At 36.9% G+C, this 72,089-nt stretch overlaps 4 protein-coding genes across 4 annotated transcripts; 3 read left to right on the forward strand and 1 right to left on the reverse strand.

Moving 5' to 3' along the window:
• The first annotated feature begins 28,479 nt into the window (after positions 1 to 28,479).
• LOC113341751 lies at positions 28,480 to 31,327 on the forward strand. The gene is made up of 3 exons (XM_026586509.1): positions 28,480 to 29,351; positions 29,521 to 30,345; positions 30,634 to 31,327. Exons 1-3 carry the CDS (start codon positions 28,480 to 28,482, stop codon positions 31,325 to 31,327), a joined length of 2,391 nt encoding a protein of 796 aa, XP_026442294.1.
• Positions 31,328 to 32,406: 1,079 nt separating this feature from the next.
• Positions 32,407 to 33,258, reverse strand: LOC113341753. The gene has a single exon (XM_026586510.1). It carries the CDS (start codon positions 33,256 to 33,258, stop codon positions 32,407 to 32,409), a length of 852 nt encoding a protein of 283 aa, XP_026442295.1.
• Positions 33,259 to 36,441: 3,183 nt separating this feature from the next.
• On the forward strand, positions 36,442 to 38,796 carry LOC113341799. The gene is made up of 3 exons (XM_026586546.1): positions 36,442 to 36,832; positions 37,589 to 38,205; positions 38,297 to 38,796. The coding sequence occupies exons 1-3, from the start codon at positions 36,520 to 36,522 to the stop codon at positions 38,525 to 38,527; spliced, it is 1,161 nt and encodes a 386-aa protein (XP_026442331.1). The 5' UTR covers positions 36,442 to 36,519; the 3' UTR covers positions 38,528 to 38,796.
• Positions 38,797 to 62,536: 23,740 nt separating this feature from the next.
• On the forward strand, positions 62,537 to 63,304 carry LOC113341754. Its single transcript, XM_026586511.1, has one exon. It carries the CDS (start codon positions 62,537 to 62,539, stop codon positions 63,302 to 63,304), a length of 768 nt encoding a protein of 255 aa, XP_026442296.1.
• Positions 63,305 to 72,089: the final 8,785 nt, after the last annotated feature.

The raw sequence follows: 72,089 nt of genomic DNA on the forward strand, positions 1-72,089 counted from the left end.
GTCAAAAGATAGTCAATACTAGGGGCATATCAATGAGCAAGCTGATTCTCCTCCCATTCTAATGTATGCTTAAGATCCTAATTTCAACCTAGAATTGCATTGCTTGATTAGGACACAAGGTGGATTCTAAGCCCTTAGCTTAACCCACAATTTGTTTTCACAGTCACTTGCAACTCCGAATCTGTTTTTCTTATTGCTTAGTTAAATTTTCCTTGCTGCTTTGTTTAGTTTTTGTGCAATTTACAGCTTGCTGTGCACTGAAATCAGTGCACAAACTCCCCCCTGCCCTTGGCTTACAGCCTTGGTTCTTAACTGTTCTGCCTTATTGCTTTGCCTTGCTCACTTCCTTGGCCTATCCCTCATTGTCACTGCCTTGCATATAGCTTAGCTAGGAAAACTTCATAACACCCCAAGTCCCTGTGGAATGACCTTGTTCTTGCACACAAGCTACAACTGACCCTGTGCACTTGCAGGTATCACTGTAGGCATCCATTTATTGTCTTATTTTCACATCTTTAAATGCCTACCACCAGGAACTGAGCAGAAAGCATATATATTGACAAAGGCATTAGCTCGGATCAAGTTTGAAGAAATGAAACAATTGATTGGAGTACAAGATATGTCACGGGTAAGGTTGAAGCTTAACGGGGAGAATGTTGGTTAAACTTCAACATAGAAGTCACTAACAAGCTGGTTAGGACAAGATTAGGAAATTGATGTAATCCTAAGGGAATTAGAAGTCATCTAGTTATAAGAAAAGGAAAAACATGTAATAAGGTAATAGGATTAGGAAAAGGAAGTCATAGTTCTATATATATATGATCACCAAAGTTGTGGTTGATCATATGAGCAAGATTAGAACTTGTTTTTATTTTTGAGAAATTTTCTAAAGATCAATAAAGAGAGTTGTCTTTATATAAGCTAAGTTTCATCTTGCAGTTGCCATTATAAGCCTAATCAACAGATTCAAACGCAAACGACGGAAAACCAAATGATACATCTAAGAAAAAACTTGGAAAAGGTTTGTAACTTAAGTAATGGAAATTTGGTATGTGGGCGTGCCAGAACAATCAAGTCACCAGTAAATTGACATCTACAAGAGTGTGACACTAACCAACACAAAAATACTTGAACTCGTATGCGGTGATGTCCTCAGAGGATGTTAACAACTAAACAACATTCCGTTAACAGAATTTTAATCCTGTTTCAACTCACTTGACAAGGGCTAAAATTTCTCTTGAGACCTTGACACAGAAAAGAAAAAATATCGACCTCTGAAATCCACTTTCCATATGGGCATCCAGAGATGAAATGACTGGAGGCATCTGTTTTAATACCTGCATATACCCACAACAAAAAGAAACAAAAGATATTCATTATAACAAATGATCCTGCGAAAGCGGAGAAGAGTGCATGGTAGAAGAGGTGGTTCTGGAAGTGGTGTTAGAGTTGAACATACACGGTACAAGCTATGATAGTGGAGGTGGTTCTATTAGTGATAATGGTAGTGGTTCTGGCTATGTTGCTGGAGTTGAACATGGTGGTCATTGCAGGGAGCTGCTGGTGGTAGTAATGGAGATGGGTTTGGTAATGGTTCAAGTATGACCTGGAACAGATTAAAATTCCAACAGTTAGCAAAATATGGCCAAAGTCGCTATGTATCGCTAGCATTTTAAAAGATTACCGAAAGCTTGTGCAAAATTTCACGGACCTCGCATTGCCTTGAGAAAAAAAAACATGACGTGAGCCCATAGCAATTAAAAGGTGACTGAATGGACGTACAAACATACTTCTCATCAACTGGCTCATTACGGATTACCTCTGAAGCCATCCAACTTCAGGGTACCTATCAAGGACATTTCACGAAACATCAATGGTGAAAACAGCTTAAAAATACAACAACTTCACAAAAATAGTGAAGATGATACGACATCAGAGCTTACCATGAAGTTCAGGCCGTGCAATCACTTGACATCCAAGACATGACCTGCAAGAATACACCCAGCAATAAGTAACTCCTTATCAACAGGAGCAAAGTCAAAACTGGTTTTATAAGAGGGAGGTGATTATTTTTGTTTTAATAAGCAAAGTATCATAGGTAGACTCACGTTTCGGTTAACCCAAAGGCAAAATCCTCCTCATCTGTAAGATCTTCTAATTTATCTTAGTGGTGCATCTCCTAAAATAGTAAAATGAGAGATGGTTGTTAGCTTGAAATCATCTTTAGACCAGAGACACCATACAAGAAATTCTATGTGTGATTATGTACATACCATCACAATCACATGATATGTGGAACACGCAAGTGATCCTTCACAAGCTCCTATTATCAAATCAAGAAAACTTATCAGGTCCTTTTCTTATGAATAACCTTGTTTCACTAAGTGCTATAATATTAGAACGAAAACTTTTGAGTAACCAATAAAAAGAAAGGAAAAGGAACCCGAGTTCATTGTTTGTGTTTTATACGAGTATATTATATCTAGCAGAGATATAGTTAGCTGGGATATGATTAGTTAAAGGTTCGGATACTAACAAAATACAGCTACTAGTTACCTTCAAGTTCTAAATCATTTTCATGGGCATCTTCTAATATTGAGATGCCAATAGGAACCATGATTTTCTTCTCTTCTCCACCCTTGTCGATGAATATAACAGATATTCTGCACAATAACACAAAAAATGAGGAAACAGAGAAAGGAATAAGTTGAAGGAAAAGACATCCATACATAAACTTCAGAATCCAAAAACTATCAAAACCCATGATCAAAAAGGGGTTCTTCAGCTAACAATAAACACCAAACAACACAAATTTCATCAAAAATGAACCTAATTCATCCCAAACAAACATAACATTTACCTAACTAATTGTGAACAAACCCCCAAAACAAAAATTCCATAAAATTATCAAAACCCAATAACAAAATGGATTCAAACAACACTACTAACCAATAAATTAAACAACCCAGATTCCAAACAATAATATAGAGAAAGACAATTGATCAAAGAATTTCTTGGTTACATACATACCTATTGAAAGCCTTTTTCTCAGTAGTGTGAGAGTTTTGTCTGAAGCTCTTACTCAAAAAAAAAAAAAAGAGCCTGAGGCCCTGAGTTGCCTAAAAAGCCGAGTTTTGGAGAGACAGGACTTGGGAGATGAACTAGAGATGCGGGGTATGGAACCCCGTACCTCTCGCATGCAAAGCGAGCGCTCTACCATGTGAGCTCCATCCCCACATGTTGTTTTGGTGTATTTTAATCTTTAAGTCTTAGTTTTAATTTGGCTGGGAGAACACCAAGCTTTTCATCTACAGAGAGTTTCTGCTTTACTCAATACTCACCGAGAGCAACTCCAATCGGACTATGCAAATAAAGTAGTTTGTGGTGCCAGGTAGATAGGCAAATAGAGTTTTGTGCAGTGGGTAAATTGTTTACCGGGTCAAAATAAGCCGAGCATACCATATGAAATCGGTTGGCTCAATATGGTCCAATGCTCGTCTCATATTGAGCCGACCAGCAGTCTTGTATGGTTCGACAACGACTACTTTTTCCACTCGCCCCCAACGGTTATGTTTAGTTCTACACCTATATAAACACACTCAATCCGCCGATTATAAACATACTCAAATACATTTCATTCTCTATTGTATAAAAAAATCTTCAAATTTTTCTTAAATCTCTCTTGTTTTCATTAGTTTCATTCATTATGGATCCTGAAATGGAGAATGAAGAAATTCAATTATTAAAGGAAATATTTTTTCATCAACAAGGAGCGTTTATGCAGCAGCTGGATCAAATGGATGTAGGATCAGATGATGAGAAATCCAGAACTAATGCAATGCTACAATCATACACCGGCCAAGTTCCACGAGATACAGAACCAGGAGCTGTATTGAGAAGAGGAGATTTAGAGAGGAAGTTCACCAACAAATGATACGTGATTATTTTCTTAATAAAAGTGTCTACTCTGATTAAGATTTTCAACGTCGCTGCCGAATACCACAACACTTGGTCATGCGGGTTATTTGAGAGCTTTTTCGGGTAAATCCTAAATTTAACTATCAATTTGATATACGAAACATACGAGGGCATGGTCTTGAACAAAAGGTCACCGCAGCCCTTAGGATTCTTGGTTATGGGGTTCCTACGGATGCTTGTGATGAGTACATTCATATGGCCAAAACAATTGCATACGATAATATTAAAATGTTTTGCTAAACTGTAGTCAACCATTTTGGTGCACGTTTTTTACGACAACCCATGCAAGATGATGTCAATCATCTACTAGATGATAATCGGGCCAGGGGCTTTCATGGAATATTAGGTATCCTTGATTGCATGCACTGGGTGTGGCATGGATGTATGTATGCTTGGCAAGGTCAATATAAGGTCCACTATGCAAAACCAACCGTGGTTTTGGAAGCCGCAACTTCTTATGATTGTTGGATATGTCATGCTTTTTTTGGACTTGCGGGTTGCAACATACGACATCGATATCTTGCACAAATCACCGTTGTTCGAAGAATTGAAGTATGAAAATGCTCCAGATGAAAATTCTCCATCAACGACAATCACCATAGCATGGGGTATTTTATGGCGGACAAAATTTATCTGTAGTGGTCAACTTTAGTTTAGTCTTACGACGAGATACCTACAAACGTGGAATATGTTCGTGCTCAACGGTTGTTTAACAAAAGACATATGGCGTGTAGGAAGGATGTGGAACGAGCGATTGGAATTTTGAAGAGAAAGTTCCATATAATTTGTGGACCGTATCGTTTAAACCATTAGAAATGAACAGGATTATGCTCACCTGCATCATTTTGCACAATATGGTAATCGAGGAAACTTGACGGGAGAAAACTTCGGTTCATTCCTGATAAAGATTTGAGGTAAGAAATTTAACTCCCATGAGAATTCAAAACAGAGGTTTACATCTATGACTAAGGGAGGATCTCACTGCTCACTTGTGGGATGATTTTGAAGAAGAAACCCTCATAGAATTTATAATTTTTTTAGTGTAATTTAATTTGCATACTTTGATTTCCGTATTTTGATTTGTGTATTCTGATAATTTAAAATGAAATTAAAGATTAACTTAAAACTAAAACGGATGAGAGATTACGCAGAACAAGTAAAACTAACAACTAAAAATTCATGAATTTAAAAAACTATGTCAATGTAATGGCATTATCGATATCCTCCTCGTGGTTGTCTTCTTCCCTAGAACAAGACCCATCAGTTGCTGGTGGCCATTACCGGGCCTTCTGTTATTACATTGCATCAAATTCATCTTGTCAGAAATGAAGTTGTGCCTGATTCATCTTGAAAGTGTCCATTCCCCTAATTCCTCTCATGGGTGCATTAAAAATATTATTTTCAACTGCCTTACGTCCTTTCTTCTTTTCTGAAGCCATTTTATTACGTATGACTAGTTTATCCATATCATTCTTTTCTTGTTTATCAAAATAACCTTGAAGGTTCAACTCTGCTGAAGCTGAAGTTGATGATTGTGAAGCATCTTGAGCTTCTTTCTGAGCTTTTTGGATTTTTTCACACTGACTCCCTCCCATATACATTATCCCTTCCATTAACATTCAAATTAGAATTGCCATGTACTGATGCACCAGTATGTAGGTGAGTGTGTGAGTTTGTTTCTGACGAAGAATAAGGAGAACCTGGAGAACCATTTTGGGTTTGACTACCATGTTGGGATCCACCGGTCTCTAAGGGGATTCCTTTGGTACATAATATTCATCCAACAAATCAGGGTTGTTTCGGTTGAGATTTCTGAGGATGTGGAAGCATGTTTCATGCTTGAAACTAGAAGTTCTGGTATTTTTCCATTACTCTCTTATTTTTCGTTGTTGCAGTTTCAACAATATATACATTAGCATTTTGCAACAAATTGATAAAAAATTTAAAAATCAATTAAACAATACGTTAGTGCAACTTACCAGATCGACATCAGTATCCACTTCCCCTTTTTCGTTTCATCTGAATCATCAAAGCAACCCAATTGTTCATATATTATTTACTGATTGCACCAAAACGATATGACAACCCACTAGCATCACTGTCTTTTGGATTCTCGGTTTTCTGATAGGATTGTGTAAAAATATTTCCCCAAAACGTTGCATGTGGCTGTTGAACCCCATTAATCAGATCAAAAGTACATGCTATATAACCTTTGCAGATAGCTTTATCTTCCACCAAACTGAACTTCGGACTGCGAACTCTTTGTAGTGCAGTATTTTGTGTATCTGCTTGACTTACCATTTTCTTAAAAATTTGTTTAACAAATAATGTAGTGAAATTAAAATGTGGCCATAGAAGGTGCAACTGAAGTGAAACTATAAATTTTGGTGGATGTTGAAGGAGAGATTAAAGATGAATTATAAGAATTTTCTATATGTAGAAGGCGGAGAAGGTGTGAGTTTGAATTTGAAACCAACTGAATTTATAAGGGAGGATTCATAGCCGTTGGATGTAACTAGGTGTTGTCGGGGCAGTAGGAACCGACCGACTTAGTATGGAACGACACTTGGCTTTGTTGGAACCGAGTCTCGGCTCAGGGTTCACCAATGGTATCAGTGAAATCCGATCGACTCAGATTGAGTGGATCGACTCAATCTGAGACGTGATGAACAAACCCTTTTATTTGAAGGTTTGTTCATCAGTTTTAATGGTTTTCCAGCCCCACTGTAGGTGTATGATCATCAAACCAAGCTTTTTGATGTGCCCATTGCAGTTGCTCTAAGGCATCTATAACATAAACCGGAGACACCATATAGAAATTTTCCCAGATTAGTGCAGAGCCAGATAGGCGTAACTGTTGTTAGTTGCATGTATTGGAAAACTGGTTCACCAACCCATTTTCATTTAGTTTGCATTTACACCATATGCCCAGCATGAAAGCTACTCAAAAGCGAAATCTAACTACATAGACATCAGTATTTATACTGCTCGTGTTTATGATCGTCATGATTTTAATGAGTTCTTAAAAAAAACGAGTTTGCTCTGCAAATCGGTCTAAGCTGATCCGTTAAACTATTCTCTCAGATTACTGAAAATCTCTCAGATCACTACCAAATATTAGTTCGATTACTTATTATTTGATCACAAATAAACTTTTTAAAGGATTCTTACAATCATCAAGAAGATTTTTTCAAAGAACTACCTAAATACTTCAATTAAAACGAAATTAAAACTTTACATACTTCGAACACCCCTTCATCTCTAAATGTTCATCTTCGTTTGCGCTGGTTGATTCTGAGTATCTTGTTTCACCCCTTCATCACCCTATTCCCTTTCTTAGCATGAAGCCTGTCTTCAACAGGACTCTTGCTGCGAGTTCGAGAAGAAACAACATCAGAAGCACTGGCAGCAACTCGCTCTGCAGTAGAAACCCTTTTCTTGCAGCTCAAATCAAACCCAGATGGCGGTGGAAAATAAGAAGAGGGGAAAATTTCTGGAAAAGCTACTGTTTGAGGGTGAAAACGGTTTCTGCTGGTTTCGGTAATTTCGTGTGTGTGGGTGAGAAACGAGTCTAAACCCTAAACAATGTACTGCAAGGGAGTACTTTGATTCGAGAGATCAATCTGGACAAATCCGTCCTAAACCAAGAAATGGTCGTTTCAGACTTGCTTCGGTCACAAAGTGAATGAGAAGGGTTGGTCTAGGGAGGGAATCCAAGAGAGTGTTGAGACCAGAATAGTTGATTCAGGAAGAGTAGTTGTTTAACGACTTGTATCAGAAAGTGAAAAGCTAAAAGATGGGAAAGCTAACAAGTGATTTCTGAGTGTTGTATTCTCCTGACTAAAACCTTTTCTTTGGTGGAAATAGGCGAGACCCATTTATACAAGTCACAACAAAACGTACCATGGTCTCGTAAGAAGTGGAAACGGTTGAGTAAATGGAAGAAAATGGTAACGGGTAACGCCTGGAATTGATGTTTCCATAATGAAGGAAACGTTTCACCATTACTTCTTGTATTTACTAACCGCCTCGCCCTTATGACACTTTCCTTTAACGGGCGTAGTGTACGTCGCACGCTGTAAACCGCCAGACCAATACCCTGATGAGCATCCCCTAGTTTATGACATGTTTTGATGTCTCGAGTGTTTTCATGGAAAACGTGTAACATGTTGCTACTTGTGTGGCGTAGCCAAAGGATTTGGCATTTGTAGCCAAGTTGGTGCCGTGACCAAAGAATAGGCATCGTAGCCAGGTTAGTGCCGTGACCAGAGAGTTAGCATCGCAGCCAAGTTGGTGTCGTGAGTCGTTTGGTGGTAGGTTTGTACGGATGAGATATGCATATCAAGAGGAAGGGTAGTCGTAGATTGTTGCAACCCTTCGTTTGGAAACCAGCGGCATGGTTGCAGCGCTTGCATGCTCTTGGCACGGCCAAATTAGGGTTTTTGCGTCGTGGCCAAAAGATTGCCATAAATCGTTTGGTGGAAAGTTTGTATGGCTGAGATTCGTATCTCAAGAGGAAGGGTGGCCGTTGATTGTTGCAATCCTTCGTTTGCAGCCAGTGGCATGGTTTAGGCGCGGCCGAGCTAGGATTTTGGCGTCATTTAGGCGCGGACAAAACTAGGGTTTTGGCATAGTTTAGGTGCGGACAAAATTAGTGCTTGGTATTGGGCCAAAAGTGGCCATGCGTTTGATGGCAAGCTTGTACGGCTGATATTTGCATTTCAGGAGGAAGGGCAGCCGTTGATTGTTGCAACCCTTCGTTTGGCATCCAGTGGCATGTGGTAGGGCCGGCATGACTTTGGCATGTTTTAGGCGCGACCAAAATTAGGGTTTTGGCATAAACCGTGATGTTTGGCCTTGAGCAGGAAGTTTCCATGTATTAGGTGGAGAACTTGTACGGCTGAGATATGTATCTCAGATGGAAGGGTAGCCGTTGATTGTTGCAACCCTTCGTTTGGCAGCCAGCGGCATGGAAGTTGGGCTGCATGGATTTGGCATGTTTTTGGCGCGGCAAAAATTAGGGTTTTGGCATAAACCGTGATGTTTGGCCTTGGGCCGGAAGTTTCCATGTGTTAGGTGGCGAAATTGGACGGTTGAGATCTGCATCTTAGATGGAAGGGTAGACGTTGATTGTTGCAACCCTTCGTTTGTAAGGCAACAACATGGTGGTAGGGCCGCAAGGATTTGGCATGTTTTAGGTGCGGCCAAAACTAGGGTTTTGGCATAAACGGTGATGTTTAGACTTGGTCCGGAAGTTGCCATGCATCATGTGGCGACCTTCGACGGCTGAGATCTACATCTCAGATGGAAGGGTAGCCGTTGATTGTTGCGACCATTCGTTTGGCATCCATCGGTATGTGGTAGGGTCGGCATGGCTTTGGCGCGGAGATGTGGCTGGCATGGTATGCCATTGGCACTGTGGTGCGACTGGCATGGTTGGCATGCATTGGCGCGGAGATGTGGCTGGCATGGTATGACGTTGGCACTGTGGTGCGGCTGGCATGGTTGGCATGCCTTGGCGCGGAGATGTGGCTGGCATGGTTGGCATGCCTTGGCGTGGAGATGTGGCTGGCATGGTATGCCATTGGCACCGTGGTGCTGCTGGCATGCCTTGGCGCGGAGATGTGGCTGGCAAGGTATGTCATTGGCACCGTGTTGCGGCTAGCATGGTTTGCATGCCTTGGCGCGGAGATGTGGCTGGCATGGTATTCCATTGGCACTATGGTGCAGCTGGCATGGTTGGCATGCATTGGCGCGGAGATGTGTATGGCATGGTATGCCATTGGCACTGTGGTGTGGCTGGCATGGTTGGCATGCCTTGGCGCGGAGATGTGGCTGGTATGGTTGGCATGCCTTGGCGCGGAGATGTGGCTTGCATGGTATGCCGTTGGCACCGTGGTGCGCCTGGCATGCCTTGGCGCGGAGATGTGGATGGCATGGTATGCCATTGGCACCGTGGTGCGGCTAGAATGGTTTGCATTCCTTGGCGCAGAGATGTGGCTGGCATGGTTGGCACGCCTTGGCGCGGAGATGTGGATGGCATGGTATGCCATTAGCACTGTGGTGCGGCTGGCATGGTTGGCATGCCTTGGCGCGGATATGTGGCTGGCATGGTATGCCATTGGCACCGTGGTGCGGCTGGGATGGTTGGAATGCCTTTGACGCGGAGATGTGGCTGGCATGGTAGGCCATTGGCACGGTGGTGCGGATGGCATGGTCGACATCCCTTTGGCGCGGAGATGTGGCTGGAATAGCATGCCATTGGCACGTTTGGATAGCATGTGTGGCTGGCATGTGTAGAGATAATTCTAGTCAGTACCGAGGGCTCTGCCGTGGAGCATGGCATATATACGTAAAAAAGGTACCCCGGTAATTTACACAGACATGTTGAACGGTTCAATAAATGTGCTAGTGGCGACATTATTACTCAAGTTTGACGTCACTGTTTGATTAAGGTTTTACGATTTTAACCCTAAGCTAAAAACCACCATCAACATTAAGTCCCCTGCTTAGCTCGGAACAGGGGCTTTGTTGCGAGGTAAGCATAAGATGGTGACAGACAAGGACAAAATCGAAACGGCAAGTCATGAAGAGATGGTCAGGAAGATCCGTCTAACCTTTTTCGGGAGGTAAGGAGAATTCATGATTATTGCGCTGGTGGCTTTCCGTAGATCCTGCTCGTGGTGCTGCTAGCTAGGCCGCGGAGTGGTAGTGGTGGTTGCTGTTCGGGATGCAAATAGTTGGCGTCAGCTTGGCTAGGCTGGGGAACGCGGATTTGTTGGCGTTGCGGCTTGGTTTGGCAAGCCGTTGGCATGGTGTGGCTTAAACGGAGCCGCTGGCCTTCGGCTTGGAATGGAGCCGTTAGCGTTGGATCGGCTTGGGATGAGCGCTGGCTTGGCACGACGCTGGCTTGGCGTGGATCGGGATGTTGGCTTTGAGTGGCGCGGACTGTTGGCGTTGCTTGCAGGTCCGGTTGCCTCTTTCCATGCGTGGCTCAGATAGGAAATCCTTTCCTTATTCATATCCCAAAGTATCACGTCCATATGAAAGGTGTTAGCTCTCCTTCTCATGTTATACTGCCGATTTCGCTTCCAAATTCCGGGGCTGGCAGTAGAGCAGAAGCGATAATGCAGGACAGCGTGTTCCAAACACGTATTTCTACGTTTTCAGGGCTTGAAAAGAAGCTTGAGAGATTATCTCTTGATGTTGTGTTATACCTCCAGAAAGAGCAAGAATCTCTTGACAGGCTAAATCAAGTTATGATGAATAATATTCATATTGAGGTTGATATTTATTTACTAATCAGTGAGAGCAATGCTCCTCCTCTGCGTAATCCAATTAGTTGTGATAAACTAAACGAATTACAAGAGAAGTTTAAATCTCAGTCACCTGAGTGTATCACCTCAAAGCATGAATTGATTTGTTGCTCAATTCCCGATACTTCCTATCAAGATAGTAGTATTGTCTTCTTTTATGAAGAATCCAGGACGTCTGTTTTTAACAAAAGAGTTTCCCTTTGCAGTACTAAAAACTATCTGCAGAAACTCTTTTTTATAAGTTGGAAAACAAGAAATCAGAAACACAAATCTTTTTGGGTTTTCTTGAAGTTCTTTGATAGATTTATAAAAACAGTTCCTTGGGTGTTTCTCAACACTACAAAATTTAAGAGTTGTTGGAAAGAAACTCTTTCTTGGTGCCATGGTGAGAAAGACATTGTTCACCTCAACACAACTTGTTTGTGTTGAAAGTGCGTCCTCACCAAGAAATGCCTAGCTATGTATACGGTGAGGGAAGCACAACAACTGGGGCGCACATATTATATTCGGTAAGGATGTAGAATTCCATTGGACTTTTCTAAAAAGGTATGTCTATAAACTTGAGCAAGTTTTATGTTTTTATTACTTGTTTGAGTACTTATAATGATCCATGTAACTTGATTATCGTTCATTTCTACCTAACTTGATCTGTGTTTAAGGTTCTTAAATTCTTAGGTTTGAAAACATTAGTTCGGGATGTTAGGACTTCATGGTACACATACCAAGTATACATAACATCATTTAAAACCAAAATCCATGGGTTTAAGTTCGCAAACCCCGTCTTCATACTGCTTCAGGATATGAAAATTCGTTTGTAAACCCGTATGCATACTTGACGTCGATATTCGGTAAACTTGTTTTGGCCGTAACTTCTTCGTCTGAACTAGGATTTACCTCATTATTTTTGCACTCTCTTCCTATTTGAATTATCTTCAAAATGGAGATGAGAAACCTTGAATTTGGATGAGTTAAGATTGGTATTTGTCCTATCTCTTGTTTTTGAGTATTTTGCTCCGTTTCGTTGCACTTGTTCCACTTCTCTTGAACTTGGGAACTTTGGAGTACTACTCTTCTAAGATCACTCGTAGCTTTTACAAGAATGATGTTGGTGAATCACAAAGAAGGAAGTTCAAGAATCGGCAGTAAGACACATTACTATGGGATTCTTAAATGTTCACAATCATTTTATGTGAACTATGGTGCATGGTCGTTAATGACTTTGTATGTTCTTCTTTGTTAAGTAAATCTTTTTATACGCCTTTGGTTGTTATTCTTGGTATAAATCCGGGCGAAAAAGATTGATTCTACCCTCTAAGGACAAATCATCTTATATGTGCATTTTGAGTTTGTCTTGATGCCTAGGAAACTTCTTATGAGAATTAATTCTTGTTTTTGAGAAGGATTACTAGAATTTGGAATAGATATTATTGTGATTACACATAGCTATGTCCAACATTTTCATCTTCATGTTTTTAGGATCATTTGTTTAAATTCTAAAAATATTTGGAGGATGATGTTTTGCAGTATTTAATCTTTATGATTTGATATATTGCAATTTGTTATGGGATTGGTGTTTACGTCTGTGAACTATATTTGTCTCATACTTTGTCAAAAGTAAAGTCGTTCGTGTTCGGTATTCACGTATTGGTAAAAGAATGAATAGACTTTTGACAAATACAAAAGTTAAGCCTATATTGTCAATCTTTGATGGAAGATAGGCTAAAATCTTTTGTCTTCAAGGATTATGTCTACTTGTTGTCATTATGCAAATAATGATTGAAGATAGAATGAATCCTTGTGTATTCCGCAACATTGATCATCCATGATCCATATTTTATGTATTACTGTGAGGCGCAGTAATGTATCTTATGTTGAGCATTATACAACCAAGTTGATTTTCTTAGCTTAGTTTTTGTTCCGTGAGATATGTTATGTCGAGCATATTGAACTAAATTAATCATCTTATTTGGTTATTTAGTTATTGCTCCGTAAGTATACTTATGTCGAGCAAAACAAATGACAATTAAATTGATTACTTTTGTAATTAGTTTGGTTGTGTATTCCAATTAGATTAATTATGGGTTCTCTTATAATTAATCTAGTTGAGTATTTTCGTGACTCCATAAGGTCTTCTTGTGTTGAGTATATAAACGGTTAAGCTAATCATTAACTTATGGTTAACTTAGTCATAGCTCCATAAGTTCTCCTATGTTGAGCATAATCAATTGAATTGATCACTTTTTGTGTTTAATTTGGTTGCGTATTCCGATTAAATTAGTCATGGGTTTACTTGTGATTAATTTGATTGAGTTTTTGGATATAGAAAATCATTCTCATGGTTTTTGGTGTCCAATAAAAATCCTTCTTTTCTTTTGAAATTAAGGTCGCTCGTTGTTGTTATTTCGGGAATGACATCAAATGGGAGAGAGTTATTTTGAACTTGTGCTTAATGGTCATATCTTGAGAGGTGTGCGGCTGTGGAATTTTAGAGGGATTATCTTGTATCTTTAAACTCCTTGATGAATGCATTTATCTTCGGCTTTATGATTGCATCTAAATTAGTTGGTATGTATTTTTTTTTCTTTTAGTCATGAAATGTCTCTTTCGGAAATTTCATTATGATCCCGTTCTTGTACCTTTGCCAATTTTATTGACAAAAAGGGGGAGAATTAATATGTAGTTCACACTATAAATACATATGGTTTTCGGATAATTGGGTAAGGGGGAGTGGTTTTTATGTGAGATGGAGTATTGACTAAGGGGGAGTGATACATATCACCATAGTATTATTGATGAAGTTGTGATACAATTGGACTTTGACACTGTGTAATAATACTATGACACTGTATAACAATGATCGAGACCGATGCTTTCTCATTGTTATAGCTACGGATCTTCAACAGCAGTTATGCTAAACTTATAACCTTTGGGATCATTGGAGTACTTGGAAGTGACGAAGATTTCGAGGAATGTTGAATATTAGACATGTGGAATAGGATTTACTAAAGTTTATTTATATTTTTTGTATTCTATATGTATTGATAGTTTTGTCACTAAAATTGAAAAAGGGGGAGATTGTTAGAGCATTGCTATCTCAAGCATGTTTTTCAATGTTAGTGATCAAAACTATAAGTCTTGATTTCTAGTCTATTATAGCTAAGTCTCGGACTAGGATAGAAAGTATAGTTGAGCTCAAGGACTTCATGGTGATTCATCATACAAGTAGAAGAACTACTCAAGGAACCAGTGGAACTTCTCAACAAAAAGGTATGTGAAGACTTGAACTTATCTGTCACTCAAAAGTCTATCTACTCTATCTCCTGATCTTTGAGACAAGAAGTCGTATGCTATATATATATATAGACTTGGATTATACACATTTGGTATTTCGAGCCGAGTATACCTCTCCTATCTATATCTCGAAATATGTGTTGGTAATATTTTCGCTTCGATCAAGTTTATCTTTACCATGTGACGAAAGTCATGATATATTTCAATCATCTTGAAAATTGCTTTGACGAGAAATGGTGTAATAACTATATAACGTCCTCTAAGAATGTTGCAATGATTGAAATGAGAGTTTAGATTACATAACTAATGGTGGACATAAGCATTGTTGTGGAAACACATTTATGTGTAAGTCCTATTCCTTGAACCAAAGTTTGCGAACTTTGTTGATCAAGAGAACCGGAAGAATGGCATGATCCAAGTCCGCGAACTGTCGAAGTTCTCAAACCCGAAAAATTTTGTTGGAGTTGACAAACTACTTGCGTGAAGCTAAGTCCCTGAACTCAGTCCGCGAACCGGCAAAGTTCTCAAACCCGAGAATTTCTGCTGGAGTTTGTAAACTCTTCCCAGTAACTTAAGTCTGCGAACCTAGTCTGTGAACTTGAGAAGGTTATATATCTGAAGATGATTTCTGAACTTAAACTTAAAAAGACTAAGGAATGCAGTTTGCAAACCGTGGCTATAAAAGTTCATGAACCGATTCAAGTGAATCAAATCATCTTTGCTTCAATTGTGTCTTGTGTAGTACATGAGATTTCCTTGCAATTGAACAACTCTCTATCTAGTTCATTTTGAAGTCATTTGAACTAGTTATGGTGAAGACGAACATGGTTGATATGAAATGATCATATGGCTAACCTTTTGGTTAACTATTGTTGGACCAACAAGTGCATACGTTTGGGTACGGTTAACAAACCTAGAAGCGTGCATTGTCAAGTGTGTATAACAAGCTAAGTTTTCGATCTAACGGTTGAGAAATATTAGCTTGAATCTAAATCAGGTTTTCATCTATCGGTCGATATTGATTGCTTTGTTACTAAGGTAACCTGATTGCAAACTCTGATTTGAAAGATTATATAAAGGAGACATCTAGTATTCTGCAAAACTAATCCCCACACCTTAATACTAGTTTGCGTGCTAGAGTCGATTCTCCTTTAAAATTTGGTTTCTTCTTCTAAAACCAGGTTAACGACTTAAAGACTTCATTGGGATTGTGAAGCCAGACCGATACTACTTTTATCGTAGTTGTGTGATCTGATCTTGCATCTTCTATCGTACGAGTACAATCAGATTGATTGGCTTGAGATTGATATCCCCGATAGGCAAGATATAAAAAGTAATCACAAAAATCTTCGTCTCATTGTTTGTGATTCTGCAACATCTTGTTTCGCTACCATACGATTAAGATTGTTGTGAGGTGATTGATAACTCTAGGTTGTTCTTCGGGAATATAAGACCGGATTATCAATTGGTTCATGTTCACCTTGATTATTATCAAAAGATGGAACAAAACCTTTAGGGTTTATCCGTGGGAGAAAGATTGATCCTTTGATAGACTTGTATATGGGAGACAGATTTGTTTATTATCAAAGCCTGCGATTTTGGGTCGTAGCAACTCTTAGTTGTGGGTGAGATCATCTAAGGGAATTAAGTGCGCAGTATCCTGCTGGGATCAGAGGCGTAGGGAGTACAACTGTACCTTGGATCAGTGGGAGACTGATTGGGGTTCAACTACAGTCCAGTCCGAAGTTAGCTTGGAGTAGGCTAGTGTCTGTAGCGGCTTAATACAGTGTGCGTTCAATCTGGACTAGGTCCCGGGGTTTTTCTGCATTTGCGGTTTCCTCGTTAACAAAATTTCTGGTGTCTGGGTTATTTCTATTTCCGCATTATATTGTTTTATCTTTATAATTGAAATAATACAGGTTGTGTGTTTAGATCATCAATTAGAATAATCCAACCTTTGGTTGTTGATTATCATTGATTGATCATTGGATATTGGTCTTTGGTATCATCCAAGTTATTCCTTGTGTTTGATTAAAGACTCGCTGATTTCTATTAGCTCGAGTAAATCAAAACAAGAGAGAGATATTAACTCCTTGGTATACTTTAATCTAGATTGAGTATGACTGTCTAGTTGATTCTGTAGCAAAGTATATTGGAGTTGGTCCATACAGATTGCTAAGCCAAATATTGGGTGGTGTTGTTAGACCCTCTTTTTCAGTATTAACTGGAATTGGTTGTTCATGAAATTCATTGAACATGTACCTAAATCGGTTTGGCAATCCCAACTATTCCGAGTCGACAGACTCGGGAGAACAACTAGGGTCTTGGTCTCTAACGACTAACTCTCAACGGCTAGATTCTCACAAGTTAGAGAACACAAGGTCCCATCTGGGCCCATATAATACTAAACACGGTGGTAAAAGAATGACTAAGAAAAATTCTAGACTCAATGCAAGCATAGAGAGTCAGTATTCGCTCAACCGATTCAGAAGAAAATTTAACAATCAATATCAATGCAGTGTATTGGTCAATGAAGTCAGGCAATCCAACAGACACACGCAATTTTTGAATCATTACGATTTAACTAATATTGGTTGTTCAGCATATTTAATGATCCTGTTTGTGAATCGGTCTAAATTTTATTTCCACCGAATCAGCAGACTCGGGTCAAAGAACCTAACGGTACTTTGCCAACGGCTCTATTTCAACAACTTAGAACTCTCATGGGTCAACCTCAGTACAACTACAACTAATAACAGAACTGAATTAAAGGATGAGAAAAACAATGATCTCAGTTCCAACTTAGAGAAAGTCTTATGGTGGAATCCAACCTATTCCAAGTGTGGAAAATTCATGGAATGTCAAGTTTAGTGGCTTCCAAGTTGGGTTTTCTACAGAAAATCCAAGCAAGGTTCCATGGTTTGGTGGAAGGGTCCGTGTAATCCATCTAAACGCCAATAAGAATAGCGTTAAACGCAATTAAGAATGGAGCTAAAAAAACGCAATTAAGAATTGCGTTTTTTTTATCCGTAGATTTAAAATGAATTGTTGAAATCTAACGGCTGAAAAAAAACACCATTCTTAATTGCGTTTTTTTAGCTTCATTAAGAATAGCGTTTCTACTATTCCACCATTACACTTGCGCTTCCATCCATAATTCCAAATGCTGAGATGACGTGGAAAATGGAAGATGGATGGATTCCACCATAAGACTTGCTCTTAGAGAATCATTGTATTTCCAAATCCTTATAGATTGTGTAACCCAATACAATCTGTACCCCCTTGGCTATCTCAAAATTTATGAAGGGAACAAACCTCCTAATCCAATAATAAACAAGCAGAATTCCTTCGAAGTTCATAAATTGCATATGGAAAGGTCAATATGGGATTTGTGGTTACCCACAGAAAATCAGATAAGGCATACTGAAAGCAGCTTTATGCAGTATTGTTTCTTGGGCATTGTGAACAAAATAAATCTGTTTATGGTTTCGTCACCTATGGGTATAACAACAATTCATCTCAAGATAAAGTGGATGCAAATTTTTGAGATTCAACACTCATTTACGGCATTAACTCACTCTAACCAAAACATCATAAATCAAAAGCATTTGGTTAACGTTACTGCTGTAAAATAGTACATAAAGATGTATTGCGACGATCATGGGCATAGTTCCTCAAATGAACAAGTTTTGGTGACACACAATTGGTCTACTGGTGAATGCAAAATCACTAAAATACAATGTCACGAGCATACTCAAACTCAACGGTATAATCCAACAAGGAGTACCATCGAAAATACTGACTGGCCTGCGAAGGGCTATGACAAGATGCAACGGCTGAAAGTGATGGCTCAAAACCACATTGATTATGAGAGGAGTGATTTGGTATAATAACTACTTAATAATAAACGATACCAACTTTAGTCAACTTAAGATAGCAAAAGTCAGTTCCTAAACCATGTATGGAATGGACAAAGAAATAATACAGTACCATAATTTGATGTCATATTACAGAAGTACAACACCTCATATTCAAAATGAGGAAACACCCAACGAATGTATGGGTAAAACTACCATACACATGATGATATGCTATGACAAAGAACCCATGATGTATCATACCAACCATTGGCATAACAACAACAACAATTTACATTGGATCCACACTACTTCACAACCGAGAAAGAGAAGAGATAGCATCAGAAATGGTACAAAAAATCAGAACCAGAGCAATAAATGTTACTTTGGTACTCAGAGGCCGCTCTCCAACAGAAGCACCAATAGCAAAGCAAAGTACTATACAGAAAAGACAATACCACACTGACTTCAAATTCAAAAATTCCCTCACCCAAAACAAGTATCACCCGCTTAGCTCTCTTCTAAGAAATCTAAGCTTCACTATTCAGAGAACAACTCTGCATACCCTTCTCATCAATTCTCAGTAACCCAACAATCAAAACACTTTCTAATTCTATTTCATATACATAGTGGAGGAATCTGCTCAGCTTAACATCACTGATGTTGCTGAAAAAATGGAAAGGGATGTCAAAATAGATGATATTGAGGAACCTTGTGTTGAAATAGATCCATGTTACCTCAAAAAACCTGAGCTAAAAGATTGGAACTTATCTTTCCTAGGAAGACTAGCAAACCCAAAAAAAACCCTCATTATGGATCTAACAAACTGTATAAAGAGAACTTGGGACATCTCAAATGGCTTCAACATCTCAAAGCACAACAGAGGTTTCAATTTCTACATCATCAAGATCAACACAGAAGATGGCAAACAACACCTTCTCACCAGGGACCATGGATTGCTCTGGGAAGCTTCATGGTAATGATAGCAATACCAAAAAATGGGCCCAATGAAATCAACCTAGCAAGATTCTATCACCTATTAATGAAAATTCACCTGAAGAGAGTTCCAACAAGACTAACATCTTGGGAGGCTCTATATGAAATCTGCAAACCAGCTGGAGTCCTGCAAGAGTCTAAGAAACCATATGGAAGAGATGATGATGAATAAAAATGTGGATGTCAATGCGCTTATAAATGTTAAAGAGAAAATGCCAACAGGAATGTGGGCAAAAGTTGGAAACATCAAAACAAGAATTGAATATTCTTATGCTATCACTCCAAAACTTTGTCAAACCTGCAGAATTCCTGATCATAGCCTGCTAACTTGTGAGGAAAAAAAAGAGTAGGAAAAATTGAAACAAGAGAGCAAAGGCAAGGTTATGATGAATGATGCTACTGGGGAACAAAGTCAGATACAAGGAGAAGATGATAACATATCCTCTTCCTCTGATTCTCATCACATCTCCATCCAAGTCAATAAGAATGAGATTCCAAGAGCTCTAAGGATAGTGGGATTCACAGGGAAACACCAACAGACTGAAGAAGAAGAAACAGATGCAACTAGAAAAGAAAGTGAGGATACACGAATTGACAGTTCTGACAGAGATATAATGGAGAACATTAGGCCTGTAGATCACTCTGACCCTTTTCTTAATATCCCCAACAAAAGGCATTATAAGGAAAGTGAAAGAGAGATGATGTTTGATATGGGCAGTTCAGGTACTAAGGAAGCTGTAACAGGAAGGATGCAAGGAAATATGTCAAAGCTCACTCAATTAAGAAAGCTGCAAAAACCAACAAAACCATCCCACAGAAAGCTTCTCCAACTGTTCCACCAGGTTTTGAGAATGCAATCCCTAACAACAATGAAAGAGAACCTCAAATTGCTACAACTCCTAGCTACCAAAGACCAATGAACCTCCTAAACAAGTTTGATGAAATAGAGACAAGGGAGGCAAATCCTAACAATCCAAAGAAAAAAAGAGGAAGTATGGAAATGGAAACTCTTTATGCAACAACCTCAAAGGAAGCTCATGAGCAAATTGGGGAAGGAGGCAACAAGGAACCAAAAGTGGAAAGTCCAAATCCTTGGTACAACACAGTAAGGGGAAAGGTATCTCTTCATCTAAATTTAAATTTCTATCTGCATATTCCTAAAGCCTACCATAGCAGACACAATTTTAACCCAAAATAGTCTAAATTAAGCCTCATAATAGCCAATAACATCTTATTTTTGGGAGTTTGTCATTTTCATATCTTGGAACTGTCAAGGACTAGGACAGAAAAAACTAAAGATTACATAAAATACCTTTTGGATTATGAGAACCCTGATATTCTCTGCTTACTGGAGACAAAACAACAAAACAAAAACATGCACAACATTCTTAAAAACATGAATGTTCAAAATTATTGCCTGGTACCACCAAGGGGACAAGATGGAGGTGATAGGCACATTTTTCTGTCTTATATAATCTTAATTGTATATATTATTAGTGCTCGGTTTTATATTTATTATGGCTTTTATGTCCCTGAAGGTATTTTTGGAGAAATAAGCTTTTGCGGCGAAATTGGCTAAAAAAGTGGTTTTTGCGCTCGTGAGAGAAAATTACTATACAAACTCTCACTTTGGATAAGGGGTAACCTAATTACTAAGGGGTGACCCATTTCCAGGCATCTGCTAAAGGGAGACCAGCACAGGATAGGGGGAGGTCACTTTCTTCTCAAATTCGAATGAAATTTTGGCGGGAAAAATATCCAGCAAAGAACCAAACTTTGGGTTGGATTTCGAAGGTGTTTTAGAGAGATTCATTCGCTGAAATTTGTTGGGATGGACGTGATTGAGCATAACAGGCTTGGTATGTGCGCTGGAATCGATCAAATTGGGCTGGATAATCCAGAAAAAGGAAACAGAGTTTGAGTTTTGCACGGAAACTTTGTGGAATTATTTTAGGAATTCCAGGGAGACTAAAGGCGTGATATTGTTTCCTAAGGTGAGATTCTATCTAAGGAAGAGTTTCAGATGATTTGGAAGTCTTAGAAACGCTTAAGGAAATCGGCAGAGAAGATTATTGTCGTGGCTTGCACGAAAAGAAAAAGAGAGAATTAATCGCTATTTTTTAGGTTTCTGAGCAGTATAAAAGGTGTGTTCGAGTCCCAGGGAAGGTTACGAAGTGATGGGAACAGTCGCAGAGGAGTTTGTAACACCACAGAGCTGAAGAGATCGAGTTGCAGGAAAATCCGCGTTTCTGCTGCTGCTGCTGAAGAACAAAGGTTGCAAATAAGAACAACGTCTCAAATTTGTAATGTTGCTACAGTGACTTCTTTGTAACAGTCGTCCATCGTTTTGCAACGCCATTACACCGTTGCAAACAATCAGTTTTATAGTTTTTCATTCTTTTAATCAACTTTTGGGATATGAACAAATATTTTGAGCAAGTGATTAATATGAGGAGCTAAACCCATTGCTGAGGCGACGGAGGAAGCCATTTTTCCAATTATTATGTGGTAAATTCTATTTAATTTAATTTTTGTAATTCTTTTATGATTATTTGCACTGAACTGAAATCGAATATATGATTTTGATTAAGTGGTTGTGTTCTCAATTGATGGGTCATGCTTAGGTTAAGTCTTTTGATGGTCCATGCTTTCGATTTACAACTATTGTTTTGAGAATCTACTTGTCTAGGCAAAAATATTAGAATCACTTTAAACGTAAAGAGTTGCATAAATATTGACTAGATTAAATCACATAAAAATTGGAGATTGGTGGAATCCTGAGTCTCAGTGCTTTTTATAATCTTGAATACAATTTCTTTTTAAGTTTTCTATTTTAATTTGAGTCTAAAATCAAGTTTACACAATCCGAGTTGAACGAACTTTACTACCACTCTTAAAAACTACATCAATTTTTGGCGCCGCCGACACGGACTTGTATTTAGATTTGTTTTAGGTTTCTTTTTATTTTTGTTATTTTTTGTTCTTTTTTACGCATTTTGGTATTTTTCGATTCTTTTCAAATTTGGAGCGAAGCTACAAGGGAAGAAAAAGTGTTATAAAAGGAAAGCATCGCCAAAGAATCAAAGAAAAGAGGAATCCGAAAGGAGTGAAGAAGAAGATTTTGTATACAGTTATTTTGTTTTATTTTTAGAAATTGTAAATAGGGTGTTATTTTTGTAATTTTTCTTTTCCTTTTTGGACACTTTTATTTTTGGATTTTTTGGACATTCTTGGACATTATTTTTAAAACTCTAAGGAAGGGTTAAAAATTAAATATAAACTGTTTGCAGGGAAGGACGACAGTTACGATACTGTCTCGGCCCCTCGGGTTCGTACACTGACATCGGAGTTGGTGGCCTGAGTCGACTTCAACGGTTCATCGCCCGTCTGGTACGGGAAGTAAGACTCTATCCACCCACGAATCCCCTGTCAGTGGGTTTTATTTTGTGTGACAACTCACACCCCTGCAATAGAATGTCGAACTGGTATTACAATAGCCAATACAACGAATATCCGACTGAGTTTCAAAATGGACGTTACTACTTTGACCATAGTGTGAATAGTGGTTGGGAACATCAGCCTTTTCAAGGTTATGACTCATACCTTGATGAGCCCAATTACTATCCACACACACACCGGTCATACGAGCAAAGTTCTTATATTTCTCCTTTAGAAGAGTCCCTCAGTAAATTAGAGGAGTCGACACGTAAGTTAGCTGAGATGAATAACTTAGTTTATGAAGAAAGAGAACTTTTTATAGAGGAATCCTTCAAGCTGATAGCTGAGACGAACGAAAGAATTGCTCGAAATAATCTTAATTTCCAATACAGTGATTCCAATAGTACCCTTGAGAATGAGGATAGTTATTTGCATAATCAAGATGAAGAGGATAAAATTGGTAACACTACTTGTTTAGATGAGGTTCAACCATTTTCATGTTATTATGATGATTATGATGAGGATAGTGTTGATGAAGAATTTGAAATAAGTAGGCATAGTGATCAGGAATTTGTTACTCCAATTGAGATTAATAATGATAATGTTTCTAGTTCAAATCCAAATAATTTTAATAATTATTCACCTATTCAAAAGGACGAGGAGATACCCCCGTTTTAGACGATGTAGTATTTCCTTTTGATTACGAAGCTAATAATGGTTTAGAGGAACGATTTTTTTTCTGAGGATATTGTTTTAGAGTCTAGCGATTTAGAAACATTGGTCTTAGACGAAGAAACTGAACTCGTACAACTATTAAATATGAGTGAGGATGCGTCACTTGAGTATAACCTAGAAGAAGCAATTGACTATTTTCAGGATTCCAACGATCTAGAAATTGAGGAAATTGTAGCTAGTCTATCTAGAGATATCCAAAAATCTAAGTTTGGGGGTGATTATCATTCTCTATGTGCTTTAACTCTTACAAAGGTCCCTCACTTAGGACTTGACATATGTGCCTCAACCATTTTACAAGATTATCTTCATACACGTTTTCCCGAACCTAGTGATGTCCATAAGGAAGTTCAGTTGTTAGAAACCCATCCTCTGGTTGATGTGGTTTACCCAGGCTATGATATCCAGATTGACTTTGTTTTCCCACCAAACATTTTTCGACCAATTGTGGGAACGTGTAAGTTTCATATGTATCAATTATTAAGTTTTGAGTCTAAACCTAATTACTTTAGGAGATTAGGATCGACACATTTGTTTAAGGAAGACCAGCACTCTCATTGTGGTCAGCTGTGTGAGTCAAAACTGATTGACTTTAAGGATCCACAATTATTCAGGTTATTATTATGTGCTTCTAAGTTTTTACTTGAGTTTTTCCAGACTCTAATACCTGAACCGGACCTTAGCTTTGAGGAATTCCAGCGCATGAAAATATTTTATCTAGACCCTTTCATAGAGCCTGAACCTGAACCACAGCTAGATGTAGTTGTCTTAAACAGGAAACTAGACAAGGGTGCGCTTTATTTGTTAATTTTCTTGGCATGTTGCAGATTCCTTTTACTTGTGATAGCTCTATTTGGTTTTGATGACCCACAAATATTTCGGCTATTACTCTATGATACGAGGTGATTAATCCTTTCTTATGTCTGGATGAAGACATTAAACTTAGCACTTCTTGGGAGGTAACCCAATCTCATGCAACACGGTAATATCTTTCCTTATCTCTTTTGCTTCAAATGGTAACAGTTTCTCCTTGTTCATGCTTTTAATTTTATCTTTAGAACATTGAGGACAATGTTAGATTTAAGTTTGGGGGTATGGGAGAAACTTTTTAGTTGCAATAAATAAACTCCAGAGCCTAGAAATTTATGCCTATTAAGGATTGCACTAACCAATCTAAGTGGATGGAAGCATTTTGGTTGTAGGAGTTGAGGAACCAATCTGATTAGATGGAAACATCTAAAGAGTCTATTCATAAAAGCACAGAGCTTCAGGTGTTAGAAATAACATGATAGTTTCACCATATGTCGTTGAGTCCTTTTCACTTCTATTTTTATTTTATTTTGTTTTTAAACTATGTTGCTCTAAGTGATTAGGTGGGGCTCACGATTCAAGTTGTTACCAATGCTAGGATGAATTAGAGTGATTGAGATGCCATGAAATAAAAAAAGTTGAGAAAGAAAAAGAAATAGAAAAAAAAAAAAAAGAGATGCAAAAAAAAAATAAAAAAATTTGAGACCAGACCATTTGACCAAAAGGAATAAATTCAATAAAGTCGACCACTGGTACCCTTGTATATGCCAGTTGTGTTGACCTAGAGTTAGGTTATCGACCATTGGTTCCCTTGTATATGCCAGTGTGTTGATATTAGTCAGACTTGTACCTCAATCCATTAGGATAGGTTCATTTTGGAGGAGGCCTTCAGACAGATATGGGAAACGCCGTTCACTTAGTAAACATCAAAACCATCTATGTTTTTCTATATCCATCTTTTTGATCTATCCATGTGATTAGTTTTGACTCCGGATATTGATGTCCATAGTGCAACTATTTGAGTAGAGATTTGTCACTTTATATGAATTTTAGTATGCTTGAGTGCAAACTCGTGTACATCAATTGGAATTTCGCATCAGGGTACTTCCTCCTGTAGTCAATAAGTATGCCAACCAAGGAGATTCTTTAGTGCCTTCCAAGGTTCTGTGTAGATAGCTAGGATCTGGAGTATAAAGGTTTTGTGGGTATACCTATGGTAAGCCCTCTCGAGACTATAACTCGGCCACTAGGGCCACCTAGGGGTTTAAAGGCTTATTTCATACGCTAAATGCAATCGACGATGCCATCGACAGTGAGTTAGGATTTTATTTTCTATTTGATTTGCTCGAGGACTAGCAAATAATAAGTTTGGGGGTATTTGATAGGCACATTTTTGTGTCTTATATAATCTCAATTGTATATATTATTAGTGCTCGATTTTATATTTATTATGGCTTTTTACGTCCCTGTAGGTATTTTTGGAGAAATAAGCTTTTGCTGCGAAATTGGCTAAAAAAGTGATTTTTGTGCTCGTGGGAGAAAATTACTATACGGACTCTCAATTTGGATAAGGGGTAACCTAATTACTAAGGGGTGACCCATTTCCATGCATCTGTTAAAGGGAGACCAGCACAGGATAGGGGGAGGTCACTTTCTTCTCAAATTCGAATGAAATTTTGGCGGGAAAAATGTCCAGCAAAGAACCAAACTTTGGGTTGGATTTCGAAGGTGTTTTAGAGAGATTCAATCGCTGAAATTTGTTGGGCTGGACGTGATTGAGCATAACAGGCTTGGTATGTGCGCTGAAATCGATCAAATTGGGCTGGATAATCCAGAAAAAGGAAACATAGTTTGAGTTTTGCACGGAAACTTTGTGGAATTATTTTAGGAATTCTAGGGAGACTAAAGGCGTGATATTGTTTCCTAAGGTGAGATTCTATCTAAGGAAAAGTTTCGGATGATTTGGAAGTCTTAGAAACGCTTAAGGAAATCGGCAGAGAAGATTATTGTCGTGGCTTGCACGAAAAGAAAAAGAGAGAATTAATCGCTATTTTTAGGTTTGTGAGCAGTATAAAAGGTGTGTTCGAGTCCCAGGGAAGGTTACGAAGTGATGGGAACAGTCGCAGAGGAGTTTGTAACACCATAGAGCTGAAGAGATCGAGCTGCAGGAAAACCCGCGTTTCTGCTGCTGCTGCTGAAGAACAAAGGTTGCAAATAAGAACAACGTCTCAGATCTGTAATGCTGCTATAGTTACTTCCTTGTAACAGTCGTTCATCGTTTTGCAACGCCATTACACCGTTGCAAACAATCAGTTTTATAATTTTTCATTCTTTTAATCAACTTTTGGGCTATGGACAAATATTTTGAGCAAGTGATTAATATGAGGAGTTAAACCCCATTGCTGAGGCGATGGAGGAAGCCATTTTTCCAATTATTATGTGGTAAATTCTATTTAATTTAATTTTTGTAATTCTTTTATGATTATTTGCACTGAATCGAAATCGAATATATGATTCTGATTAAGTGGTTGTGTTCTCAATTGATGGGTCATGCTTAGGTTAAGTCTTTTGATGGTCCATGCTTTCGATTTACAACTATTTTTTTTGAGAATCTACTTGTCTAGGAAAAAAATATTAGAATCACTTTAAACGTAAAGAGTTGCATAAATATTGACTAGATTAAATCACATAAAAATTGGAGATTGGTTGAATCCTGAGTCTCAGTGCTTTTTATAATCTTGAATACAATTTCTTTTTAAGTTTTCTATTTTAATTTGAGTCTAAAATCGAGTCTACACAATCCGAGTTGAACGAACTTTACTACCACTTAAAAACTACATCAGAAGGTATGGCTATGATTTGGAAGAATTACATACAATTACACATACAAAGCTATGAACATAACATCATTCATGCTTTAGCCAAAGATAATATCACAGGCAATAACTACATGATTACTTCCTTTTATGGCAGCCCTTATTCTCACAAATTAGATTCTTGGAAGAATCTAATGAAAATGGCAGATAACATTAACATACCATGGTTAATAATGGGGGACCTAAATTTTCTTTTATCTAGTGAGGAGAAAAAAGGTTTAAGACCTTTTGATAGGAATGAGGCTGCTTGCTTTAATGACATCATCTCTAGCATGAGAGTCCAGGATTTGGGTTTTACTGGATACCCTTTTACTTGGTGCAACCAAAGAATGATAATGGGAGAGTCGAAGAAATACTTGACAGAGCTCTTTTCAATGACAAATGGATTGCCATTTTCCCAATGTCTACTCTATTCCATCTTGTTGCAAGAGGCTCTGATCATTGCCCTATAATACTGAAAACTAACCATGACTGGAAAGATGGAGCTTATCCATTCAAATACTTTGGAGGATGGATGAAAAATCCATATTGCAAAAGGTTGATAATGGAAGCTTGGAACAGTAACCAATCTGGTTAAGCTAGCTACTCTTTAGCTAAAAATCTTTACAATGTAAAGAATATTCTGAAAAAATGGAACAAAAATGTCTTTTGGAATATAAAAAACAGGATAACTACTATCAAAAAGGAAATTGAGAAACTCTCACAAGATGAAAACAGATGCCCCATTGACATTAAGATACTTGGAGAAACTCTAAGTCAGTGGAATGACATAGAGGAAGACTTCTGGAAAACAAAAAACAGGAATAATACTATCAGTTTAGGGGATAGAAATACTTCTTTCTTTTATAACTCTGCTAGAACCAGATATAGGAGGAAAATAGTTGACGCCATTAAAGGAAAAGATGGTATGTGGTTAAATCATAGACCTTCTACATCAAAATGTTTCACTGATCATTTCAGAGAAATAGCCACAACATCTAACCCAACTCTAAATATAGATATGATAAATCTTATCCCAAAAAGGATAACTGAAGAAGAGAACAACAATCTAATGGAAACTCCCCTTCCTCAGGAAATAAATAATGCCTTATTTGATATGGAAGGAAATAAGGCTCCAGGCCCAAATGGTTTCCCACCAAACTTCTTCCAAGATAATTGGGAATTATAGGGCCTGACATGATAAAAATGGTTCAAAATTTCTTCAATACTGGCTTCATCTTGAAAGAGATGAATTCTACTTTCATCTCTCTTATACCAAAAACTCAATTTCCTAGTTCTCCTATTGATTTCAGGCCAATAGCTTTGTGCAATACCACTTACGAAGTGATATCTAAGATGATGGCTAAGAGAATGAAACCTCTCCTTCACAAAATAATTTCTCCATACCAATATGCATTCATACCTGGAAGACAAATAAATGATAACACCATGGTGACACATAAGATAATTCACAATATGAGGGTAAGAAGGGATAACCAAGGTTGGATGGGGCTAAAAATAAACATGTCAAAAGCTTTTGACAGAGTTGAATGGAATGTTCTTATAGCTGTTCTAACCAGAATGGTTTTTTTTACTAAATGGTGCAATTTGATAATGCAATGTGTTTCAACAATCAACTTAGCAATCATGCTGAATGGGGTTCCTTGTGAGTTCTTCAAACCCTCAAGGGGTTTAAGAAAAGGAGACCCCCTTTCACCATATCTCTTTATTTTATGCATGGAAGTGCTCTCTAGAACCTTAATGGATGCTGAGAACAAAGGAGAAATCCATGAGATAAAAATTACGAAAAAAGCCCCTGCTCTCAGTCACCTCCTATTTGCAGATGATTGTATCATCTTCTGCAAAGCAGATAGGAAGGAAGCTGAAAACATCCTTAACATCTTTGAAAAGTTTAGTTATGGCTCTGGTCAGATGATGAACCTAACAAAGTCTGGGATTTTCTTTAGTAAAAATACCTCTAAAGAAATGGTTAAGGAAATCACTGAGTTAATGAAGATAGATCATATTCCTTTAACTGACAAGTACTTGGATCACCATTATTCACCAACAAGTCTAAGGTAAAATCTTTCCACTCTATCATAGCTAAACTGAAAGGAAGATTAGCTGGTTGGAAAGGGAAAACCATAAACCGTGCTGGGAAAATGAGTACTTTCAAGATACCAAAGTACTAGCTAACTAACTACCAGATACCAAAAAAAAACTATAGGAGAAATGAATAAAATTCAGGGAGATTTCTTCTGGGGTGGAAGATGGTAAAAGCAAAGGGATCTACCCTACGGCTTGGGTTGCAGTGTGCAAAAACAAAGATGAAGGGGGATTAGACTTCATGAATCTTGAAAAGTTCAATGAAGCTATGATCTCAAACATTGGTTGGAGAATGATGACACAGCCAGACATCCTGGGAGCTCAAGTTATGAGTGCAAAATATCTCCCTGAGGAAGATATAATGCACATCTCAACAAAACCTAAAATCACTGATTCCTGGGTTTGGAAAGGAATCCTTTCTGGAATTGAAAATATCCACCAAATGGGAGTAGGAACAGGGAATAATATACATATTTTGTCTGACAATTGGGTGCCAAACCAAACAGCTCCCATAATCAAACCAGATAATTATCCTGATCATATCCAGAAAGTAAGTGACCTTATCATAAATCACAATCAATGGAATGAAGAGCTTATTTTTGAACTCTTTGACAACAACTTGGCAAACCAGATAAGGAACATAGAAATCCATCACAACCAAGATGATAGGGTCATCTGGCCTCTCACCAAAGATGGAAACTATTCTGTCAAAACTCTTTATAAGGAGTTAACAAAAAGCAAAGAAATTACACCAAGTAGAAATAAAAATTGGAGGGCTATCTGGAATTTGAACAGTAGCCCCTCAATAAGGCTTTTCACATGGAAAGCAGCACAGAACATTCTCTCAACTGGAGCAAAAGTGGGGAAACACCTAAGCTACATTAAAGACATTTTCAAAATCTGCAATTGCCAAAGGGAGACTCTAACTCATCTTTTCATGCACTGTCCTCTTACTATTCAAGTTTGGTTAGAATTAAAAATTTACCGCAATATAGTTTATAGGGGTCACACAGATTTCCATGTTTGGTTATCCTATATCCTAGATAATAACATAAACCATCACAATAACAATGATTGGACTGAGTTGTGTTTAACTGTTCTCTGACATATCTGGAAGGAAAGATGCAATGTTCACTTTAATAACTCTAAAGGCACTGCCCAGACCTTAGCCAATACAATTCAGAGTTACATGAATATGAGAAAGGCAGTTCAAAAAAAACATAGAAATAACTTTATGCATACTGATTATAACAGGTCTGCAGCTAAGAGCAAAACTATAGAATACAGAATTCAGTGGAAACCACCACCAATATTTACTCTGAAACTGAATGTTGCAATTCAATTCAACAGTATGAAAAATGCCTATGGAATTGGATTAATGTTATATGATTTCACAGGGGAATATACAGGGGCAAGAGGCATTGGGAACATCCAGAAAAGCACCATAGAAACAACAAAAATAGCTGCTCAGGAGGCATTCAAATGGACAGCAGATTTAGGGAGCAGGATTGAAATCGAGTCCAACTCTTGCGAGCTAATAAAGCTGACCAGGAAAATTCATGCTGAGCAGATACATCGAAGATTTCATCTGAAAGAAGAAAATGTTAACTATTTTGAGATTGCTACCTGGAGCACCGTAAACTCCAATCAAAACTATCTAGCTTTAAATTTAGCAAACTACATTTCAAGTTGCAATATTAGTAGACAATGGAGGGGACCTGAAATATGGAACCTGCACCAACAGATTACTAGAAATCTGGCTGAGAACAATGAGGAAGGGAACTCAAATGGTAGACATTACAGGAACCAGGATATCCTGTATGGAACCAGAATCACCGGTTGTTACCGTAGAAGCTCTGTTTTAGCTTCATTTTATTATAAAAAAAAAAAATACTGCTCGTGTTTGGCATGTGAAATGGAGATACCAGAGGACAGCTTGAAATTATAGAAGGTACCGACTGCCATATAAGGACAGTAAAAAAGAAGAAATCAAAATCAAAATAATTTGAAAAAAGCTGCTTTTTTCATGTGTTGATTTGGTTTTATTACGAAAGTGGCCCAACAATGGTGTTCCAGATCGTGTATTATGCATGGGTGTTTCGTACATTGGTTTATAGACTCCAACTACCTAACTCTAGCCTCTGTCTCCAAATTGCAAAATCGACTCAAATGAATTCATATCAATCTGTTGCTCAATGCAATTACTTACCACCACATTGTATGGAGTAAAATTTCGAAAAACTATGTATTTATTTTTGTTACCACCTACACAGCTACATTATGTTCATGCAATCTATCACTGCTACACTTGGAATAAAACGATCGGATATGCACCTCTGTATACTGGTTACATGAGCGCGTGATTGAGTGCGCAACCCACTATTAGATCAGCATTGATCCAATAAAGTGGTACATGGACAAGAACCAAAATAAAAGTCAATATTCTTCATTATATGATTTAAAAATATTGAAACTAAGTTGGGAACCAGGATTCTAAGACAGATCCTCTAAGAACATAGAGCGTAAACTCTTTGTGTCGTCGAACTAGTAGCTACCTGAAAATAATATACTCCCTCCGTTTTTAAATAATAAGTTTGTTTGTGTGTAAATTTGCAAACAAACCAGCATATTTTTTAGAAACAGAGTAATGATTATCAAATGAAATATTTAACAATTAATTTTCAGATATCTAGAAGAAGATTTGTTTCGGTGGGTAATCTTACTCTCTGAGGACTTGCAAATGTAAATAGTATAATTTTTCATATGACACTCGTGTTTTTCATACTTCTTTCGAGAAGAATCGAGTTAATGAGCTTTAGACAATTGACAGTACATATTCCTTTTCGTTGCAAAGGAAAAGTTTACAGCTTTTATTCATAGAAAGTTAAAAAGAGATCCAAATTCAGGTAAAGCAATCACATCTTAGTGTAATCATGAACCCGATTCCAAAACATAACTGGAAGCAAGAAAAGGTGAAAAAAGAAAACAAAAGTTTTGTTTTTTTTTATGCCAAAGATGTGAATTTTATTAACCAAAAGAGATTACAGTGTCTGCAATCAAAAGACTTTCAATAATATCAGGGGGTTTATCTAACCATACCCTGTTGACTCTATACTTTCTACTGAACTTTGCTAACTTGTCAGCAGGTTTATTACAAGACCTAGGAACGAAATGACACATCCAATGAGGAATACTTTTCAAACTGTCAATTGCATCAATTAGAATGTCTTCATTTTCCCAAGCTATCACTGGTGCTTTCTTCACTATGTAGCTTTCAATTCCTTGTAAGTCTGTTTCCAAAACTACATGAGCGTCTTGCAAAGCTTTGCTCCATTTGACAGCCTCTGAAAACGCCAGACATTCCATTTGCTCGGAGTCTTTTACTCCTGCATAGCACTTTGCTGAGCATCCCCACCAGTTCCCTGCAAAATCACGCAACACCAAAGCAATTCCTGTTAGTTTAGTGTTTTTGTCATAAGAAGCATCGCAGTTTATTACATAAAAAGGTGACACAGGAGGTTTCCAATGCAAGGTATTTGTTTTAGGAAGTCTAGCTACAACTCTGTCCTGTTGCTTCTTGTAAAGACCATCCAAATAAGAAGCAAAGCTCATGGCTTTTCTGGCAACTTCAACAGGATTTGCCTTCTTTTTTTGAAACTGGACTTCGCATCTTTCATTCCAAATTGACCATGATACAGTCATTGCCAATTTTAACCAGCTTTCACTTCTGCTTTTTTGTCGAACTGCGTTCATCCACGATTCAAAAACAGTCGCAATGTTGCTATGAACTCCAGCTAAAATACCTGATCCTCCTGGTATGATCATCCAAACCGCCCTAGAAAAAGGGCAGGTAAACAAAACATGCATAGTTTCTTCCATATGCTGATTGCAGAAAGTTATTGCACTATATATATGTGGATGTGGAACAAAAATGTGTTCATGCCTAGCTACGTTATGTATATATCAGCCAGCTTTGCAGATTTCGCTGCCTGAATTTGCAGATTCAGCATCTTTACACTTGTTAAACAAGAGATGGCTAAGATGATGATGCAAAGTCTACTTTGTGCTTTAGGGTACTTCATCATCATTTTTTTGTCTGTGCACATTCGTAAGGGAAATAATAAAAATCCGTTTAAATATGTCGATAACGTGAAAACATGCTAGAAAACTATTTTTAATTTGACTAATTTCGTTATTATGGACGAGTTTCTTCGTACTTCATTCTACTAAGGAATCTACAACATAAACCAGAGACACCATATAAAATTAATTACGGAGTTTCTCTGATAAGTGCAGAGTAAGATAGGCGTTGGAGCATTGCCTCTAACTGCCAACAGGTTCACAAAGCCTATTTAGTATTTACATTTACTTTCACATGTACATCATACCCCAGCATGAAAGCAACACAAAAGCTAAATCTATATACGTAGTATTTATACTACTCGTGTTTCTTATGCCAAAGGGAGACAAGAGAAGACAGACTGAAATAATAGAAGGTACGGACTGTCATATAAAGACAGCAAAAAGAAGAATCAAAATCAAAATAATTTGAAAAAAGCTGTTTTTTTCATGTGTGGATTTTGGTTTTATCATGAAAAATAGCCAACAATAGTTTTCGTGATCTTGTATTATGCATGGGCATTTGGCACCTTCGTTTATAGACTCAACTACCTAGCTCTAGCTAGCCTCTGTCTCCAAATTGAAAAATCAACTGACATGAATTCATATCAATCTGCTGCTCAAGCTCAAACGCAATTACTTACCACCACATTGCATGAAGTAAAATTTCAAAAACTAGATGGGCATATAATTGCCACTTACTAACTTAATTACTTAACCAGAGCAAAAGTAGTTTCAAAAACCACTTATATTTCCGCAGGATGAACTATAACTAAAATGGTACTAGGCGTCAGTGTTCGGATTCGTTTGAGGATTTTGTTCCCCCATAACGCTTCTTTCAATATCAGCTAGCTTCATAATACACAGCGGTTACTTATTTTTGAATATTTATTTATTTTTGAAGATGGAATATGTCTTAAGAGTGGCTTTGTGATTTTTTCTTTTTTACCTAGATGATAAATGTAGAAAAATGGAATCAACATATCCAATTCATTTCGGGAAATTGATATTAATCATTTTTGGTCTTATACGAAAAAAGACATTAATCATGGATCCGAATAATCATATTGCCTCACTCAATTTGGCCCCATAATCATAAATAAAATATGAACCTTACTAAGAGCTGAGACGTACAGCTGTATTCAAGAGTTATATCTGTAAATGAGCTTTTGCATATACAGTTCATAGGCCAGTAAGGCACACACCGCACACACGTCCCTACACCTTCACAATGTATTGTGCCCAGAAACTGACCAGAATCGACAAGTCAAGAGTGCTATATAACCAAAAATAAAATAAAAAATGAGAGACATGGTTGTCGTGATGAACGGGGGAGTTGTTTTTCCCCCTAATCGGGTTAAGCCTTTTCCAACTAAGGAGGGTGTCAAGGCATACCTCAGCCATCTTCTGGTTTCGTCCCTCATAATGCCTGGCTACTGTGGGGGGTGGGGGGGAAGGAGGCGAACTCGCAACGTCTTAACACAAGGGGATGCAAGGCTACTTGCATCATTTATGTTTACGAAGTTGTATCTGTTATGTTCGTAAAAATTTAACTTGTGCTTCATGCCCCACACGGCCACACCCTTTGATCATGTTGAGGAAAATAACATCGTAGAAAATGACGTATTTGGCTTTTATTCTTGAAAAATGATGGAAAATTATGGGGATTCAACCAGAAACCGTGCTTCATAATGCTCAGGTTTCAACTACATTTAGGGAAATTATTAGTTTATTACTAAAGGGTTTCCCTTCATTATCCAATCAGAGACATTGTAATGTGATATAGCTGCAGCAAAGACCCTTCAATATTTATTCAGAGTTTTCAATCAGCTCCAACTAAACTAATAAGTTATGGCATTATATTTGTTTTTTAAACGTTTCTCTAAAGAAGGCATCCATCATTTGGTTGCAATTACATTCTTGTCTCTCTCAATTATATTGTTTTAAAAATAGATATATTAATTGATCAAATCTTTTAGTCCATAATACACGAAGATATGTAAGAATCAAGAAAGCATATCCAGCTACAATTGTTGTGATAAAGGGAAGCCTACTGAAAAGAAGTTGGTTATGTTTTAAAGGCTGAATATATAATTTAGATCTATTCTGAGCTTGGCCTTCCAACAACTAAGGGTGCTAAAGCACACCCAGCGCGTCCTAGCTCCGTCGTGAATTGCACGCGACTGTTAATTAGGGTTAGGGAGTCGAACTCAAAACCTTCTTAATATGAGGTGATGCAAAGGCCACTTGCAACATTTCAGTCTAGGACGTTATTTGTTGTTGATGGTAAAAGTTTAACCTATGCCGTATGGACTTATCTGCATTGTTGCTGTTGAGTAAAGAAAAATGCCCTCTATATTGACCAGAAGGACTAAACTATGCCCTCCACATAATTCTTCTAGTCATAGTCCGCTGCAGTACAGATTCCCAGAATTCAATTTTACTTTGGTACACATATTATCTTAGACAAGTCATGTATGCATTTTTTTAATCGGTACAAGTTATGTATGCACTATTTGCAATTGGCGATGTAAAGTCAAAGTATGTGGAGTGGTCCGAGTGGATGAATAATGGACTAATGATTCTTATGCAAAATTCAGATAATTACACACTACTAATTAAACTAAACCCACACAAACCATGAGCAATATTGGCTCCATATGTAGTATATATGTATCCTTGTCACAAGTCTATGATAGAAGTTACGTGCGGTTTCGAACTTTTCTGGTCATGACTGCCAGAAAAATATGTATTTAACCCCTTGCTTAACTGTAGTTTTCTCTTCATCTGTCGTTTGTGTAGTTAAAATTCGTATTTGCTCGATCAATATCCCGCCGCACATGTGTGACTTACTGTTAATTAAGTGCATCTACAGTAGTGTTTACAAACTATATATAAAGAGCTTCAGTCTTTCTATGTTCTTCACATCCATCTTCATCTTTCTCTAGCAAATGTTGCATTAAATCTCTCTATATCTCTCTATCTCTTTCTCTCTAAACCCATTTCCGATCCCTTCTCAAAATGGCTTCTTACTCATCCGAACATATGATATACCACCCTGAAAAATTAAGACTAATTGATATCATCAGTGTCTTAATCTTTAGAAGAATATTATCAAGTTCTAAGTTTATTGAATCTCATCATTTCAATGAAGATAAGCTTGGAAATAATGTTGCTTTGCCTAACTTGATAACAATTCTAACTTTGATTATTCAAAAGATCTTGGGTTTGCTCTATCTTCCTTTCAAGTTACTTGGACATGTTGTTGAGTTCATATTGAACTTGTTTTCCCTTAACGGTGGCATCTTTAAATTGCTTCTTCGGATTGTCACAGGTGTTTAATTAACTAGATACTTAAATTGATCTTACTAGTATAAATTGCTTAGTTATTAACATATAATACTTGTTTGGACTCGTACTAATTTTTATGCGTTTTGCTTAATTTGTTTTTTTTTTATTTTTTATGGGTGCACAAATTTGGCCTCATACTGGTTTTTATGTATTTTGCTCAATTTATTTTTAATTTTACCTGCATGCATGCATATGATGTAGGTTTAACAATTTGAGCTAGCTGATTTAAAAGGCTTCAAGTTGTTTGAGTTTTCTTTCCTCTTTTAAGTTATTTTTCTTTTCACATGCCCTAAACTCTGAATTCTCGATCTACACCTCAAAGGTTTTCTTAAGGTTTTGATCGGCTTGTTTTCACCAAGTTGCTCTTACTTCACAAAGTTGTAAATTCAAAATTAAGTAAGAGGTTAACAATTTTGCATTTCTTTTTGATAGAATAATGTTGCATTTTTAGACCCTAATTATCTTGTGGTGCATATATTGCAGATGCACTTTGTGGGGTTTTATGACTTTTGGAATGGCAAGGGTTTTTTTTTTTTTTTTTTGCCTACATTTAACTATTTAAGGGGGTGGAAAAAGACTAGACTTTGAAGTTCATCACTTACTATGCTCGACCAAATGAAAGATATCTATCACCAAAAAAATTCATTCAACCACTTACCCTGAAGTCTCTAATTAATTATAGAATCTCATCATGTGATTCATGCATGGAAATGAAAAAGAATTGTTTTATCGTGTGCAGAGTATCAAAAAACAAGCTCAACTCAAGCTTTTATTTACTGTGATGCACCAACAAACGCGAATCTGATTGTCGTGGCTTTTCGTGGTACCGAGCCATTTAACATGAAAGATTGGTCAACAGATGTGGATCTATCATGGTTTTCCATGGGGAAAATGGGAAGAGTTCATCTAGGTTTCATGAAAGCTTTAGGTCTTCAAAATGACAAAGACTATATCAAGGGTTGGCCTAAAACTTACACAGGTGATAAGGTGTTGGCTTACTACACCATTAGAGACCAGCTCAATAAATTGCTTGAGCAAAACAAGGGTGCAAGAATAATAATAACTGGCCATAGTTTAGGTGCAGCCCTTGCAACACTATTCCCTTCCGTCTTAGTTTTGCACCAAGAAGACGCAATCTGGAAGAGCATCTTTGGTGTTTACACATTCGGACAACCTAGGGTTGGTGATAAGGATTTTGGCATTATAATGAAAGAAAATTTGAATGAGCCTCTCAAGAGGTACCATAGGGTTGTTTATAGATTTGATGTTGTCCCTCGGGTTCCATTTGACGATCGCATTTCTCAGTTTGCTCACTTTGGTGGTTGCCTCTACTTCAGTAGCTGGTACAAAGGAGAGGTAATTCTGATTCAACCTAATTTGTAACGATACATCATTGTTGTTCTAACGAACGAGTACTTTATTAACATTTTGTGTTCATGAATTACAGGTATTGGAGAAAGAACCAAACCAGAACTACTTCAATCCGTTGTACATCATACCGAAGTATTTCAATGCGTGGTTAGATCTATCCATAGGTATCTTTGCAGGAATAAAACCAGGGAAAGATTTCAAAGAGAGTTTAATTTCAATTCTTTTCAGAATGGTTGGACTTCTTATTCCAGGACTTGCTTCTCACAGCCCCAGAGATACTGTTAATGTTGGATTAACTTCAACATAGAAGTCACTAACAAGCTGGTTAGGACAAGATTAGGAAATTGATGTAATCCTAAGGGAATTAGAAGTCATCTAGTTCTAAGAAAAGGAAAGACATGTAATAAGGTAATAAGACTAGGAAAAGGAATTCATAGTTCTATATATATATGATCACCAAAGTTGTGGTTGATCATATGAGCAAGATTAGAGCTTGTGTTTAGTTTTGAGAGATTTTCTAAACATCAATAAAGAGAGTTGTCTTTATATAAGCTAAGTTTCATCTTGCAGTTGCCATTAATTGGTATCAAAGCGTGTTTTTGAGCCATGGAAAACGAAACCACCATTGTTGGTGCAAAACAGTTCACGCCACCATCAATACAAGTTCCAATCCTCAACGCCACAAACTACACAGTATGGGCCATGAGAATGAAGGTACTGATGAAAATCTACAAAGTTTGGGAAAAAATTGATCCTGGTACATTGGACCCATACAAAAACAATGTTGCCATTGGATTACTCTTTCAAGCAATACCAGAATGTCTTCTTCTACAAGTTGGTGAACAGAAAACTTCAAAGAAAATTTGGAATGCAATAAAGGCACGTAATCTCGGAGCTGATCGAGTTAAAGAAGCCCGTCTTCAAACCTTAATGTCTGAATTTGAAAGAGTGAAGATGAAAGACACTGATACTATTGATAGCTTTGCAGGAAAGCTATCAGAGATAACCTCAAAAGCTGCGTCACTTGGACAATCCATTGATGAAGATAAACTGGTAAAGAAGTTTCTCAATAGTTTACCAAGATCCAAGTATATTCATATCATAGCTTCTCTCGAACAAGTCTTAGATTTAAAGAAGACTAGCTATGAAGATATAATTGGAAGATTGAAAGCATATGAAGAGAGAATCCTTGATGAAGAAAACAATGGAGAAACTCAAGGAAAACTCTTGTACACAAACTCTTACCAACAAAACTCTGCGACAAGAGGAAGAGGTCGTGGAAGAGGTGGTAGAGGAAACAGAGGCCGAGGAAGGGGAGGAAGGTTTAACTCAAAAGATAGAACAACAAGTCAGAATGATCAAAACCAAGGGAAAGAAAAGAAGGATAGATCAAACATTATTTGTTACAGATGTGATAAACCAGGACACTTCTCCTCTGTATGCCCTGAAAGAATACAAAAGATGGAAGAAGCAAACAAGAATTAAACAAGGGAAGCAGATACATCTCTTTTCATGCACGAAGTTGTATTCTTAAACGAAAGGAAACTAATACCAAAGAACTACGAATCAAAGGATGGAGAAGAAGGAATCTGGTATTTAGATAATGGAGCCAGCAATCACATGACTGGTAAGAGACACTACTTTTCTGAACTCAATGAGAAAATCAAAGGACAAGTGAAGTTTGGGGATGGATCTTATGTAGAAATTGAAGGGAAAGGATCAATTCTATTTCAGAACAAGACCGGAGAACAGAAGCTTGTCACAAACATCTACTTCATCCCAAACTTACAAAGAAACATTCTAAGTGTAGGACAAGCTACAGAACTTGGATGTGATGTTAGAATGCGACAATATTATCTAACAGTTCATGACCCAAGTGGAAGACTTTTAGTTAGAGTCTCACGCTCACAGAATAGACTATACAAGATAAGTCTCATGGAAGTGGCACTCAAGGTTAGGACACATAAGTTTCAGAACCTTAAAAACTATGTCTCGGAATAAGATGGTTCGAGGGCTACCACAGATAAACGATGAATCAAGGATCTGTGAATCATGTTTAGTTGGGAAACAAACGCGTCAACGTTTTCCAAAAGAAACAATATTCAGAGTGGTAGTAAGTCGCGACGTGGTGTTTGATGAGACAGCACATTGGAACTGGAAAGAAACTAATGATGGACCAAGTAGGGATCCAGGAATGTTTCACATGAGATGGGGTCAAGTAATTGATGAAGGCGAATGACCCATAATCATCAATACCAATAGAAACAATGATGTTAATCAAGAAGAAGAAGAGAATAATGAAAACACTGAGAATAACGAAGAAGAAGAAGAAGAAGAAGAAGAAGAGGAGGAGATCGATGAAATAACTCAACCCATTCCACTGCGAAAATCAACAAGACAAATATAAAATCCACAGTATCTAGAGGATTATGTTCTTCAAGCTGCGGAAGAATGTGAGATAATGCTACCGTCTGTTGATGACGAACCAAAAAGCTTCAAGGAAGCAAAGATTTCGTCTAAATGGACACAAGCATGTAGGGAAGAAATTGTTTCAATCAACAGAAACAAGACTTGGTTTCTAGTTGATAAGCCAGGTGGGGTAAAAGTGATTGGTCTTAAGTGGATCTTCAAAATAAAACAGAATGCTGATGGTACTGTCAACAAATATAAGGAAAGACTTGTAGCTAAGGGATACGTTCAAGAATCAGACATAGACATTGATGAAGTTTTCGCAACAGTTGCTAGACTAGAGACAATTCGTCTCTTAATAGCAGAAGCAACATCAAACTCATGGGAAATTCACCACTTAGACGTTAAGACATCATTCTTACATAGTGAATTGCGATAAGATGTGTATGTTGAACAACCATAAGGTTTTGAAGTAAAAGGACAAGAGCATAAGGTTTATAAGTTATCAAAAGATCTATATGGTCTAAGACAAGCTCCTCGAGCCTGGAATACAAAGTTAGATCAAATCTTAAGAGAAATCAGATTTGTTAAGTTCTCTAAAGAAACATCAGTATACAGAAGAGAAGAAAAGGGAACGCTTCTTGTGATTGCAGTCTATGTAGATGATCTATTTTTGACTGGCAACTCCCTTAAGGTGATCAATGAGTTCAAGAGAGAAATGTCATCAAAGTTTGAGATGTCAGACCTCGAAAAACTCACTTATTGCCTTGGCATAGAAGTCCATCAAGGAGTAGATGGATTCAGATTAAACAAGAAGCTTATGCAAGGAGAATTCTGAAAGAAGCAGGACTTGAAACTTGTAATCCAACTAAGATACCAATGGAGTTTGGACTTAAAATTTCAAAGGCACAAGAAGAACCTGAGATTAATCCAACAAGTTATAGAAGAAATGTTGGATGCCTAAGATACTTATTACACACAAGACCAGATTTGGCTTTCTCTGTGGGAGTAGCAAGCCGTTATATGTAGAGTCCACGCAAGTCTCATGGTGATGTAATAAAGCATATATTGAGATATCTAAGAGGAACAATCAGCTGTGGATTGAAGTATGGTCGAGGAGGATCAAAATGAATTGTTGGGTATAGTGACAGCAGTCATAATATTGACCAAGATGATGGAAAAGGTACAACTGGTCATATATTTTATCTAGGTGAAGCACCTACTACATGGTGTTCACAGAAGCAAGACACTGTAGCCCTCTCATCCTGTGAAGCTGAGTTTATGGCTGCAACAGAAGCAACTAAACAATCAATATGGCTTCAAGAAATGTTGGGTGAAATCAAAGGAAGAGAACCTTAAAAAGTTCTCATCAATATTGATAATAAGTCTGCAATTGCACTCACTAAAAATCCAGTGTTTCATGGGAAGACGAAACACATTCACAAAAGGTATCATTTCATACGAGAATGTATCGAGAAGGAGATCATCAACGTTGAACACATACCAGGAACTGAGCAGAAAGCAGATATATTGACAAAGGCATTAGCTCGGATCAAGTTTGAAGAAATGAGATAATTGATTGGAGTACAAGATATCTCACGGGTAAGGTTGAAGCTTAACGGGGAGAATGTTGGATTAACTTCAACATAGAAGTCACTAACAAGCTGGTTAGGACAAGATTAGGAAATTGATGTAATCCTAAGGAAATTAGAAGTCATCTAGTTCTAAGAAAAGGAAATACATGTAATAAGGTAATAGGACTAGGAAAAGGAATTCATAGTTCTATATATATATATGATCACCAAAGTTGTGGTTGATCATATGAGCAAGATTAGAGCTTGTGTTTAGTTTTGAGAGATTTTCTAAACATCAATAAAGAGAATTGTCTTTATATAAACTAAGTTTCATCTTGCAGTTGCCATTAGTTAACAGTGTAAGGCTTGCAAAAATTACCACTGCGACTTCAAATGAAGATGAGGAAGAATCGGTCTTTGTTTGATTATGGATAAGCTGTTATAAGTCTCATTTCTTAGGACTAAATAAGTGTTAATGGGTGCTCCAGTAGTACCATTTCTATTTCAGTTTCTGCCTTGTATGGCTATATTCTATATGTAATATTTTCTTAAGTTAATGTCAACTTGTCAAGCAAATAATCCATCTAAGATCGTACCCTGTTTCTTTCGTTTTGAGTATAAAAAGAAACTATTTCAAAACCGTGAACTCATATAAAAACATTTTTCTATATTTTCATCTTGGGATCCCATTGGGTTGATTCTTCACGATCTTATTAGAAAGACCAATTTCCTTAACAAATCGGATTGAGTATTAAAACAAGTTGATTTATGTTGGGCCGTTGGGGTGCACTATATCAAAGTTTGAGTAAGTTTGGGCAACCAACGTCAGAAATGAAGTGAATTATTTAGAATCCTATTATTGTGACTTAGAGAGTCAAGGTCTTTTGATCATTTTGGGGGCTTAAATACTTTGGGGAGTCAAAAACTAGATGGGGGGAGATTCAAGTGACTTAAAAGTTTGATTTACCCTCTCCTGTAATCCTAATTTTAAACCTCTCCCCATTCATTTCCTCTATTCTACTTCATCTTCTCAAAAACTCTCAAAAACCAAAATCAAAAACTTTTTATTCTCCATTGATTCTCAAGATGGCAGCAAGACCAAGAGTGACAAGATCCGGCCGATTGAACTCTGATTCTGAAACAGGACAAGTCATTGATGTTCCTTTTAATGGAGATGTAGTGAACCAATCTGTCCAAACACTAAATCCCTATGTGGTGAACCAATCTATTCAAACACCTGCAAATCCTCCATAAATGACTCCTACAAGGTAAGAATCGAAAAACCCACAAGTTATTTTATCATTAGATTGAAAAAATAGGTTCGATTGATGATTTTAGGGTATTTCAAAATTCATTTCTGAAGGGTTTACGGCTGGGTTATCATATCGTCCTGGCCGTCATTACAACCTAACGGTTGCGACATCACGAACTCCCAGCCGTTAACCTCTTAAACGGTTAAGAAATTTTGGTATCCCAACCGTTATATTTGTACACTGATGGGATTTTCCCAACTGTAAAAAACCTTGTGCTGTGTTAGCTGATTTCATTTAATAGTTGAGTGTTTTCGGCTGGAAATTTCCTAACCATAACCAGCAGTTCTTGGCCGTTATCCGTGTTTCCTAGCCGATTTAGAAATTACGGTTAGGTAGGGGAACACTTCCCAGTCGTATTTGCGTAAAAGGCTAGGTCGTGTACATTGTTTATAGCCGAGACTTTATTTACGGTTAGGATTTCTCAGTCATCCCAGCCGATACTATTTACCACGGATGGGTTTTTGTTAGTTCCTAACCGTAATTGTATAACTCTGATTTGTTATTCACCATTTTTAGGAACCCTAAAAAGGAAAAAGAAGCCCAGAAGCTTCCAATGTGTGACATTGCTACGATGATGGTTAAGTGAGCTAAGCGGATAGCCAGTGGACTGCAACATAACATTGAGGAGGTCTTATATTTGGATTGCGACCAACAAAAAACACTGCGTCTCAGGCTTCAGGAGTTACATAATCCAATGAGGGATGATCTATATACTGTCGACGAGGATGATTGGATGAGTGGTTCTTGTTGTCCCCAAAGTTCTTCTTCATCATCTTCTGACGATGTTTCCAAGAATATTGGTCGTGGTGAATAAGTGGTTTATGTACTTGTTTAAGACTTTGGTTTAGTATGTTCATCTTCATAGCTTTTATCATTCAAGACTTTGTTTTAGTATATTTTCGTGGATTTAGCTTGTTTTTATTAATTGAATATTAATGTATCTTGAATGAATGGATACTAGTGTTTTAATTATCTATTAGAGAACACAATTTACTAACAATCCAGAGTAAAAAATGGCTGGGATAACCAACCGTGAATTGAAGTTACGGATAGAATTACTAGACGTATATTAGTTTATGTCCAGCAATATCAGCCGTAAACCTGACAGTACCCAGAAATACGGGTGGGATTCCCAGCCGTAATTCTGCGAAAAAAATAATTTACCAGTTCATTGGGCATTACGGGTTGGGAATTCCCAACCGTACTAATGTGAATTGGTAATCACAATTGGGTTTTCAGGCCGTTACTTTGTAAACGGTTATGTTTTCCAGTCATTGTTTAGTTCACGGTCAGGTATTCCCAGCCGTTTCTATTAAACGGATAGGTCGTGTTAGCGTAAAACCTGGCCGTAATGATTGATTCAAGATTAGTTTTTTAAAACATATGATAAAACTAGATTAAAATGTTCATTTATAATGAGTGATCCAAAAAACAAAGGCTCACATCACATTCAAAAAACAAAGGTTCACACCACATTCATACAAAGGTTCATATGATCACCACCCTTCAAAATAACATTGTTATCATATTATAATTAACCTTTACACCACATTTACTCATAGTCATCATCATCGGAAGTCTCATAGTCATCCTCATCGGAAGTCATTAATATACAAGGCGCATCCCTCGACAACTGCAATGCTTTCCACAATTCAAATCTTTCTTCAAACCTAGCACACCAACCCAATGATATTTCATTGTCACCACCATCTCCCCTCCTTAATGGAGGTAATGGACATTTTTCTTTCAATTGGAGGCCGATAAAATGGCTCATGCTCACAAACCCCATGGTGACTATCCTTATTGATTCATCATCGGTAAAAGTTGATCTTGTTGGTGCGTATGTAGCACTATCGGCATATGAGATGGAATGAATAACGCACTGAAATGCGTTTGCGAGTAGATAGCCATATATTGTCATTCTCATCAAATATTCACTTGTTAGCGTTGACCTTTAAACTTCATTCAAATGCTTCGAACCTCTCTTTTAGCACCGCTTCCGTTTCATCTCTTTCGAATCTCATCATCCGCTTGTAGAAATCCGGGTAACACCATAATTAAAGCAAACACTTTTCCCTTACATAAGTAATTTGTTCTACCTTACAAGATCTTGCATCATCCGCAAAGGGTCCAAGTTTATCTACGAACACATGGTAACCACAATTTCCGTCCCCCGCAACATCGTCGGTGGACTTGACATATTCATGAATAAAATGTGGTAAATAATGCATGTAATTTTTGTATATTGTGTACGTAAGTCGGATATAATTACCTTCCTCATCTATAGGGGGTGATATACCTAATCCTACGTTTATATAAACCGTCTCTTTCTCACCAAAAACAACTACTTCTGGGGTGGTTTGCGATGGTTTGACCAATTTTGCTTTTCCTTTGACATTATTACCTCGGCTTCTCGCTAATTGCTTCATACTAATTGCACTACCAACTTTCCTTTGGACGCTACTACCTTCTTTTGTTGTTGAACCTTGTTGGGATGCCACAACCACCTTCTTCTTGAGGCCTTTTACCTTCACACCACTAGTTCGCCTTGGTCCGCCTTTTTCCATTTCCTTTCCCTTTGTTGAACCTTCTTGGGATGGAACAACTGGTTCTTTAATTTTGACTCCATCATTAACCTTTATTTTTGAAACTTCTTGGGATGCAACAACCACCTTCTTCTTGGGGCCTTTTACCTTCACTCCACTAGTTCGACTTGGTCCGCCTTTTTCCATTTCCTTTCCCTTTGTTGAACCTTCTTGGGATGGAACAACCGGTTCTTTAATTTTGACTCCATCATTAACCTTTCTTTTTGAAACTTTATCATTAGCCGTATCTTTTGACTCCTTGTACAACTCGTTCAACTTTTCAAAACCCGAAAGATATTTATGCATTGAAGGAGTCAATTGTGGACCCTCTTGAACCTTCCTCTTATCTTCTGCCCTTTCAACTTTCCTCGTTTTTTTTTCTCGAAGGCCTACCCTTTCCCTTCACCTTGGGAGGTTCAAAAATATCATCTCTAGTGAAAGGACGATTGAATTTCCACAATTCATACAACCAAACTTTCCTTTGCGCCGGTAATAAAGAAGCATACTTGTCAAAAAGTTCCTTGTGTGAGTCAACACGTCCCCAAGACCTTGATTGGGTAATGGATCGTTGAATGTTAATTTTTTCCAAAATGGATCTATATCTTCAATCGGGATCATCCTTGTGGGGTAATTTGCTATCATATGCTTACATGGGAGGGCCAAAGCCGTCTTGACGGGACAAATGCATCTAATTCCCGGTGGAATATCATTATTCTCCCAAGCCTCCACTTGCTCCATAATTTTTAGGATTTCCCATTGGGAAATGCATAAATGTAATCCCTAGAGCCAAGGGTTTTCTCTGTAATCGACAAGCCTTCTAGATCGGCTCCATTCAAATTCCCCTTTAATTCTATCAAGATCACGCTTGAAATATTCAACCATGGCTTCGAAAACAACAACAAATCCACCATCACAACCATTTAACTTGCTTTTGAACCGATAGTGAGACGACTCCGCCGTGCTTGTGGCTTGATTGTCATAATGTCTATAACGGTTTACCCATGCACTTACAAACTTCTCTTTGTGGGGATCCAATAACTCCTTCTTCAAATATTCTATAACATCCGGGGTAGTTATCCCATTTTTCCAATACAAAACGCTCCCTTGCGAAAAAAACATCTTGTGTGAGCGACCATATTAGTTGTTCCCAATCACGTTGAAAATCCGCCCATTTCACCTTTGCTATCTCATCATCGATCTTAAACTTATCTTTCGCTTCTTATTGTTTCTCCTTGGGTAGTTTTTTTATCCTCTCCATTTTGGTCTTCCTTGTAGGCCAAATAACCCTTTTGAAATTAGTTTTCACATTGTTCCATATATGAAACGTGCAAAGATGGTGACGCAAGTCGGGAAAAACACGTGGTATAGCCCACAACAATGATTTCTCCTTATCCGTAATCAACACTGTTAGAGCATAGCTCGGTTGAACCCACTAGCATTGGTATGTCAAGTTAGTTGTCAATTTTAGTTACCAAAATGCATTCTTGATTTAGCATACTAAAGATAGTTTCGTACTAGATTAGGTCTAAGAAGTTGAATCAAAGCTATCCTTAAAGGGTGAAGATTGAAGACTACAAGAAGACATCAACAAGTAATTCATCAAAAAATGTATGTGATTTATTTCATTTGGATTCTTTTCCAATTCTACCTTTCTAATCTATCGAGATAAATGCTCACTCTATGGAACAATTCCTATGACGATAAATGTACAGTTTTGTATATATACTTGAGGTTATTTGATTCATGACTTTGGTGACAATAACCTTTAGACTTATAAAGGTTCTTATGTTATAGTGAATGAGATTACGAACCCGATGATCCAAGAATCACCCAATTCCGAGTTATAACGATGAAGTTATGAGTGATTTATTAAAGTTCGTTAGTAGGAAAAAAATACATGGGCTGTTTGTAATAGTTCACGGACTTGGGCCCAATTACGTGACTAAAAGCTATTTTTGGTCAAATTGGTGATGTTTCATTATCTAGGCAAGATGGATATTAATCCAAACATATTTGATTACCATATTAAAGTGTTTGTGATAACTTTAAATTCCTGTCTAAGTTAAAATGTGAGTTATTCACATAATACAATATTTGCTAATTAATTATTTATTTAATTATTTTGGCAAGAGTTGTAACTTAGGAAAGACTCCCAAAATTAGGAGAGTCTTGAAAAAGAAAAATAGCTTTGCTTAGTTTTCAAGTTATGTTTCACTATAAATAAGGGTTCATGAGTGCTACACGTTTTTCATCCCCTTTGGAAAATTGGTGTAAGCTTCATAGGTTGTTTTCCATGTCTTCTGTTCTTCGTGAACAAGAGTGAGATAAAAGTCTTTATTTTGGGGATCACAAAACCGAGTTGGATTTGATCTTCGTGATTGATTATACAACTTGTAATCTAGGTTTTTCACCTCTTCTCTATTCTAAGGTTTTCTCTTCTGATTGAAACCATTCAAGAGTTGTTGATCATAAACCCTAGGTTTTGATAGATTTCAGTTTCCAATCGTATACCAACACTTGTTAGTCGAAATCGGAGACTAGAAATAAAAACTTCTACTGAGGCATTTCGTAAAAATCCTTTTGAAGTTCTAAACAAGATATATCTAGATTTATTCTAGTTGTTCTTGTTGTAGAGTTATTAGGTTTCTCTTACTATTTTTGAAGAGTATAATAATCCCTAATCTACAAGTTTGTTTTGATATTACTTTTACCTAGTAATTGTTTTTATCAAAATAAACACAATATTTCCAAAACCTTGATTCACATCTAAAGGGGAAATCAAACCGGTGTTTTGTGCAAACAAAATATCGAATCGTATCAATCCTGTTGTTGTATCTTCTAAAGAGAACCTTGGGTTCTGCTAGAAGATTTGCGTGAAGAATTTCTAAAGAGAATCGGTATTCTGCTAGGAGTTCTACAAGTGCTGAAGTAAGTATTACATCTAGTCCGAATAGGTAGTAGGAAATTGGTGTAACGGATTATAATCAGTGTGTGTTTATTCTGGACTAGGTCCCGGGGTTTTTCTGCATTTGCGGTTTCCTCGTTAACAAAATTTCTGGTGTCTGTGTTATTTCTTTTCCTCATTATATTTTTTATATAATTGAAATATCACAGGTTGTACATAAATTCAATCAATTTTGAATCCGACCTTTGGGTTGTTGATTAAATTGATTGATAATTGGATATTGGTTTTTGATACCGTCCAAGTTATTTCTTATATTCAATCGGGCTCGCAAATTTCTATTTGATTGATTGCGGATTGAATTGACAAATTGAGATATAACTCTTTGATATACTTTTCTTAAGATTGAGTGTGACTGTCTAGTTGATTATCTTGAAAGTATATTAGAGTTAGTCCATACAGATTGCCAAACCAATTATTGGGTGTGGTTGTTGTACCCCCGCTTTTTCAATTGGTATCAGAGCAGGAAAACACGCTAAGACCTCATAAGTTTGTGTTTGTGGCAATCTGATTATATGGGCAGAAGTGCTATCTCTATAAATTTACCACCAGTCTTCGATGGCACCAACTATTTATGGTGGAAAATTGCTATGCGTTCTTTTATTCAAGCACGATATTTTCGATCATGGGTTCGTATAGTTAATGGCTATAATCCTCAATTAGTTACAATAGACGGTGTAACTGTTGAAAAGGATATTGGTGATTATGATGATCTTGAGATTCTTGCTGCAAAGCATAATTCTGAAGGATTAAATGCTATCATCCATGCCATTACCCCAGATCTTCGGCACCATGTTACTACATGTAATAAGTCCAAAGATGTTTGGGATATCTTAGAAACCGTATTCGAAGGGAATGTCGCAGAGAAAGAAGCAAGGCTTCAAAATCTAGCTTCTGACTGGGAAAACCTTCGCATGTCTGATGATGAAACCTTTGATGAGTTTAACCGAAGACTTTCTCGAATAGTTAACTTCTCGTATTCATTAAGAAGAACTATTCCGGAGAAAGATATAGTGTGCAAAACTCTCAGGTCTCTACCTTCAAGATACGAGTCTAAGAAACATGCCATTGAAGAAGCAAACGATTCTTTCTACACTCTCCAGAAATACCCTTGTTGGAAAGTTAAAGATCTTTGAAAATGAACACGCATATAGAAAATGGGTGATTTCTCTTAAAGCTGCAAACAATTCTGAATGCTCTAAGAATAAATATGGTTCTCTAGATATTAGGGATGTTACTCCACGAAAATTTAGAAAATTCTTGAGAGACAGGAAAATGAGTTTTTCTAAAGGTGCAACATCTCCTAATGATGATGTACAATGCTATAACTGTCGTAGTTTCTGGAACTTGTATTCAGTATGTCCTAGCTGGAGTCGTAGAAAATCGGTATATGCAGCAGCTTTGCTTACACTTGATGATGCACCTGAATATTATAATCCCCAATAGTACGCAGGCGAGGTTGCATTAGCTTCTGGAAAAATTCTTTCGGATGCTGATTCTGATTCTGATGAAGAAGTGTTCCATGATGATCCAGTTGCTAATAATCTTCTTAAAGAATGTCATCAGAAACTCTCGGAAGCTGAAAGCACCATTTTCAGTGAGAAAGTTAAATATGACAGACTTCGTAGTCGGAATAAAGACTTGCAAGACCAACTTGATTCTAGTGGTGCAAGAGATTATCTCAACGAAATACGAAAGCTTAAAGAAGAAATTCCCGAAGGTCGAGATTGAAAAATTATTCTTCAAGCAAAGCTAGGTAACTTGGAGAACATTGAGATAAACTTGTTATTTGATTCGGAACGAGAAGATCTCAAAGTTCAATGTGAATCATCCAAGAATGATCTAGTTATTGCGCTTGAGAAGGTCAAAAGTTTGGAAGAAGAAAACTCGAGCTTAAAAGAGAGTTTGTCTAGAAATAGCAACTCTGATAAATTAACCTCGATATTGGGAGCATGTATAATTCATCGTGATACACGAGGATTGAGCTATAAAGGAATATACGCTTCTAGTATTTGTAAATAGGTTAAATTTGTCAAAGCTAAAGATTCTTCTCAACCAAAACCTTCCACGGTTGACAAAAATAAAGTATCTCTATCAACTGCTGATAACGAAAAGAGGAAATCATGTCAAGTTCCAAAGAAAGCACATAAACATTCATGTAAAACTAAACATAACTTTTTCCATTCTACTAAACATTGTTTTTATTGTGGAAAACCAGGTCACTTGCAAAGGAATTGCAGATTTCTTAAACGAGATAAAACCAAATATGATTCTGTTAAGATGACAAGATCTGATGTTCCAAACTGGAGAAAAATTGAGTCTCATAATATCCGTTTTTCCAGTATTCCCCCCAAGTTTCATAATTATATTTGGGAGAAGAAAAAATACGTTGCTCCAAAAGCTGCTCAGAAATGGGTACCAAAGAAGACCAATAAAGCAACGAGTACTATTAAGAAGGATCTCCCAGACAAGAGTTTGACAAGGGATAACATCTTAAAAAGGTATGAAACAGTTATTGAAAGTTTCAAGGAAGTTGTTAAATTCCTGGAGTCTATGCATGATTTTGTTTCGAATACCTGTCGTGAGCAAGATTTTGCTCACCTCAACACAACCTGATTGTGTTGAAAGTGCATCCTAACCAAGAAACCCTAATAAATATGGTGGGGATTGCAAAAGAATTGGGGCGCACATATTATGTTTGGAAATTTCTGAATATGTTGAAGAATTTATTGTTTCGAGCTGAGTTTATCTCGCTTACATATTCCTCAAAAATATGTGTTGGTAAGCTTTCGCTTTAGCCAAGTTCATCTTTACCTAGTGACAAATGTCATGTTATGTTTCAATCACTTTGAAAATTGCTCTGACGAAAAATGGTTTGTGATAACAACTATATAACGTCCTCTGAGAATGTTTCAATGGTTGAAATGAGAGTTTAGATTATATAACCATTGGAGGATATAAGCATTATTATGGAAACACATATATGTATAAGTCCTTATTCCTTGAACCGAAGTTTGCGAACTTTGTTGATCAAGTGAAACCGGAACTAGTGCGTGATCTAAGTCCGCGAACTGTCGGAAGTTATCGACCCGAGAATTTCTGCTGGAGTTTGTGAACTCCTTCCTGGAACTCAAGTCCGCGAACTTGAGGTGGTTATATCTAAAAATGCAAATGCAAACACTGGTTACAAAGTTCATGAACCGATTCGAGTGAATCAAATCGTTTTTGCTTCGACTGTGTCTTGTGTAGTTACATAAGATTTCCTTGCAATTGAACAACTCTCTAACTAGTTCATTTGAGTCATTTGAACTAGTTATGGTGAAGAAGAATATGGTTAAATACCACGCGTATGATTCTTAATTACCTAACTTGATTTGTGATTGAAAATCTTAAATATAACAGGTTAGAAGCAATAATCAAAGATCCTTGTTGAAAAGTTTATTCTTCCTTCTAAGCATATCAATTTTTGTTTATACAAGTTTGTTGTAGTGCCCCCAAAGCTAGTAGCTGACTAATCCAAGAGATTAACTAAATAAAGAGGCACTAAGAAACCAAATCATAAACCTAAGCATTCAATTATAAATCTGCTACAAAACTTAACGAAAACTAACCCCGCTCAGAAATATATATACAAGAACCCCTCTCAAATGATACATATACAAAAAGTCATTTTGTTTACAAATAAAATATACAACATAATAAACATATCAGAATATAACCAACTAACGAAGTCAACTTCTCGGAGCTTTCGCTGCGCAACTCTGATCTGTCTCTGAAACTGAAAGTGGGAATGGGTGAGCACATCATCCCTAAAAGGGGTGCCCAGTAAAAATAACATTTAACTTTCAAGTAATTATTAAAATGATTTAGAAAACAATTCATGTTTTCTCAGTACACTAAAACACAACCAATTTATAGAGTTAAACAATCATGTATATGGAACTAACTCCTTCTTCAAACAATGTACTATATTGAGTGTCGACCAATTCCTTACACAGCCTATTAGTTTATACTGGTGTCGACCAATTCCTTACACACCTAATACGCATAAAAGCCGAATTCATGTAGATATAAATGAAGGAGCAGTATCCTATATACCACGCATGGAAACTCTTATTTCCAAATAGGTGTCGACCAATTCCTTACTCACCTATCATTTTCCTAATAGGTGTCGACCAATTCCTTACACACCTATTAGGCATATAAATGGAAATTTTTATTTCCCAAACAATTTATAAAGACAAACAAAGCATTACAATTACTTTCCAAGCAATGGAAAGATTAAAAGAATCAACAGTACTTTCGGAATTTAAAATAAAAACAATGCATGAAATACACAGTCAGGCAATGCATGCATTTGTTAAACATAAACTTCAGTAGTAGAAAACAACAATAATCACAAAAGAGTCAAAAGTATTCCCACCTCTTTTGATGAAAAGCCACACCTACCTCGAGATCCACAATCCACTGGTTCATCTTTTGAATCGATTGTTGTTAATAAAGTCTAACTGTTAATCATACAAGCACTCTAAGAATCTAGCAAAAATGACTCATACAAGAATCATATAGTTCTATCTAACGGTTCTAGGCCCATCTACGATTCTACACCTTTTCATTATCTATCTTTAACACGTCTAAGGTTTGTTAATTAAATTAGGTTGATCCTATAGTCCATTAACTAAGTCTTATGACTATCTATAACTTTTAGAATAATCCGAAGGCTAATTCGGACCATAAGGGTCCAAGGCAACAAAAATAGGAAATCTAAATTTAAGCCCAAGTCCACTAAACAAGTCCATTACACAAGGCCTGGTCCACTAGGGTCAATTAACGGTCTCTAACAGTCAAACAGGTCAATTAACGGTGAACGTCTGAAGACAGATCAACGAGTCAAATTGGAATCGGTCAAACGGGTTAACTCAGGTCAAGACCGGGAACTCGGTGAATCAACTAGATTCAACTCAGCCAGATACTAAGACAAAAACAGAACCGAGTCAGACTGAATAAGTTCAGTCAGACAGGCCAAAGGTTCTTACACAAATCCAATTCTAACCCAGTTCAACTTCAACTCAAATACAAAACAATAATGAATTTCATTTATAAACAACAACTTTGATTACCTGCAATATGCAGTTCCAAGCTTTTCACACAAACACTAACTGCAACTCTATAATCACCACCAATTCAGACTGTTTACAACTCTAACATTTAACTTCACTTGTATGTTCTATTCAAACCACCATAACTCAGTTTAACCTTTTTCAGTACCACCATCTCCCTAACTGTAATATTTTATTCATAAAACAAACCCATTAATTCATATCCCCTGAACTCCAACAATTCTGCCATACCAATCTTAACACAACCGTCATCCATATTTGTAACTCATACTCAATTCAGATCATTCCCTACATTAGTCCAACACATATCATTTCCCTGTAACTCAGTAACAATTATAAACATCTACTAACTCAACACCACCTGCAACAGTTCAATTACATAACTCCTACTCCATACATTCTACAAGACCAACACCATCATAATCTCTTCCATTGCAATAAAACCCTACAATCTTTAAGCCATACTAGGACTCCAGCCAAACTCCATCACATTCCATTTAGTTCATCTTCATCCTATATTCATATACCACAACAGCACCATCCTCTTTCCCTGACTTCAACTCTTCAACAGAACCCTATTACTGTATCATCTTAGCAAACACCCATTCCCTGTAACTCAAATACATCCCTAAACTACAACTACAACCACCTGCAGGTCTAATTCATGACTCAAACTCAACTCAGCTTGCAACCCAAACTCTATGTACTTTGACAGCTAAAGAATGAACTCCATAAACCCTCTTCTTACAACACTAACAACATCACCATCTCATTCCACCTGTAACTTAGTTCAACAGTACACTCCATTTCCATTTCATTTCCAACAAATACTAGTTCTTTGTAAATTAACACAACCTAATTACATTTATAACTTCATCAAAGAGATAAACACTTTACTAATTTGCTGAGAAGAATATTATATATTTACGTTAAATTACTCTTGCTGGAGAAATGGAAATCAAACTCTTCTTCACCTTGACTCAAATCAGTGAAACCCTAACTCTTAAATCGAAGCAAACTTCACAGCTACCACAACTCAGCCTCAATCACTAATTTAATCCACGTCAAACCCATATGAAATCACTTCCTCAAACTCTCAATTTCTCTTCCAAACTTTCTTCTGAATTTCTTATGAAACCCTAATCCTTCAATTATTTACTGAAACTTAAAAATCAAATGATTGCTCTTTCTTGTTCTCAATAATCAAAACCCATCACCAATTGTCTGATTTCATCTTTAAATCTAAAAAGCAACAGATTCAAATCAACCAAATCCAAATTCACTGATTTATCGCCGAATCAACTTCAAAACCTCAATTAAATACCTACCCAAGATTCTTCATATAACATCATTTCCATAATCATTTTATAATTCTCCAGAACTTCAATCCACTCTACAAGCCCTAATTTTGAACAACATCAATTTCTCCTTCACTTGAAGCTCAAACAACTTCAATACCATCACCTAAACCCTTGATTCCACTACTACAAGCTTTCTATGAATCATTCGCACCGAAACTAAACTCACTTACTGGAACTGAAATCGACGGAGAGAAACGAAGGAAAACAGAGAAGAAGCACGAAGAAGAAGAGAGAGAAAGAATAAGAAAAATAAAGAAAGGAAAATAAGATTTATCTCTCGATCCGGTCTAGAGATAAGGCCATCCAGGAAGTTTATGGAACAGCCGTTGAATTGATAAGGGAAGTCCCAGTCTGTGTAATGGAAAAAATACTATTTTTCCCTTCTCACTATTCCGATGATTCCTTTTTCGGAATGACACATTCGAGTAGCCTATTTCGTATAGATTTTCGATATCTAATCAACGATATTAGTTTCTTATCAAGATCGGTGTTAGATTAATTCCTATTAATTAACGTTCGTGTTAAACTAATAGAGTTATTATTGGCTAATACACGTCTCTTGGCTAGTTTAATAGCGTTGACGAGCTTGGGGGTCTTTACATTTGTATCTTAGAAAACATGATCGCAATACTTCATCTTCATGATTACATATTATGTATTGTTACCATGAGATAGTTCTAATTTTTTAGTAAAACGATCTCATGAGAGACTCTCAATGATTGGTTCTTTAATCATATCTCCTTGTAGGATTTCTAAAATCCAATGTATAAATCCTTCTATCTGGAGTAAGGTCACTCTTGTTGTTCTTTAGGGAATGACAATTTATGGGGGAGAGTTCTTAAATGAACTTGTGCTTAATTGCTATATCTTTGAGGGGAGAAGCGGTTATGGAACATATAGGGGTTATCTTGTATCTTTATAAACTCCTTGATGAAGTCACTAAATTTCGACTCTGTGATATCGTCTAAACAAAGTTGATATGTTTCTTTCTTTTGGTCATGAAGTGTCTCCGTGAAAATTTCATGAGGATCCCACTAGTTTTCGTACCTTTGCAAATTTTTATTGACAAAAAGTGGGAGAATTAATGTGTAGTTCACACTACAAATACATATGGTTTACGGATCATTATGTAATGGGGAGTGGTTTTCATGTTGAGATGGAGTATTGAATAAGGGGGACTGATACATATCACCGTAGTATTATTTTCAAAATTGTAATATAATGAAACTTTGATGACGTGTAATAATACTATGATGGATCTTCAAGAAGTACAGGATGACCACATGTAGAGTTGAAGAACCAAGGAAATCAAGCATGTAGGCTTTTAACAAGTACAATCCATATGTAAAATGGTTTTGTCACTAAAATTGACAAAGGGGGAGATTTTTAGAGCATAGATCGGTTTAACCCACTAGCGTTGGTATGCCAAGTTAGTTTTCAATTTTAGTTTCCAAAATGCATTCTTGATTTAGCATACTAAAGATAGTTTCAGACTAGATTTGGTCTAAGAAGTTGAATCGAAGCTATCCTTAAAGGGTGAAGATTGAAGACTACAAGAAGACATCAACAAGTACTTCATCAACAAAGGTATTTGATTGATTTCATTTGGATTCTTGTTCAATTCTACATTCTAATCTATCGAGATAAATGCTCACTCTATGGAACAATTCCTATGACGGTAAATGTACAACTTTGTATATATACTTGAGGTTATTTGATTCATGACTTTGGTGACCATAACCTTTATCCTTATAAAGGTTCTTATGTTATAGTGAATGAGCTTACGAATCCGATGATCCAAGAATCACCCAATTCCGAGTTATAACGATGAAGTTATGAGTGATTTATTAAAGTTCGTTAGTAGGAAACAATCCATGGGATGTTTGTAATAGTTCACGGACTTGACCCAATTACGTGACTAAAAGCTATTTTGGTCAAGTTGGTGATGTTTCCTTATCTAGGCAAGATGACTATTAATCCAAACATATTTAATTACCATATTAAAGTGTTTGTGATAACTTTAAATTCCCGCCTAAGTTAAAATGTGATTTATTCACATAAATACAATACTTGCTAATTAATTATTTTGGCAAGAGTTGTAACTTAGGAAAGACTCCCAAATTAGGAGAGTCTTGAAAAAGGAAAATAATTTTGCTTAGTTTTGAAGCTATGTTTCACTATAAATAAGGGTTCATGAGTGCTACACGTTTTTCATCCCCTTTGGAAAATTGGTGTAAGCTTCATAGGTTATTGTACATGTCTTCTGTTCTTCGTGAACAAGATTGAGATAAAAGTATTTGTTTTGGGGATCACAAATCCGAGTTGGATTTGATCTTCGTGATTGATGATACAACTTATAATCTAGGTTTTTCACCTCTTGTCTATTCTAAGGTTTTCTCTTCTGATATAAAACCATGCAAGAGTTGTTGATCATAAACCTTAGGTTTTGATAAATTTCAGTTTCCGATCGTATACCAATACTTGTTAGTCGAAATCGGAGACTAGAAAGAGAAACTTCTATTGAGGCATCTCGTAAAAATCCTTTTGAAGTTTTAAACAAGATATCTCTAGATTTATTTCTAGTTGTTCTTGTTGTAAAGTTATTAGGTTTCTCTTCCTATTTTTGAAGAGTATAATAATCTCTAATCTACAAGTTTGTTTTGATATTACTTTTACATAGTAATTGTTTTTATCAAAATAAACACAATATTTCCAAAACCTGATTCACATCTAAAGGGAAATCAAACCGGTGTTTTGTGCAAACAAAATATCGAATCGTATCAATCGTGTTGTTGTATCTTCTAAAGAGAACCTTGGGTTCTGCTAGAAGATTTGCGTGAAGAATTTCTAAAGAGAATCGGTATTCTGCTAGGAGTTCTACTAGTTCTGAAGTAAGTATTACATCTAGTCCGAATAGGTAGTAGGAAATTGGTGTAACAGCTTATTATGTTTATTCTGGACTAGGTCCCGGGGTTTTTCTGAATTTGCGGTTTCCTCGTTAACAAATTTTCTGGTGTCTGTGTTATTTCTTTGCCGCATTATATTTTTTATATAATTGAAATATCTCAGGTTGTACGTAAGTTCAGTCAATTATGAATCCGACCTTTGGGTTGTTGATTAAATTGATTGATACTTGGATATATGTTTTTGATACCGTCCAAGTTATTTCTTATATTCAATCGGGCTCGAAAATTTCTATTTGTTTGATTGCGGATTGAATTGAGAAATTGAGATATAACTCTTTGATATACTTTTCTTAAGATTGAGTCTGACTGTCTAGTTGATTGTCTTGAAAGTATATTAGAGTTAGTCCATACAGATTGCCAAACGAATTATTGGGTGTGGTTGTTGGACTCCTATTTTTCAAACACCCTTGGAGTATAACCTTCTTGATACAATAGCTTTACCTTTTGCAATGCCCATTTATAACTTTCTTCCACTCATCTTTCAAGAAACAAAACGCAACTGTAAATGTCGACTTGGTAGATGTTTTCCCAACAAAGTTAAATATCGGCATGTTGTACTTGTTCGTTTTATACGTGCAATCCATAAAGAGAATTTGATGGAATCATCTTGTCAATTATACACATTCCGGATTCGCGATGAAAAGATATTCCACTTCACCTTCGTCATTCGTGTCGTAGGCGGTAGAGTACTTTACTTCCTCAAACAAAAATAATAATTGTTGCATAAGCACCCTATCTTGCCATAACTCATTTCTAAATTTTTCTCTTTCGTTATAGATAGTTTCCAATGAGGATGAGTTTGAGGGGTTTAACACCTTCACGCCACTAAGAATATCAATAGGTCTTGTACGTCTTTTACTCAACACGCGTACTAACTCTTTTTATAAAGGATCGAGCCTTGTCGAATAAGGATGGTTGATCAAACTCTTCGGAATAGGATGAGTATGATAACCCGAGACTACTTTTTCCATATACCACACTTTCTTGTCGTCGTTAGATTTAATTTTAAGCTTAAAAGGGCATCCGCACTTCTTGGTATTATAACGTCCCCTCTTCCTTATTGTTTTTGGCTTATACTGACTACCCTTCTTCCAATGACTCTCATACTTTCCACTACATTCGCAAACCATTTGAAAGCTGGTGCGAGTAACTTGTTTATTCTGGAGTATGATGCACATCTTTTTCATCCCTTGTTCTTGAGCCTACTTCTTTGCATCTTTCTTATGTTTCCACTCATAGTTGTTTGCATAGTGAGCACTTGTGTCCTCAGAAACTTGCACCGGTGGCGGTTGGTCTTCTATAACCACCTCTTGGTCTTCCATAAACATCTCTTGGTCTTCCATAACCACCTCTTGATCTTCCACCGGAATATACGGTACAATCTATAACAAAATTAAATATGTCACATCATTTGTTAAAAAAAATACACAGAAACGACTGGGTCGATATTGAATACCCAGCCGTGAGTAACTAAACGGCTAGGTAGAAAGGTAACGTTAGAGACGTAATATTATTTAAGTCTGGGTCGACTAGGGATATCCTAGCCGCCAGGAAATAAACGGCTGGGTCGACCGCCCATGGTACCATCCGTAAAAAGTTTACGTATAGGAGTTCTTGGCCGTTTTTTATTTCCCTGTTTTTGGATGAGTCTGATTTCGTCTTAGAAATCCAGCCTTAAAACTATAAACGGTTGGGTAAACCAGCCGTCGCCGTCAGCATTGAATGGCATTTAATACTTTCATCCAGGAAACCTAACCGCCGCCGACAATATTAAATGCTTCCCATGCACGTAGAAAAAAGCTGGCAGTAATTGACTGGTTACGGCCAGGAAGTTTTCATCTCCCATCCATAAGATTTCATAACGGCTGGGAGTTCATGAACTGTGAGCCGTATAACATAATAACGGCCAGGAGTTCATTGTTTCCCGGCCGTGATTGTACCTGGCGGCTGGAAAATTAGGGTTTTCGGAAGTAAAAAATTGAAATTTTTACCCACTCTGAGCTTAAGAACTGAAATTGGAGCTAGAATAGAGGTATACCTGGTAATCTTGAGCATTGGTTTCTTCGATTTCTTCTTCTTCTTCTTGGGTTAGTCCTTCGAAATCATAGTAAGGTTCATAAGGGTTATTTTGAGTTTGAGAAAAAATTTCATGATTTTCTGAAAAATCAGTAAAGAACTGATCGTTGTTGATGGGTATCAATATGTTATCATATTTTGAAGATGAAGGGTCATCTACATCAAAAGTTTTGCTTGAACTCATTTGCAAAAAAATTCTCTAATCTTTTTTTTTCTCTTCTTCTTCTTCTCTTCCGTTTGATTTTCTTTTGTTTTGATTTTCAGTTTCATCACTTCACTTAAAGATGTAAATTAGTCTTAATCGATTTGTTAATCATGATTAATAATGTTAATCAGGTTTTATTATCTAAAATCATATGGGATCATATTAGTCTTTATATAAATATAAGATGAGGGTGTCCCAATTAATATTTGGTGACCCTAAAAAGCCCCCAACAAAACTTGACTTTCTGAGCCTCAGTGATATGATTCATTATTTAAGCCATTGCTCCTTTTCTTTTAAGAAATTAAAACAGAGTTAATGCTCTTCCACATCTTAAGCAATAATTTGAACAGTAATACTATCTAATCCATCCGGATAAAAGTCGTTACTTGATTGGTATTTTAACGTAGGTGAACAAGATCGTAATCTTGGATTGGTAGGGATTTGACAGGTAACTGCATCATCTTATACTGTTGGCTCACGCACAAATGACCTTATCCCGCAAAACTTTCCGTGCGGGCACATCTCCACGCCAGCCAACAAAGAGTAATTTTTCGCCGATATATTTGAAGTGTCACGTTCATTATGTATACAGAAAATGCCGATCTGATGAACAAATTTGGATAGGGTTGTCTTAAGACATTCAATTTAAATAGTTAAGGTTAGAGTATTTGGTCAAAACCGCGTGCACCACTTGTTTAAAATCTAAATTTTATATGGAAAAATGAGTCATATGTCTAAATATTTTTAAAACACGATTTTAGTGGACGAGTAAAAATTATTATGGGTGAAATGGACACCAAAAAATATAGTAAAGATGAAACTGGATTAATCTTAGCTTAAACTTAAAAAATAGCAAGGATGAAACTGGATACATCCTGTGTAAATTAAAAATAAAAAAAAATATTTGAAAATCAGCAGGATGAAACTATTTACATCCCGACTATTTTTATATTTTTGTCCATTTAAATAGTATCAAAGTCTAAATATCTTTTCACCCAAAAATTATTGATTTTGGTCTTTTTAACCAATTTTATGATTTTATATTGTACGTGTGTTTTTCCATACGATCCCAGAAATAAAAACGAGAAGACAACTACAGAACAACAATGTCCTTCCAACAGAAAAGAAAGAGCCAAAAGTATTCCCATTAGGCACCACAAATAAATAGTGTGCTTGATTGTATAAGCTCTTGAAGAGTCTTGTTGCCTGATCAACTATTCATTCTAGTGTTTCTTTCTTTCCGAATCTCCCAAACTATGGTAAACATCGTAATTGACCAATGTCCTTCCTAATATCCTTGAAGTTAACAGATTTCCAAACATAAAGTAACACCCGGATATCAATTGGCATCACCATTCTTAAGCCAAGAGAAGCAACGAAGTAGTTCCATATGCTCATAACCCGCGAGCAATGCATATATAGATGCAAACCCATACTACACTAGTCATTATTATGATCTTCTAATTGTACATTTCAATAATATGATTGTTGTCTAATTTATTAAAAATCTTTGCAAAATGAATGAGCCAATACATGATAAGAATGTCAACAACTATAAACGGTCGTGGAAACCACTTAGTTTGTTGCATATAAACAAAGCTTATGATTAAGACTTCATATATCATACCAAAACAGGTATTCTCATCAAATTCATTCTTTATTTCACATCATCAAGAGAGTTCGCCTAGTTTTTATTGTTTTTGTGTTTGCAAGAAGAAGAACGTTAGAAGAAGCTAGATTGAAAAATGAGTTGTGAGGAAGGGGAACAAAAAATGATGATGAGGTTCTTTATGAATCCAATCCTAAGGGTACCATTTTATATCTTCACATTAATCCTTTTAAGTCTTCTTCTTCCTCTCTCATTTTTATTACTAGCTAGATTGTCTCATATGAAGTACCTGTCTCTACATCCTTCTTTCCTTCTGTCCGTCTTTCTCAACGTCAATCCAGCTCTACTGCAATTTCTTCTATCATTTTTCACTATTACGGCTCTTGTTCGCGGTTTAACAGGCAAATTTACACTTTTGTATGGATCACCTCTTCAACCTCGTCTTCATATTGCGTGGATTTTCCTTTCTTTACAAGTAACCGTTGGTTTGGGGACGGACGCCATTGTTGTTTCCGGTGTTTGGTCTGATGATTATGGTTTTGATAAAAGAGGTTTGCTGCCAAGTAGGATTCTTCTCTTCATTGGTTTGCATGAAACTATGCTTCATTGGGGAAGAGCTGTCGTAAGACCTGTTGTGGATGATACAATTTTCGGGGATGCAAGGGGCGAAAAATGGATTGAAAAGGTGGCAATAAGTGCGGCTTTTGTTGCCTTACGGTTGTGGAGATTAAGAGACGAAGTTGAAATGTTAGTTCTCGTCATAGAAATTAAAAGAGAGCTTTTAATTGGTTTGGGTGTTTCTGATTTTATTGGTTGGTGGTTGTACTATCTTACTGTTACAATTGGTGTGATGAGGGTTATCGATCATGGGTTTCATTTGGTTATCCAAAGCTTTGTTCTGTAGAAGACCACAACACAGCAACAATTGTTCTTGTGAGGATGACAGTAAACATCAGCCCTTGTTGCCCATTTTTTACTCCATCCAACCCTCTTCCAACTGTTGTTGAGTTAAAGAAAAATGCACGAAGAAGACGATAAACAAAATATACATAGGCAGCTGCCGAACCTTTACGTAAAATATTGATCATGCACGACCAAAACGGATAGGGTAATAACCAGTTGTTTCTGTTTCTTTTATTCATCGTAGTGTTTTCCTTCAATTTATTTAGGCATGTCAAAATATACATCCTACCATGTCTCTTCCGTTCTAGTATTAAATAAAAAAATTGTTTAATAAGCAATTTTTAGGTTTACTTAGCAAGTTTTGATGTAATGGCTTTATATGCCAATAAGATTACTTTTTTTTTTTAATTATTTTACGCTTTGAATGTGGTTTTTCATAGCCTTTATGGCGTTCCAATCCATTGTATAAATTGTCTCAAATTGATCATTGATGGTAATCTACTTTGGCGTGACATGATTCTCTATTTCTATGAACATCAACGGCTACTGGAAGTGAGTGTAACAACGATATATGAAATGGAAATGAAATCAAACACAAACAAGCACACATATAACACACTGACTTATAATGGATCGATTAAGATGATCTATATCCATTTGTGATGACCGCAAAATAGTTTCACCATTTACCAAACTAGTTTACAAGGTTTCCCCTTGAACACCCTCTCAAGAGCCCCCACCCTTTTTAGTGCCTCACTCTCCATCTCGGATATATGAGTCTCTCTTGCGAACAAAAGGAAATCTGATTTCCTTTTACTCTCTTGATGCCTTTACGGCACAAATGAACTGATGGGTTTATAGGTCAAACATGGAGCAAGCCCAACAAAATATTAACCCGCATTCAAGGCATATACAACAAATCTTCACCTTGACATTAATAAAATGATTTTTTGGGGCACTACTCAAAAATGGAGGGGACTACTCTTCATTTTTTGAGTAATTTTGAGTCACCCTTTATCTAATTTTTTTAATACCAAAATTGCCCTTGATAATAAAATTAGTTAGTGTATTAGTTAGTGAGTTAATTAATGATTAGTAAGATTAAATTAATAATTTGATTTTTCTCAAAAGAAGAATTATTGAGAGGGAGAAGAAGAAGATGAAGATCATAATGAAGATGAGGGTTTTGGAAGAAAAAAGTTAGATCTTTTTCTTTAAGAGCCACAACAAGAGTATGATGTTTTGGTACTCATGGATACTTCAAATTTTGTTAATGATGCTTGAATTGGCCAAAACATTCCTGAAAATGAACAATATACAAATTGATTTCGGTTTGGTTAACAAAGTTCGGCTACGACATTTGAAGAACAGATAGCCGAACTCATCTGCAAGTGTAGTTCGACCAATGTTTCTAAAAACACAGGTAGCCGAACTCAGCTTTCATGGAGTTTTTTCTTTCAGAGAAAAGTTCGGTTAGGAGAAAAAACTTGTGACGTAACCGAACTAAAAGTTCGATTGGGAAAAAAAATGAAAAAAAATTGCGACGTAGCCGAACTAAAAGTTCGACTGTGAAAAAAAAATTGCGACATAACCGAACTCAATATATAGGTTTTCAGATAAAAGTTCGGTTAGGAGAAAAAAATTGCGACGTAACCGAAATAAAAGTTCGGCTAGAATTTTTTTTTTGCAACGTAACCGAATTTTTCTATGAAAGAAAAACCTCCATTAAAGTTGAGTTCGGCTAGTTCGACAATGTTTTTCACATAATTCCTATCCGAACTTCTCTCTGCAACTTCCATTTTCAACTCATTTTGATGATTACTTCTCATTTTTTCAAACAAAAACGAATAACAAGCAATGAGTTTGTTATAATTTTGCTTTTGATTTTGATTTTGTTAATGATTTAAATTAAGCTATATATAGAGGTGGCTGTGGTGGTGGTTCGAGGTGGTCGGTGGTGGTGATGGAAGGAGGTGGTTATATATATATATATATATATATATATAGGTGGTGGTGATGGGAGGAGGTAGTTATATATATGTAGGTTAAAGGTAGGTTAGTCATTTCCACACTTTAGAACACCCCTTATAATTATAGGGTAGACATTTTATCACTTAGTAGTCTCCCCACCATTTTTGATTAGTGCCCAAAAAATCGTTCCTTAAATATCACCAACATTTGACGTCATTGTCTTCACTCAGGCCCTCATTGGCTTTCAAGCTTGAACACTTGGTGACACCAATCAAGTCCATGGGATGCTTGACTAGATACTTGGAACTTGTCCCCGGAGTTATCCTCCGTAAAGAATACTTTAGTATAGCTATATTCCCTAGTTCAACTGCATCATGATAAGATGATACTAGAAAGCGATGCGTTTCGTTCTCTCATGACACATCTGGTTTTTTGGTAAGTAAATATCACTTTAGCCATTACAGAACAGAGCTGCACTTTCTTGTTTGAAACCCAAATCACTAACCAAACTCATGAACCCTATACCTTCCTTTACTGATTCTGTGACTGTCATGTACTGTTCCTCAGTTACAGTATATGCAATTTTATTTTACGAAATCGACCTCCAACTAATAATATTACCACACAACGTAAAAGTATTACTTATTATTGACCTTGTTCTATCAATATGACCTGCATATATAATCAGAATTCCATACCCTACAATAATTTTTTGATTTATCATAGTGTTTGTTAACACCAAACCATATCTGTGCTGCCACACGTACAGATATCTCAAAATCCACTTTACCTCTTGATAAATGAGTCGTCCCATTACTTCTCATTTATTCTTATACCACATTCACAGCTTGTGCCATATTTGGGATTGTACAAACCACATGGGTGCATTATATCAAACTTGTTTTGTAATCTAAAGTAAAGCCAAAAAATTGAATTTAGGTTTGGCCGTTGGACTGCACTATATGAAACTTTAGGTAAGTTTAGGCAACGAACCTCTGAAATGAAGTAAATTTTTTCTGTTATAAGATCTGCTACAGCTCCATTTAAAAAAAAAATTGAAAAATAATATTCTCCAATTTAAAATTCTGCATATTTTTAGGGGCGACCCTGAAAAAATTAAGAGGGACTAATAAAACAAAATAGGGTCACCAAACCTAAAATGAATCCACCTCTTATCTCCCGTTTTTCCAGAATAACGATTTTATCCTTAACTATCGTTAGTTAAGTCTACAATCGGGAAATTTGTTATATAGAGCAAATTACATTTTCGCATGATTGAGAGAAACCCAGTATAGTCAGATAAAGGAGTACCATATCTACCGACTATAAACTACTTAGCATAAATATAACTATAATCGATACAAAATGATATTTAATTGGCTCCCGATTACAGTGTAACCCAAAATTGGATTGCCAAAATCCTTAAATTTTCGAATTCTTTACACAAACATAATCGGTAGTAAATTTTCAAATTTTGTCGTTGTTCATCATCTACCGATTGTAGTAGTAGGCCATATTCAAAATTTTCAAAAACTAATGGTATTTCAGATTTCTCTATTTTCATAATCGGTAGTTTCGTGATGATTATTATCTACCTATTGTACACTTGGTAGTTTCATGATGTTCATTATCTATCGATTGTGGTAGTAGCCACAAATTCAAATTTTTTAGAAACTAATGGAATTTTGGATTCCTCTATTTTCACAATCGATAGTTTCTTGATATTAATTGCCTACCAATTGTACAATCGGTAATCTCATGATGCTCATTATCTAACGATTATGGTAGTCCCTTATTTAAATTTTTTCAAAAACCAATGGAATTTTGAATTTCTCTATTTTCACAATCGGTAGTTTCGTGATGTTTATTATCTACCGATTGTATTCGGTAGTTTCTTGATGTTCATTATCTACCGATTGTGGTAGTAGTCCCAAATTCAATATTTTCAAAAACCAATGGAATTTTGAATTTCTCTATTTTCACAATCAGTAGTTTCGTGATGTTTGTTATCTACCGATCGTGATAGTAGCCCCAAATTTAATTTTTTCGAAACAAAGCAAAGTAGAGAAGAACACAGTCTAATCAGTTGATAAAACCTGTAACTACTGGAAATCCAGTAGCACACCCAAAGAGATAGTAACCGAGATCTAAAACATACTAAGTAATGTAAACACTGAAATCTTTATTGATGAATCATTCAAAGTAACAAAGATACAAGTTCTTGAATGCAAGGAAACCCTAATATCTCTCCCTAGGTTAAGCTCTCCTACTCTCCAAAATCCGATCCCCAATACATTGCCCAAGGACCTCTATTTATAGGCCATCTAACCCTAATGGAACACAACTCATTTTATCTCGTCACATTCTTGCAGTAATGCTTTACAATTCGCCCAGAACGTTTTCCATAAAGTTTTTCCCCTTCTTTCTTTCTCCATAATTTATCTATCCGTCGCTTGTTTTTTCAGCCAAGTAATCTTACTTCGTCTCTTACGACTTCGTCCTTGATACCTTGTTGGAAAATTCAACTTGGTGAGAGTCTCCTCGCTTCCGCGCGCACTCTATTTGTACTTCGCAAGGGCGATCAATGAAGATAATTCTGACATTTGAATTGACAAGTTTCTGACTGGGATCCTTTAGTGAGATTTTCTATCCGTATTTCTTCCCTTTATGTCCGACACGTGGCGAACCTATTTCGCTTCGGATTCCCTAGCCGCCACGTTCTCCACTTCTCTGCCTCCACGTGTCCACGTTCTCTGGGTAACCGTTTATTGCCGGTTAGTTGTAGTGAACTCACTACAATTTTGATTATCAGGAACAGATTGAATCTCTAAGGATATAGGTGATTTTGGATAGAAAGAAGAAATTAGAGGTTTAGGAGAAGAACTAGATGAATTAGGAGAAGATTTAAACGAATTAAGAGAATAATAAGAAGACATTATTAGAGAAAGGAGTTGCAGAAGCAATTGAGAAAGAAGATAAGTTTTTACATTTCATTCGCCAACTCCGATGGTGTACAATAGTCTGTATATAAGGCTAGGAGCAACACTAGCTAGTATCGCGCAGAGCACGTGCTACTCGCATGAGTAACTATAGTAGACTACTAACGGCAACCGTCACATGACTAGATATGGCCTACCCATAACTAAGATGGTCTGCCTCATGTTATATGGCCTACCCATAACTAAGATGGTCTGCCTCATGTTATATGGCCTACCCATAACTAATGTAGGTTCATGACAAATACCGACCTCTCCAAATCATCCTTGTCCTCAAGGATGAAGGATGAAAATTGAGCTCGACTAGATAAGAGGCACCATTTCTGCAACTGCATATCAAAACCAGTAGTAAATGTGAATCTGACCCTGGCAGACTTCAAGGAGAAGTCGTAAATTGATCTTTTTCAAGTGAACTGCAGGGTTCCAGCTTGGTCGCGGTTCCATCATAGCCCAATCAGTGTTAAAAATGGTAGTAATTGGCTGTGTAAACCCTCTTGAGCATACTTTCTTCATTACTGAAATGTAGCTCAAGTCTATTATCTCCAGCTTGACCCATCTGAATTTTAATGTCTGCTTCTCTGCAATTAACTTGTATCTGCAGTTGTAATAGTAAACTGTCCTCTGCAATCAACACGCAAACTTTCACTTGCCATTCTTTTCTTGGAAAGCCAACTTTTTCCCTGTTGGTCTTCAGCTGCCTTTGGCTTCTTTTCGACAAGTAGTGTCCCAATAATTTTAATCTGCCATAGTTGTTACATCCCACCAAACTCATTTGCAAGACTACAAAGATAAGAGTCAATGCAGCAACGAAGCAGTAATTTTCACCTGTACAATTATCTGTGTAAACTACAAAGATAAGAGTCAATGCAACAACGAAGCAGTAATTTTCACCTGTACAATTATCTGTGTAAACTAAAGATGGAGGACTGAACACCAAGAAGGAACACTGCTGAAAATTTCCAATAAGATAACAAGCTGAAATAATACAGCGCTCAGCACCAACACCCCATACGGCAGTGGCAAATCTTATGTTGTGGTGACTTTGTTCAGTGAGTGTACTTGGCTCCAAACCCATGCTCCTATGTTCGTCTCTGTATTGAGTAAGTGACAACTCCACATTTGAGTTTTTTATAAGCCCCTGCCAAATCTGATGGTACTCCCACCATCTAGTACTCCCACAAGCCATAGAGCTAGGTACTCCCAGTGGAAACTCAACGATAACTAGTATATAACCACTGCCAATTCCCATTCTCCATAATCCGAGAGTGATTACGATGAAACTTAGCTGAGATGAGAAAACCAAGCAGTTGTATTTCTGTAGAATGGTTAGTTTCCATACCTGAAGTATAACACTAACTGAGAAGAGAGTTTCCATCTTCATGAGCCCTTGCGAAGATCTTTGCACTTAAATAGGACATTCAACAAGCAACTGATGAGAAATTCCTTGTGCATTGCCAGATTTACTTTCCTTTGTCACATGAAGCCTCGAAATAGTACAGAGAAAATGAACTTGCTGCACGGTTTCATAAAATAACTCGCAAGCCTCTATGCTGCCACCATTTGTAACAAACAAAAACACATTCGAGACCCCAAATAACCAACCCAAATGGTTTCCAAGTTCCAAAATTATCTCAAAAGCATCCATGAAAAACATCCCATAACAATTAAACAAACAAGAAGTGGTGCATAGTTTGGAATCTATCATAAGAAAAACACTCTGCAACAGGTTCAATTTCTTTACCTCGATCAAATAAGATTATGCTTAGCATTAGATAAACTCGCACATACTGAAGCAACCATAATTATGTGTATGAAGAAATATACCTTGGTAGATCTGATTGTGTAGGAAAGAATTCGAATTAGGTTGTTTTCACTAATTGACTTCAGAAATTGAACTGTGAAATTCTGGTATCCTGTGTTGCAATACTTTACTGTAAAATATGCCAGTCTTTTGCTGTGGTCCAGGAGACTTCTACAGAACCCTTGGATTTTAGTTAACATTTCCCCTCTGCTAAAATGCATTTTGTCCGACAACCACCATGCTAACACTCGACTGTCACAAAGGGAGGAGATGTTGACTAGTAACCAAAATGAGCATACCATGAATAAGTAAACCGCATCCCAGCTGCAAGTTAAGATACTCTTCGTAACAGCTGAAACTTTTTTTACTTTTACCAAGCATTTCAGTAATAAGCTCATAATTGTGATCAAACACTCTAGTAGTAGTCATTATAGCATTAACATCAATCATATGAGGTAACCCATACACATTCCTGCTTGTGCAATTCTGCAGATTCTGAATTGAATTCGAAACTGCTGCAACAAAAATTCTGTGTACCCTTCCCATTGGAGACGAAAAACTGACATCGCTATCCAGACACTGATTAAACAATTCTTGTGCAAATCCATATGCAGTTTCCCTTGTGATATGAGACAAAAATTTAATTCTAATAAGAACACCTTTCTGCAACTGAAGGTTTCTATAACCTAAGACAAGACGAGATAACTTAAAGAACAAAACGAGAAAGATGATTCAATTGTGTTTTCATTGATAACAAAGACTCCTATATAAAGGAGTTAGGGTTACAACAATATTCTAAAGATATTCTAAAAGAGGTGAATATCTTCTTAAGACAAGTAAGTGAATATATGCAAATATACAAGAATATACCCAATACCCCCCCTCAAGTTGGAGCATGAAGAGTCGAAATGCCCATCTTGAGAAGAAGAGTTTGAAACTGCTGACGTCCCAAGGCTTTAGTCAGAATATCAGCTAGTTGAGAGGTAGTATGAATATAGGATGGACGAATAGTACCTCGAAGTATTTCGTCACGCACAAAGTGACAGTCAATCTCGATATGCTTTGTTCGTTCATGAAAGACAGGATTATTAGCAATATGTAACGCTGCTTGACTATCACAATGAATCGAGACAGGTTTTGTATGTCCTATACCAAAATTCCGTAATAACCCTTTTAACCAAATGATTTCACAAGTTGTGGAAGCCAAAGCACGATATTCTGCTTCGGCTGAAGAACGAGAAACTGTGATTTGTTTCTTCGTTTTCCAAGATATAGGAGAACCCCCGAGAAAGATAAAGTGTGCCGTGAGTGAACGTCGACTAAGTGGACAGCTAGCCCAATCTGCATCACAATAAGCATCAAGAACTAACTTGGAATCAGCACGAAGTAAAATACCTTGCCCCGGGCTAGATTTCAGATAACGCACAACTCGAAGTGCAACATCCCAATGTGATTGAGTTGGATGTTGTAAAAACTGGGAAAGAATATGAACAGAATAAGACAGATCCGGCCGTGTAAGATTAAGATAAATCAGTTTCCCTACCAACCTTCTGTAACGAGCAGGATCAGTCATAGGTTGGTCTGAGGCAAGAGCCAGCCTATGATTTTCTTCCATGGGAGTATTAGCTGGTTTTGAACCAAGAAGACCTGTTTCTGTCAATATATCTAGAGCATATTTGCGCTGACAAAGGAAAATTCCTTTGGAACTTCTAGCTACCTCAATGCCTAGAAAGTATTTTAATTTTCCCAAATTCTTCATGTGAAAACATCTGCCTAGATATTCCTGAAATTCTCGAATAGCAGCTGTGTTGTTACCAGCAATAACAAGATCGTCCACATATACAAGAATATACATGATAATATTCCCATGACGATAAAGAAATAACGAGTGATCAGAAGCACTGGTAGAAAACCCATATGTACGCAAAGCAGCTGCTAGCTTAGCATACCAACACCGTGGAGCCTGGCGTAGACCATACAATGACTTACGAAGTCTACAAACTTTGCCAGATAACCCT

The sequence above is a fragment of the Papaver somniferum genome, unplaced genomic scaffold (genome assembly GCF_003573695.1).
Source record: "Papaver somniferum cultivar HN1 unplaced genomic scaffold, ASM357369v1 unplaced-scaffold_31, whole genome shotgun sequence".
Lineage (NCBI taxonomy): Eukaryota > Viridiplantae > Streptophyta > Magnoliopsida > Ranunculales > Papaveraceae > Papaver > Papaver somniferum.

What these genes read in the sequence shown, in the direction of transcription:
- LOC113341754 (XM_026586511.1), top strand. Translation starts at nt 62,537, where the DNA reads ATGAGTTGTGAGGAAGGGGAACAAAAAATGATGATGAGGTTCTTTATG.
- LOC113341799 (XM_026586546.1), top strand. Translation starts at nt 36,520, where the DNA reads ATGGCTTCTTACTCATCCGAACATATGATATACCACCCTGAAAAATTA. An exon ending in GCTTCTTCGGATTGTCACAG is followed by an intron (nt 36,833 to 37,588) that starts GTGTTTAATTAA and finishes TATCGTGTGCAG; the next exon opens with AGTATCAAAAAACAAGCTCA. An exon ending in GTAGCTGGTACAAAGGAGAG is followed by an intron (nt 38,206 to 38,296) that starts GTAATTCTGATT and finishes CATGAATTACAG; the next exon opens with GTATTGGAGAAAGAACCAAA.
- LOC113341751 (XM_026586509.1), top strand. Translation starts at nt 28,480, where the DNA reads ATGGTTCAAAATTTCTTCAATACTGGCTTCATCTTGAAAGAGATGAAT. An exon ending in TATTCACCAACAAGTCTAAG is followed by an intron (nt 29,352 to 29,520) that starts GTAAAATCTTTC and finishes AATAAAATTCAG; the next exon opens with GGAGATTTCTTCTGGGGTGG. An exon ending in CCTCTTACTATTCAAGTTTG is followed by an intron (nt 30,346 to 30,633) that starts GTTAGAATTAAA and finishes TGATTATAACAG; the next exon opens with GTCTGCAGCTAAGAGCAAAA.
- LOC113341753 (XM_026586510.1), bottom strand. Translation starts at nt 33,258, where the DNA reads ATGGAAGAAACTATGCATGTTTTGTTTACCTGCCCTTTTTCTAGGGCG.